At 40.7% G+C, this 72,089-nt stretch overlaps 2 protein-coding genes across 2 annotated transcripts; one reads left to right on the top strand and one right to left on the bottom strand.

The window, feature by feature from the left end:
- Positions 1 to 30,552: 30,552 nt before the first annotated feature.
- On the bottom strand, positions 30,553 to 58,770 carry LOC149284930 (inter-alpha-trypsin inhibitor heavy chain H6-like). Its single transcript, XM_089496060.1, has 16 exons — positions 58,645 to 58,770; positions 57,634 to 57,688; positions 56,833 to 56,883; positions 54,947 to 55,005; positions 52,288 to 52,323; positions 48,036 to 48,190; positions 45,806 to 45,916; positions 44,967 to 45,214; positions 43,187 to 43,356; positions 42,416 to 42,532; positions 41,280 to 41,451; positions 37,786 to 39,285; positions 35,083 to 35,136; positions 33,960 to 34,070; positions 32,148 to 32,528; positions 30,553 to 30,794 (listed from the first exon to the last, which is right to left on the bottom strand). Exons 1-16 carry the CDS (start codon positions 58,768 to 58,770, stop codon positions 30,553 to 30,555), a joined length of 3,588 nt encoding a protein of 1,195 aa, XP_089352186.1.
- A 3,997-nt stretch (positions 58,771 to 62,767) lies between these two features.
- On the top strand, positions 62,768 to 69,041 carry LOC149284929 (non-structural maintenance of chromosomes element 3 homolog). Its single transcript, XM_089496059.1, has 10 exons — positions 62,768 to 62,801; positions 64,061 to 64,158; positions 64,410 to 64,473; positions 65,337 to 65,416; positions 65,658 to 65,752; positions 65,986 to 66,065; positions 66,568 to 66,610; positions 66,721 to 66,783; positions 68,434 to 68,548; positions 68,952 to 69,041. The coding sequence occupies exons 2-10, from the start codon at positions 64,069 to 64,071 to the stop codon at positions 69,039 to 69,041; spliced, it is 720 nt and encodes a 239-aa protein (XP_089352185.1). The 5' UTR covers positions 62,768 to 62,801; positions 64,061 to 64,068.
- The last annotated feature ends 3,048 nt before the right edge of the window (positions 69,042 to 72,089 follow it).

Below are 72,089 nucleotides of genomic sequence, written 5' to 3'. Positions count from 1 at the left end.
CCTACTAAACATGCTCTTTTGGGTATTCGGTGATCCTCCTATACTCACTTGTATCGGTGGCCATCGTGGTGATTCCAATGATTGGAGTGAAAATCATAACTATGTTCATAAAATGAGGTGATGCATTTATGATGAAGAGAACTGTAAGTAAAAAAAAATTTGTCCAGATGAGAAAAAATGATATTACGGGTAACGGTTTATTAACAATGTTCTAAAAGAGGGATTAGTTTGGGTCTTACATAATGCGTTGTTGATGAAACGGCAAGTAACCAGACTGGGAGGAACCAACACAAAACCTATAGCGAAAACAACAATAGCCACAGAAAGGGCTGGCACAGGACCTGCGGAGAGATATTGGAGAAGACACAAAATTGGCCATATTATCATACAAGTCCAACCTTGTACACAATGTATGACCATATAGTATGAAATCGTGTTTAGCTTTGTATATATAAAGTGACCATCGTACAGGGGAAACCAACAGCAAAATAGAAACAACGTCACGGAAAAGCAAATAAAAAGTATAAAACATGCAATGGCATTAAAAGAAGGTGTAAATCTCTTATTTGATATAGTTAATATCCATGATCTATCATTCTGTGTATTCCTTCTAGCTTTTAGGATCCTGAGTAGAAGCTGAGCAGATAATTCTTAGTAAATCCAGATGTTCAGTACATGCACAAACTGTTTAATATTTTAGGGCTTGTTGGTATTCATTTTCTAAAGCTTTAAGTTTTGTTTTCATACTACTCTACACTATTACAATTGCGTTTTTTTACTTTGAACACGGCTTAGACACACCTGGGAGCTCCTACTGATTGACTGCCCCCTCTCTCATGTCACTTTTAGGAGCCAGCAAAGCAGTTTGGCTACGATGTCCCTAAGAAAAAATTACTGCAGTTTTTCTGAAGTAATACTGGAGTTTTTTGGACATGAAAAAACTGCAATACTGCACTTTTACTGCAGTATTACTGCACATTTACTGCAGTTTTACTGCATTTGTACTTCACTGTACTGCAGTTGTACCGCAGTTATTTTTGTACGGAAGTACAAATGCAATAAAGCTGCAGTACATTGAATTACAACTGTAGGTTTGCAATATAAAAAAAAAAGTGCAGTAAATGTGCAGTAAAACTGCAGTACAGTGAAGTACAAATGCAGTAAAACTGCAATAAATGTGCAGTAATACTGCAGTAAAAGTGCAGTATTGCAGTTTTTTCATGTCCAAAAAACTGCAGTATTACTTCAGAAAAACTGCAGTAATTTTTCGTAAGGGGATGGGCTAGGGTCAGCTGTGTTTAAGGAATGGGGCCAAACTCGGTTAGACTTTATGGTTGATAAGTGCGCAGGACCTGGGCAGAATATGGACATGGCCAAATACCGCTCCATGCCCGGAGATTGAAAATGCTAACCCGGAGCTTTCGAGAAGCAGTGGACCTGAGTTAAAAGCTAGTAGGCGCGAAGCTCTGCTGGTAGACCATGGATTTCTTTTTTTAATGCTTACACAAGTTTTTTTTTAAATATGATTCTGCACAACACCTCAAGTGCTGTATGAGTGATATGAACACAAAAATCACTAACGGAATCAACCTTATGTTGGTTGGTACAAGAAATGAACCCAAAAAAACCTAAAACCAGCTAGCTGGGCCAAGTAATTTACAAGGACTGGGTCCATTATCCAGATTATGAGCAGACACCCAACCAGTGTAATCAGAATGTTTCCATTACATTGTGTACCAAATACATATTGTGTAAAAGTGCAGGTAAAAATGAAAATGAGTATAAATTAGGACAAAAAATATACACTGCTACACACTGTTATCCACTGTTGTGTAATAATTTTAATACAATCTGTTGATTATACCTCCTGCTTTGATCCAGATGCTTAACATTCCAATGCCAGCCACGATATTCAGTTCAGTGGTTATTAAATAGAAAATGAAAAAAGTCCTTTTTGACCATCTCATCCTAATACCTACAAAAACAAAATATCCATATAAACACATTTACAATTACTATTTCAATTTAGCATTTGATACATTGTATGCATTTATTACAAACTAATCTTTTTCTAATCTGCAGATTTTCTAATCTGCATTAGACAACTCTCCTGTCAACGCTCCCTTTAGTAAATAAATCCCTACCGTACAGTTGTGCTTTTATAAAAGCGTCATATTTAATTAGGCAAGTCTGATAATATAACACTAGCCCCACCATGAACAAATAGCACAGAAATGCTCTACAGAGCACTGCATTTTACTAGGTGCAGTTTGAATGCATGTCCATTATTGTAGAAGAAGTAACAGCGTTTGAAAGGAGTATAATAGGGGGATATTTATATATTTCCTTGGCTTGGCTTTCCTCAATACGTTTCCTAAAGATATTTGTAAATGTTTGCTATTGCAAAAACATGCAATTGTATGACTTGTATTACTCCCAATTGATGTATTGATTAAGTGTGTTTCTGTTTGCTTAATACTAACAGATGCCCTTTGCACTTGTAGTAAAATTAAAGGTCACTACAATAAGTGTCCTCGCATAGTAAGTACATTAGGTTTAAAAACATCAGGAAAGGAGGACCCAGTCCCTTAACCAAATGACCACATTGAATCCCTTTTTTATGGAGCCGAGGTCTGTGCATTCATAACAAACTCAATAAAAACTAACAATAATTTCCAATATGAAAATTATTTGATTAATACATTTAGTAGCAATTTGGCCAACACATGCATAGCCTGAAATGTGCGTGCCTTTCCATCAACTCATTCGCGAACAGCAGGTCCAATTTAAAAAGACATGAACTAATGGAATAAAAATAATTGGTTATGTTAAATGATACTTACCAGCATTTGGCATTTGTGTCCTTGCAATATTGGCCATAGCTGGATAAAAAAAGGAATAAGCATCTGAAGCTAAAATAAATGACTGTATGGACATGCACTGAAGTAGACCAAAAATGTTAAATTTAATTATAATACATATTTGGTTTCTTTTTGCATTGCCTTTTATTATTTGTTATAAAATGAGCTGTACAGCTAAAGCATTCAGAAGAATAATAAAATTTACTATGACAAGCAGGATAATGGCAGATTAAGACATCGGAAGGGTTGGGATGTATAAATTTATGGGATGAGACTTTATATAACATTTGGTTATTTTTTAGGAGATTTCATATTTTGTGGCTCAAAAGATGGGAAGATGATTGTCAACCAGAAATTAATCTGAAAATGTTAAATACAGTGGACATTACATCCCAAACCTACAAAAGGCAACCATTGTAGTGTCTCAACTAGATTATTAATTAGTATTGGAAACAGAAAGAGGACATAAGTGGGACAGACATGGAATAGTTAGCCATATCCAGTCACCTTCTGCATCCCCTATAAAGTAGAGTATTCCAAAGATCTTAATTTAAAAACACAAATACATAAGATCATGGTGCTTTTCCTGAGTTTTTTTTTTTTGGCTTAAAATATGTTTAATGTACAGTCGAGGGAGCACAAATAGATGGTAATTGCAGAAGATGCAAACTCTGGGTAGTGTCAGCTAGGGTCTGGACAGGTGAGGTCAGGTTGCCATTAAGTAAACTGGAGTCACATTGACCAGCACTGTTAAAAGAAACCCCAAGACTAGAAACCACATAAAGTATTGTAGTGTAGTACTGAAGAGAATTGAGTTTTGTTCCCCATTGTTTTATTAAACTTGATTTATTTGCATATCTGGAGATCAGTGCAGTCATATATGATTCTCTGGTTACATTTCAAACTCATACACCACACTCTGCTGACTCTTTGTGGCAATGCTATGAAGCCCTGTTTATATAATAAAGTCCTTTTATGCATTTATTTCCATGAGTCAAACTATTTCTTTTAATCAATCCTGAAACATTGTGTCTATATGGGGAGATTTATAGTGGTATTATTTCACAGAAGGGATGGGAAATGTGGCAAGGTATACAAATGAAATCCTGTATAATTGGAAGATAACAACATAACACCATGCCCCTTTCCTCTACTTTTTTGTGTATCTTTAGTCTTATAAATATTTGTTGAATTTATCAACATGTATTATGTAAAGATGCAGGTTATCTCTCTGCTTTGAATATCTGACCCTGTACTGTGGAGTTTGGTATATGATTCATCATTTGTCCTTTTTCTATGATGATGTTTAATAAACTCCTTTCTTTGAACAGAACCTGCCACCACCCTACTGCAATAGGAGGAGAGAGGACTGCCAATGTTCTAACAGGCCCGGATGATGGGATGGCAATGGGGCTTTGAGGCCAGCAGCCGTCTCAGGATGTATGTGTTGCCAATGTCTGGATATGTACGGCTACATGCTATGTTTTTATGCTCACATAATATGCAGCTGGGCATACACAACAACCAGCCGCATGCTGCGGCACACCATGGAGTGGCAGATCAGGTGAGGATGTGTCCGGTGTGCCACATGGCCAGTCCGGGCCTGGTTCTTAGGTATGCCAGTCATATAAATTAAAGCTTTTTTTTTAACACATTACCATTTGCCTTGTAGGCAAAATTGAGGATGTCAAAGGAGCAAACATTCAGCATAAGAATGAATATCGACAGCCCATACACCCATTTCTTCATAACAAGTGCTAGAAAACAAAGAATAAAATTTACCATGGATAAACAACAAAGGAAATGATGCATGCTATAATTCATTGGTCTCTTTATTGTGGATACATAGAAATTCTATATGTTCCATTAAAGAATGTTAGTATTTATTAGACTTGTGCATTCGTATTTGGGCGAACATGAAAACGAACACGAAGGGTGCGTTTTCGTTGTTCAGCCCGAAAACCGAACATACGAACATGGCGGCAACAAAACGTAGACGAAGACACACAACACGAAGAATCTGTGGTCTCTGCCGGCCAAGTTGCTGCACCAGGATTTTAGTCAGTACGAGCGACTCTATTGGTCACCAGCAGGGGGCTCTTACAGACTTTTAAAATCTTGGTACCGCAACTTGGCTGGCAGAGACTACTGGTCTCCCCTCTCCAAGATAAGAATAATTTTGTAATTCCTGTTTCTGTAAGTCAAATTGTTATGTTACGTACTACTTGTTATGTCTTGTTTATGCAATGTACAGCACTACAGAAAATGACAGTGATATACAGAACAAGAAATAATAATTTGTCTATATGTGTTTATACATTGTGGCTTTGTGTGCCTCTGTATATCAGCATAGCAACGCAAGGGGCTTCTATGACTGTTCTGTGGACATTTATTTTTTATACTGTCTGATGGCTGCTTGGTTCCATACGTACATTCAGTTAGTGTTATGCTTTGCATGACCCCCCCCCCCCCAACTGGCCCTTTCCTGTCCTATGGAATTTGATTCCTGCACATGATTCTGTCTGGGGCTGTGTATGGGCGAGTGGAATTCATCAAATAACACTTTGCCCGGCGATTGACGGCTTGGGGAATCCCCAGCTCTGGTTGCGCAATCTGCAGGATTACTGCTATTTGCTTCTACAGCATTATCTAAAGACGAATGCCTTCCCTGTGTGGGTCATTGGAGATTGATTGCACTGTCTAATGTTAGCTTTCAGCTTATTGATACAAATCAAATAAGTAGCCACTGAACCCCAAAAACCTACAAATGCATGTAGTTTGTCCATATTTTTTGCTAGCTATTTGACTATATTATAGCTCATCCTTGTGCACGTTTGTAAATGGTAATATTTGTACTACAGCATTCATGGATACTTACACATTTCATTGAATTCTGTAACGTTTTTGTTCTCCGTTCTGTTCTTCATAGTCAAGGATTCAGAAATATTGTCTCCATAAGAAAAGAAGATCAGATAAAAGAATAACATTTTAGTATACAGTGAATAATAATGTACTAAAGACCTTAATAAGTCAAAATTATGTGACTCATTTGACTGATTTTCTTCTTTTCCCATTATTCGTTTTCTCATCTCCTTCACTTTTCCAAGTACATAATATTAATCAATTAATTAAAACTTTGATAAAGTGGACATTTCCCATGTCTATGTTCCACATCAGCCTATGGATTCCTAATTGGTCAATATGTTGATGACTATAATGCACATCGTTGGTAATAAATAACTAAATTAGTAATTACCGTATTTGCTCGATTATAAGACGAGGTTTTTTTCAGAACAAATGCTCTGAAAAATACCCCTCGTCTTATAATCGAGGTCGTCTTCTAATCAGACCTCAAAATGTCCGCTGGGGCCAGGCTGCTTACCGGTGCTTTGGTCGCGAGCAGCAGGAGAACAGGAAGCTAGAAGAGTGTCACATAACTCTGCCTCCCCCCTCCTTCCTCTGGGGGCGGGGCCAGAGAAGTTGCTCGCACAGCCGGGCCCCTGCAGAAGTCTTCGAGAGAGAGATCTGCAGTTCAGGTAAGGGGAGGGAGGGTTTTTGTGATTAATGGAATGAATGAGTATTTAAATGTTTGTGAATGAGTGTGTGTTAGTATGGATGTGTAAGGGGGGTGGTGGTGGTAGCATGGCATAGGGAGGCTGTACTCAGACTCCTATCATCCCCAGGTTCCAGCATTTACTGGCTGCCTTGGCTTGATAGGAGTGTGATTGCTGTTAGCAGTTATATATATATATATATATATATATATAAATACCTCCAGAAATGCCTTTTAACCCCCTATATGCCACTCTGCCTCATGATATGACTTTTAACCCCCTATATGCCACTCTGGTATATAGGGGATTAAAGGCATATCATGGGGCAGAGTGGCATATAGGAGGGTATAAGACATTTCTGGAGGCAGAGTGGCATATAGAGGGTTAAAAGGCACATAATGGGGCAGAGTGGCAAATAGGGGGTATAAGGCATTTCTGGGGGCAGAGTGGCAACCCTGGGGGCAGATGTGCATAACTGGGGGGGGGGCATGTTGGCAAATAAAAGGAAATAAAAAAAAAAATTTTCTCAATCATAGCTTTTATTAAATATGAAAATATTGTTTACATGAATTAATATTTACTAGTAAAACTTTTTTTCCTATAGGGTAGTCTTATATTCAGGCTTTTTGTTTTTTTCCTAAATTAATATTTAGATTTTGGGGGGTCGTCTTATAATCAGGGTCGTCTTATAATCGAGCAAATACGGTAGTTAAAGTGATTTTTGGGCACTGTTCTGGTCACCCACCAACAGGAAATTATATAAACTCATAATAATAATAATTTTGTACTTCCTGTTTCTGTAAGTCAAATTGTTATGTTATGCACTACTTGTTATGTCTTGTTTATCCAATGTACAGCACTACAGAATACGACAGTGCTATACAGAACAAGAAACAATCATTTGTCTATATGTGTTTATACACTGTGGCTTGGTGTGCCTCTGTATATCAGCACAAGGAGGGGCTTCTATGACTGTTCTGTGAACATTTATTTTTTTGTACTGTCTGATGGCTGCTTGGTTCCATACATACATTCAATTAGTGTTATGCACAACTTGCTTTGCATGACCCGCCCAAACTGGCCCTTTGAAATTTGATTCCTGCACATGATTCTGTCTGGGGCTATGTATTGGCGAGTAACAGAACCTGGGCAGGGAGTGGATCAAATAACACTTTGCCAGATTGACAGCCTGGGGAATCCCCAGCTCTGGTTGTGCAATCTGCAGCATTACTGCTATTTTCTTAATGATTAATGCCTGAGGAAGAGACCTAACAACTTGGTCTCGAAAGCTCGCAATCAAACTCTCAGTTAGCCAATAAATGGGATCATTTTAACTATACTTTTCTCCTGTTTTCTCAACGGCTAACACGGTACAAAACCTTTTTGCTATTTTCTTATACAGCATTATCTAAAGACGAATGCATTCCCTGTGTGAGTCATTGGAGATTGTTTGCACTGTTTAATGTTAGCTTTCAGCTTATTGATACAAATCAAATAAGTAGCCCCTGGACCCCAAAAACCTACAAATGGCTGTAGTTTGTCCATATTTTTGACTATATTATAGCTCATCCTTGTGCACATTTGTAAATGGTAATATTTGTACTACAGCATTCATGGATACTTACACATTTCATTGAATTCTGTTACGTTTTTGTTCGCCGTTCTGTTCTTCATAGTCAAGGATTCAGAAATATTGTCTACATAAGAAAAGAAGATCAGATAAAAGAATAACATTTTAGTATACAGTGAATAATGATGTACTAAAGACTTTAATAAGTCAAAATTATGTGACTCATTTGACTGATTTTCTTCTTTTCCCATTATTCATTTTCTCATCTCCTTCACTTTTCCAAGTACATAACATTAATCAATTAATTAAAACATTTGATAAAGTGGACATTTCCCTTTGCCACATCAGCCCATAGATTCCTAATTGGTCAATATGTTGATGAATATAATGCTAATTATATAGCAATAAATAACTAAATTAGTAATTAGTTAAAGGGATTTTTGGGCACTGTTCTGGTAAACCACCAAGCACTGTCCCTCATTTGCAGGAATCGGTGATCATGGGCTGGGTTGGGAGATCAGAGTATAGATGCAATGCAGCATAGACTTCAGTCACATCCCCTATATAGGCACAACGTATTGAAGCGGATCACCAGGATGTCACATCATATTCTAACGTAATGCTTTCACACATCACACCATGGCTGTAGAAGTAAGGTTAGGTTAATAGTCCTGCCTTATCTCCTTCTTTAATCACACCTTTATGTCTTGCCTCCAGCCATGCCCCCCAACAAAGATGTCCTCTTTCAAATGTTGGGAAGTATGGAGGTGAAGTTTTATGCAAATATATTAAATGCCTTTGTGACTAGTTGCTATCAATTAATATAACCAAGATATTATTATCATTAATGTGTTTGATTTACAGAACTGAACATAAAAACACATTTTCTGCTGTTTCTATACACACGATTTTGGCCTTTGTTGCTGTAGAACACTGTGATACAATCATACTCAACAAACATTCTGAGAGCCAAGAAAGAAAGGGGTAATCCAAAATAACTGGATTGGTGATGTGCACCCACATTCTCTGAGGAAAGAGGGGCTGATGGCAACATTTGGCCCTGGAGCAATTATACAGGAAAGGCCACTTCTGTGAATCTCCTGCCTTTAGCAAGCTTTTTCTTCTTTTTTTTCCCCTCTGCTTCCTGCCTCGTGAGATCTTTTTTTTCCATTGTTCTATTCTTTCCTCCCTTTTTCGCAATCTCTGTGACCGTATCTCTTCTTAGCGCCTCCCTTGTTGGCATCTTTTCCTCACCTATCTTCTTTCCTTTTTTATTTTATCTTGCTTGTCTGCCATTTACATTTTTCAGCATTTTTTATTCTGATACCTCACACATATGTAAAACACATGCAAACATATAAACATACACACACACACACACACGTATATAATACACATACAGTACACACACATACATAAACACGCATACACACATAAAATATATACACACACGCAGTGTCAGTGAGGGAGAATCATTGCCACATGCTGTAGGACCTGATCAGATCACCGTTCCGTGGGAAAGGTGAGTACCTCTCACCTGACCAGTCAGAACTGGGGCCCTGTAGAAATTGCTCCATGCCATTAATCTGGCCCTATCTGAGCGATTGGGTTCTGCAAGAGAGATTGTCCTTTAAAAAGAGGAGAATGTTGGGAGAAAAGTCTTACTCACCGAGTACTTGCAGGTTTGAAGAAATGTTTATCGGGTTTGAACTATTCTCTGATATGATACAAGAGTATATTCCAGAATCCTCTCTTCTCAGATCTTGCAACAGGATTACGAAGTTGTCAAACAGAAGTTTATAACGAACTTCAGGAAGATATCCACACGCGTTAGCCTTTAAATTGCATAGCATAATCACATCAGTTTCTTTTCCACCTTCTCTTGTAAATCCACACTCAAGTTTGTTACCTTCAGGGTGGGCGTGTGCAGAAGCTGGAATTAATACTTGGCCACCCAAAGCCCCATAAATTCTTTGTATATCGCCGAAGGTGTTTTGGGAAAAAAAAACTGAAATGGAAAAGGCAATGATCAACATAGAATCCTTGTATATTTCTATAAATATTGTAGAAGGATCAAACCAAATAATAAATATAACGAAACAAAAATTCATAAAAACCACCTTCTTTAGTGTATTCATCCAATATACATGGTTGTACATACACTACCATTTTGGGTACCATTTGGGGCCACTTTGCTAGCTGTAACATAATTGCAAAAGGATTTCCTAATTATCAATTAACCTTTTAACCTTAAACTTGGAACAATGCACAATGTGCCATTGGAACACAGGAGTGATGGGAGTGATAAAGGGCCACTATTTGTCTCATTTGTACACTTCAAGGTTAAAAATAAAAAAAGTTTTATATAACTTTGTTTGTTTTTTTCTTTAAAAGCACAGCCTAACAAACTGACACCCTTACTACAAAAGAGTGCATATTAAAGTACTCTGTGAGAGGGTTACTCGAGTATTTTAACCCCTCCGTGACAATGGCTGATTTAACATTTTTTGCGATGCTTGTGTTTAACTGTAATTTTCTTCTTTCTCATTAAGTTATGTATTGTTTGCTTCGGAACAAGAAGGGCTTTCTTTAGATGTCATTATTTTGATTGTGTCATATAGTTAACAATTGTGGTAATTATTTGGGGTTATTTTTCACACACATTTTACTTCAGGTATGAATGTACAGCTCCTGGTATACGTCACTGTCACACAACACCCCAATATGTGTTCAGCATCTCCTGAGTACAGTGATACCACTCATGCATAGGTTTGTCAGGTTGTTTGGGGACTAAAATTGGAATTTTTACATATACTATTTGGGATATCGTTGAAGCCGGTCAGTTCAATTTACCCCATCAAATCATGTCTTGTCTTTGATATACTGTAGTATATTTACATCTAGGACTGCTGGAGATAATTAGTTTGACCAGTCCTGTATCATTTTAGGGAAAGTATTATAATTATTTTTCCTTAAAATGTAGGTAATGTCAGTAATTAACAGGAGAATATATTCTGATTGTATGTTTATACATGGGAAGATACAGAGCATGTACTCTAATCTAACATAAATATCATAGACCTGTAGCTATTTCTGCAAATTGTTACCGTTGACTCTTTTGCAATACAATATGGAGGGCAGTGGTGTATTCTGGCCTAAGCTGACTAGACCTATACTTAGGCCTCGGTTCCAGGGAGGCAGCAGTCCCTCTGCTGCATGACCTGGAGCCACTTAAGTTAGAGCCATTTGGGGATATCTAATCTTGTAACCGTCCTGAATACAAAGTCTCCAGAGTGACCTTGCTCCACACTGCACCTGTGCCATCCCTGAAGTAAGTGCCAGGGGTGGCAGGGTGGCGTCTTGTATCAGGCTAGGGCAGAGTCCAACCAAGATACATCTCTGGTGCATTAAGTTTTTTTTTGCATACAAACTGCTGGTATTTAATGCAAATCTGATCTGTACAAATCTAAAACAAACAGAAGTAATGCTGCCCCATCTTCTCTTCCATTTAAACAATTTTAGTGGCTGTGTTCTTTGAGTGACAGGCGTTGTAGATTTGTACTTTTTTTCTTACTCTGTAAGAAATTTACGGATTGCTCATAGAATGATCACACTAATGAAAAAAAGCTAATGTCCCCGTTTGGTATGGATGTCTTGACAGACAGTCCGGGCAGGAGGTATAGTGGTAACAAAAGTCTCTCCTAATTTCCTTCTTTTTGAAAATACTCTGCTGCTTCTGTGGGTGGTTTCTGGAGGCAGCGGGGGTCGGGGAGATATCGTAAGCAAAATGCCTGCCAACAAACCTCAGTGCATTTTCTGATTGAAACATTTTCGGGGCAAGGGGGTTATCAAAAAGAATATTTTAAATACATTGCATTTATTAAGACATACTTCATTACTGTGACATTTTTTATATAGTACAGAAGCATTGTACACATAAATTTGGGCCAAATACAAGGCAACCTCTACCATATTTTAGATTTTCGGTACAGAAGGTATGGCAGTGGGCACTGTTAGGCCAAATTTACCCCACTCATATATTTGTTGTGTTTGATGATGTAGTGTGGTTTGCTGATTGCATCATCAGCTGTAGACAGGAAATAGCCAGTAGTGATAACCTTTATTTAGTAAAAGCAAAATTGTGTACCAAGTGACTTTGCCATCTGTACTTATAGAATCAGGGCAGCTAAGAGGATCCAAGTTTTTGTCCCACATAAATGCCCTCGTATAGCTGCTTGTAGAATTTCACCACATACCTTTAGTCTTTTTGATGGTATTTACTGCTTAAAAATAAGCCTCCTCTTAAATCTCATCTTAAATTTGTCAATACAGACATCATGTGATGTACATCTCGGAACTAGCTTGAAATGAGGAAATTTCAAGGATTTCAATAAAGCATGCCGTCAATTAAAGAATACTAATATTTATATATTACTGTCATTTATTTCTATTACACTTTTTCTTGAGGAATTGTCTTTATTGTTTGATAGGGGCATATATGCCGGTATATTGGATGAAGCACAAATTGTGTGCCCATGAGAGCCAGTAATTCTGATTTTCTATTTTCTTCCAATATTCTATTCTACAAGTCTGGGGAGAACCCTCTGGGACAAAATTTTGGAGAAAGTCTCTCGGACATTGTAGACTTTTATTTACGATTATTAGTGATAGGTCATAGCTGTTATTTGAAGAAATCAACTTTGGTCCTTCTACAGTTAAGGGACCTAGTCTTGCATAACAACTACAAATGAACACTAGACGTTCAAGCCATTTATTCTTCCATTCCACATTGAGTTCCTGTAAGAACTCAAGTGTGTTCTAGAAACTAGAAGTCAATATTCAGATGATTTTTTTTAAGTTTCTTTAAGATTTCTGCTGACTCATAATTATTTATTTATATGAATTATTTTTATATGAATTATTGGGATAATACATGCATTTCTTTTTCAGATAATATTATTTATTATGGTCATTATATTGATGATATCGGTTACATTTGGGCTGAAGGTAATTATGACGTGTCCTAACCCTGGGTTGAAAAGTGCTGTTTAATATCATTGTTGTGATAGTTATGTATATCTATCTGTGTGTCTGTCTTCTGTGCCTTTGTTCTCCCTCCCGTGCCGCCCCTGTCCATGTTCCACATGCCCTGCCCACATACTTTAACCCCTCGTATCCCGGACGCCATCAACTCCCACCTACCGCACCATTTACCTTGCTATTAACCCACCTGGGGTGGGGTGTGGAGCAAGATCAATTCGGGGGGGAAAGCCTCCCCTGGATGCCTGGTGGCCGGGACTTCCGGAGGAGCTGAAAACGGCCGGCGCGGCTGCCGAACGTGTGCCGGCTATCTCGCGGTTTGTCCTGGGGAAACTTTAAACTGTTGTTGCTCGGGCCCCTGTTGACCGATCCCATTGCTTTTTGGACCAGATCTTCCTGGTCCCCGACCGCCCCCTTGGCACCCCTAAGATCGCCGCTGCTCCGTCGGGATCACCCTGAGAACGATGACCAAAGTATACGGACATCGCGGGCCCGGTAGCCTAAGCGTGGCGCCGGACTGTCAGGTCAGGGCTGGAAGATGTGTCCTGATTTATGACCTTTTTATCACCTGTATATAAGCCTGTGTGTTTCCCAATAAAGTGTGTCACTTCCCTGGACATTAGTCTTGTCTAATGCTTCAGGGGCTTGCTGGATCACTCACTGTCCTTCCCAGGACAGTTACAGCACCGGATCCGGCTACGCTTCGGCGAGCTACGGTGCTCGTTAACCAAAGAATCCAAGCCACTGTCACGACCACCCTTACACTGGCACTCACCGCGGAAGTTTTTCCACCTGGAATACTACAACCAAAGGAGGAGCCCCTGGCAGCAGCAGCCCAGGATTTAGATTATCCCAACAGCAAGGAGGCCAGATAAGGTAGGTATAGGTAGTAGGAACGGAGTTGGCAGTGCAAGGTGTAAGGCAGAGCGAAGTCAGGATAGCCGAGTCAGGACACAGAAAATCATACAAGCCGGGGTCCAGATCCAGAGGGGGTAGTCATACAAGCCGAGGTCGAAATCCAGAGAGGGTAGTCACACAAGCAAGGTTCGGCAACAGGATCAGCAAAGCAACAGTACAAAATCGGCAGGCAAAGAGATGACAGGCAAGCAAAGGGTCAAAATAACTGGAAGCAACTTGGAACACTACTGAACACATAGACCAGAACAGGGTAACTGGCTAGAGCATTTCCGGATTTTTAAATCTGGCGCCAGAACCTAACCCTGCCCCAGGAAGCTCCAGCCGGCTGCCCAAACCACGCCTCCAGTTGCGTGGCAACGAAATGCCCCTGTCAGTGCCGCGAGGAGTAGGAAGGATCCGGGATCGGGTAAGTCTCTGTCCCAGGGGGTCTCCACTGCTGCGGGCAGGCTGCTGCAGCGTGGTAGAATGACCCCCAGGGAAAGCCCTACACGTCCGATGCCGACGATCGGCCACCCGCTCGCCGACATCGAACGCGGAAGTCCCCGACCCCGGAGCCCGGCGTTCACAGGCATCAGCCTGCCTGTGTCTGCCGGGACCCGAGGATACAGCCCGGGATCCCGGTGTTCGCCGCGTACGGGCAACAACTTGCCTGTGCCGGCCGGGACACGGGACTGTGACAGCCACATTCCTGGTCCCTTTCCCGTTAGTATAGGCTACAGCTGGAAGTGGTTAACCCTTGTGGTTCCGGGAGGAAGCAACAAAGAATCGACGGGTGTACCCAGCCGGGGTACCCGAGGCCCGTCACATGACGTGTCTAAGTTAATTATTTTAAGGATGCCAATCTGAAGTTTACCGTCACCTGTCATGAAAATACTATTTGTTGTTCGGACTTGGTTTTATATGTTGATCCCGCTACCAGACACATTCTTACCAAGACTTTTTGTAAGGAAATTGCAGGAAATACACCTTTACTTGCTCGTAGTTGCCATCCTATGTTCACTATTCACGGTATACCCATAGGACAATTTACTAGACTTAAAATAAATTGCTACACTAAAAGGGACTTTGAGGAATATTCTAAGGATTTATGTCAATGTCTCTTTATAAGGGAAAGAGGACCGGATTTCCCCAATATTATATATTATAAAGGCAGGTTTTGTCACTAATATGTATTTATCATTGAAGAATAATAGATGATACAATGGAAAGATAATAAAGAAAATTAACTTCACAAATTAGAGGTTTGGCTTGTAGCGTAATTGGGCAACTGTCTTAATCACTAAACTCTACTTAGAAATGTTTGTCCCTTCACCTCGTAAATTCAGAGTGAAAAAAGTAAGGAGAAACTTCCACAGGTTGTAGGACTCATCAATCGTAGCTATAAGCATCAATGAGACCCCCACCTCATTTTTTGGCTACTTTTCCCGATCAGTCATTGATATGCACCCTCCTATACACAGCTCCTCCCACTTTACCTCATCAATGAGCGCCAAAATGACTTGTAGTGGCGACTACAAGGGGCCACGAATAGAGTCTGTTACCTCTATTCCCCGCCTTCTGCCTATCTCTTGTATTGAAGCCACGTCACCAGGTAGTTGGACATTCCCCCCCGCCAGCAGCATCGTGGTCGCGTCCGTCCTCCGCGAGGTGCTGTTTACTCGAGGCCGGGGATGCGGCCCACTCCGCAACCGTGTGGTCCCCGTACGGCGGTTTGGGCGTCTGGACACGGATGCGGCTCGTGGCTGGACCCTGCACAGCCGTCGAGGTAGGTCGGGTGCCTGACAGTATATATATATATATATATATATATATATATATATATAATTTGTTTTCTTTCTTATTTGACTTGTTTCAGTCACTGATTTAACTACCTATTAAAAGTGTTTCAAATCACATAATTCATTAATTGATGTTTTTACGCTATGTAAATTCTTCCCAAGTTATACACACAGTTTGTTGATTTAAATTCCAGGTTATTAATACGTTTCTAGTAGACAATTAAGCACCTTGTGCAAAACAGGTCAATTACTTCAATGTAATTCATTTAATACTTTCTACGAAATCCAAGTGCTGTCTATCCTTTGCGGATTATTTTTAGTACAGCTACAAGTTAATTTTCAATGTGCAATATCTTAAGGTGCAATATCTTATTTAAGATTAATGTTTTTTTCAAATACACTTTGAAATGCAGGGTTTGTTCCTATGCTAAACATACTAAAATTTTGGAGCAAGAACCCGACATGTTCAGTGTGTCAAAAAAATGGCACCATGAAATACGGAGCTGGTATTTAATTCTTTTCAGGACTGGTTTTAATTCCCAGTCCTGCAAAAGCTTATGATGGCAACTAGAGGCATAAGATAGAATTACCCGCAGTTAGCTGTGTCTATTGGGACTATAAATAGTTCCAAATTCAAGAAATGAATCATGGATTTATGGCTTTGCAGAGTTAGGTGAAAACTAATACTGGGCACAACTGGGCATGTCATGCCCCAGTGGGCTCCTAGGTTCTGTAACATACCTGGTATATCATGCCTAAAAAATGCCCCCATGTCACCACAATCGTAGCAATTCGCTACCCCTGCATGTGGGGTATTCTTGTCAATGTTTAAAAAATATGCACTTTTGTTCAGCAGGATTGCCTTTTCTGTGCCTTATTGGGACCCAACAACTCACATATTTAACTCCATGATGTGCCAGGCACCATGTAAATGCATCCAACTCAATGACAATTCACGTGTCTGGCACGTCATGGGGTTAAACGAGCGTACAAAGCAATCAACGATTGCCTCCTTCCCTCATCTGGTGTGAAAGCATCCAGCTACAGCAAAAAAAATGCAGGGGCTCAGTACAATCACTTCCAAGACAGGTCATATTCACCATAATGAACGTCTGTATGCCTTTCAATTATGGCGGTACACGGTGGCTAAAAAAAGTAATTAGGAGGTGATTAGCGCCCAGGGCAAAGACAAGGGGCTAATTTGACCACCTAGCTTTACCTTCTCCCTGGGGCCAGAAGGTGCCCCCCCCATCAACGTTTAATGCTGATATGGTGCTCTCTTCACATGTGACCATGGCTGCTCTCAGATGCATCCTCCAAAGTATAATAATGTGCTATTATTGAAAGCTATAGAAATAAAAAATTTTTCTATAAGTCCTCTTAAAGTGTTTGGTAATACAATTCATCACCGTGCTTTTCCTCTGTAGAGCACAAGGTGAAGCAAGAGAGAGGCAGAGCAGGGAGACGAAACCAATGTTTACCAAAATTGTCTTTGCCACATGAATGATTGGTGATCACAGAAATCTGTTACTTTAGGGGACCCAGATTTGTTATGTCCTAAGGGTCATTTAGACAATTTTTAATAGGATGTAATAATATGTCCCAAGAGCATATTGGGTGTTTTTTTCTGTAAGAAAAGTGTGTATTACACCTTGCAGTAAGCGTACTTATATTTATATATCATACAATTCTATAGAAAAATTTGACTCAATTTACATGATTTCAGCCTATTTCAATTATTCAAGGAACCTAACTTTAGTAAGTGAGAGGACCCCCGGTTCATTGGTCTTATAGTGACTTGTTCTTAGTAATGTATATATGGGTGATCACATTATCCACATTTTCCATTTCACATGCCTCTGTGTGGCTATAGTAAAACGCTGCCCTGCAGTATGTGGGATGTATTAACTCGCAGAAGGAACTCAGCTACTCCATTATACAGACACACGTGGTCAGTCTACTGTAGATGTCTCAAGATGAGAGCTACACAATACATAATTTGCTGTGGTTGACTTACACACCACGAATCAGACATTCTAACCGGTGATTGATTGTTTTTTTAACAAGGAACTCTAAACATGTTGGCCAGCACCACCCAAACTTAATTCTATCTTTATTTTTATCTCAATCAGGAGAGCTGGTGGATGTAAAGTAAGGCTAAGTAACAGTAGTATTTGAATAAACTTTTAACCCCTTAATGACAAAAACAGTCACTTAACAACTAATGCCTTGCATGTCATGGCATTAAACAAGCTGCGATCGCTTTCTTCACTTAAACAGTGTTGTTGTAATGCCTCGATGACTAGGCATTCAGCAACACTCCCCGGGGTGTCAATGTCTGCCATACACTGTTTGGAAGTGGACGGCCCTTTTAAAAGAGCTTTGGAGGCTATTAACGAATAACCAGACTCACCAGATTTGGAAAAATAAATAGCAGAATACTACTTGTACTTATTGCCCTATAACTTGCAAAAAACATAACATTAGGTATTTCTAAACTCATGACAAATAGTAGAATCTAGTTAGCATGGTTTTCATTAGCTTTTGTAGATGTTTAAAAGATTTCTCAAATAAAAGTGAGAAAAGGTAGGGGGATTTTTCATCATATTTAATTATTTTTTATAGGAAATTAGATGATATGATTAAGCCCTTCTTGTCCTGAAAAAATTATTTCATTTTTGTGGGTACACTAAATGGGTGAGGAGAAAATTACAGCTAAACACGAGCACTGCAAAAGTGTAGACATGATTGTGCAACATTTTTTCCCCCCAGCAAGCAGATGTTCCACCCTGCGTCTCTGCTTCCCTGTCCCTTCTTAAAACTGCAACATTCTCACTTAACGTAAAAGTCTGTGCTCTCTGCCTTTTATTTCTGATCTACAATGTATCCATTTGAATTTTCATACAATTTACTTTTTATCAAATCGGACATTTTTGTTTCTACATATATTAACTGTCAATGTTCCTGAGAAACATTTAAGTGCAGATGTTGGCTGGAGCGTTTAGTCCTATGTAAACTCCTGGTCATATGTCAACCAATACTGTGCAGACAAAATCCCATTGAAAACGTACTTACCTAAAGTAAGCAGAATAGTATGATGTAAGCACACGATCTTCATTTTGATGAAAATAATTCTGAATCCTGTTCTGGTTCCAAGATCAGTTATTATTCGAGTTGAAAGTTTACAAGAGGATTTTATAAGACGTCCAAACTCCGAGAACTTATGCAAAAGTACAAAAAAAGAACAGGCTGGGGGATGCAAGCAGAGCAGGTTCCACCTCCAAAGACTTTTGCAGCATGAATGAAACAAATCGTCAAGAACAGATGACTGTAGTTGGGTAGGGGGAGGTTTTAGTGACTGATGCCAAAATGTAGATGCTTCTTGTGACGGGATGACCTGGGTACACACGCCAAATCGTGCTTCCTGAGGTCCAACCCCTTCAGCACTGGAAGAGACTAGCGCTGATTAGACGAAGCGGGACCGCGATTCAAGGGACTTGTGCAGGCATTGTGGCTAGCCAGTGCTTAGCTACACAGTGCTAATATTGTCCATAGCAGCCCACCCCAAACCTTAGACAGAACTAATGTTGGGGTGAAAACAGGAGCTGGGTTTTTTGGGAGTAGTACAGATATTTATACACAAAAATAATTAAATCAGAAGTATAATCTCATCAACTACGAGACAGCCCAGCATCTCCATACATTTCTCTGGACCCTTTGTCTATGGAGACCTGTACTCAGACTGAGAAATCCTCCTTGCCACTGAAAGCTTAATTGCTCAAGGGATTAACCCTTCATATTCCCTCAAGCACTAGCCAAAACAAAGAATCACTATTGGGAGTGGCGTCAATCTGGTACCAATAGAGATCTCAGGGCGCAACATGCATAAACAAAGCAACATGATCTGATGTCGGGACCCTGAGCAACAGTGTCGGAAACTTCCCGGGAATAGTCCACATGGTATCCGGGCAAGAGTTCCATAGCCGCGGCTGGGTAAACCATGGTTCTAAAGATTGGTAATAAAACCAGGGTTCCCAAATGACATTCCTCTCTGTAACAACGAGTGTTGCCCACCACAAGCTTAATGTAACATAACAAGAGCGACGTGGTGGGGCAAAGGGTGTCCATAGCGACGCTGTTCCATTTGTTGGCAGGCATCACCACAGGTCTCGGGCAGACACATTGAGCATTTTCTGGCTTGTAGAGCCCCTATAGCCGGCTAGTTTCCCGGTCTAACAGACCAGATAGGTTTCCCGGTCACCCTGTGCCCCCCAATAAGCACAGGTTTACATAGACATAAGAGGGGACTGGGCAGGCAGATAAGGAGTCCCCCCAGGAATCCACCAGTGCCCCCTCCCAAACTCAAACATACCCCCATGTGTCCTCAGCCTTAGAGGGTTACCATGACAGTCACCATTTCTGGATGATACCGTTGGAGAGCTCAGGGTTCAATGGTGTTAAGTTCCAAAAAGCATCTTAATCTGTCGCCGGGACCCTGAGCGACAGCGTCGGAATTGTCGGGGTAGCCATCCTAAAGATGGATGATAAAACCAGGGTTTCCAAATGAGCTCCCTCTCCATAATCATCTCTGAGTGTTGCCCACCACAAGCATAGTGTAACCCCAAAAGAGCGACGTGGTGGGACAATGGATGTCCAATTGTCTGCGGGCATCCCCCGGTTCCTATGGATTTTTTGCTAGTTCCCATTTTGGCACAAGGCATGGGAAATGGTGAGCCAGAACAGAAGGGTTTGATTATATATATATATATATATATATGTATTGTGACAGAAAGCAGGGGATGATAATGGAGGGAGTGTATATATCCTCTTATATTTTGCAGGGTGGTTACCCACAATAGTTTCTACTAGCCCCAGGGAGATGGCACTTGGAGAGTAGGGCGGGCCAGTGCTCCACTCCACATTTTGTGAGCAGCAGAAGACCAGCAGGTGGAAGTCCAGTCCGGAGATTCACGGTTACTTTCCTAGCACTCACCTGTTTCCACTAATTAATGGGAGGGGCAGTTAAGTAGCCTCCTGATATCAGTGCAAGAGAGATCCTTTGGCTTCCTGAGAGACAGGGAGAGAGCTGCCAAAAATACTGACTGCCAATATTGCATATAAACTGTTATTTTTTGTTTGTTGGGAACGGATAAGCCGTCCAACTGCAGTTAGGTTGGAGAACCTTGTATTTGTTAGTGCTCACGAGAGCAAGGCTTTTTGTTTGATTTATTAATTTTTTTGTTATGCCTGTGGTGAAAAATAAAAAACAGGCCCAGCCTTTTATTTTACCCTCCTCGTGTCTGAGCCGTCTCTCGGCACCCCTAAACTCGCCGCTGCTCCGTCGGGATCACCCCGAGAACGATGACCAAAGTATACGGACATTGCGGGCCCCGGTAGCCTAAGCGCAGCGCCGGACTGTCTGGTCAGGGCTGGAAGATGTGTCCTGATTTATGACCTTTTTATCACCTAACCTGTATATAAGCCTGTGTGTTTCCCAATAAAGTGTGTCACTTCCCTGGACATTAGTCTTGTCTAATGCTTCAGGGGCTTGCTGGATCACTCACTGTCCTTCTCAGGACAGTTACAGCACCGGATCCGGCTACGCTTCGGCGAGCTACGGTGCTCGTTAACCAAAGAATCCAAGCCACATTCCTGGTCACTTTCCCGTTAGTATAGGCTACAGCTGGAAGTGGTTAACCCTTGTGGTTCCAGGAGGAAGCAACAAAGAATCGAGGGGTGTACCCAGCCGGGGTACCCAAGGCCCGTCACATGACGTGTCTAAGTTAATTATTTTAATGATGCCAATCTGAAGTTTACCGTCGCCTGTCATGAAAATACTATTTGTTGTTCGGATTTGGCTTTATATGTTGATCCTGCTACCAGACACATTCTTACCAAGACTTTTTGTAAGGAAATTGCAGGAAATACACCTTTACTTGCTCGTAGTTGCCATCCCATGCTCACTATTCGCAGTATACCCATAGGACAATTTACTAGACTTGAAATAAATTGCTACACTAAAAGGGACTTTGAGGAATATTCTAAGGATTTATGTCAATGTCTCTTTATAAGGGAAAGAGGACCGGATTTCGCCAATATTATATATTATAAACAAATAACCAGCAAAATTCGGGGCGCATGTGTACATAGAAAAAATAAATAATCTTATAGTGTAATATTGTCAAGAACAATAAGCTATGTAAAAGGTGTGAAATGCACTCACAAACAGTGCCAGCACAACAGGCTCGTCTGAGGTATGAAGACTGTTCTTTATTAAGAACAGTCTTCATACCTCAGACGAGCCTCAGACGAGCCTGTTGTGCTGGCACTGTTTGTGAGTGCATTTCACACCTTTTACATAGCTTATTGTTCTTGACAATATTACACTATAAGATTATTTATTTTTTCTATGTACACATGCGCCCCGAATTTTGCTGGTTACGTGTTTGAACGCCGAGAGGAGCGTTTTGGTTGGGCTGCGGCAGTGATACATTAGAGAAGTAATTTTTGGTTCCTATTCTTTTACCATCACCTTACACGTGTTTTTGGGGTGTTTTTAGTTTTTCGTTTTTCAGTTTATGTATTATAAAGGCAGGTTTTGTCACTAATACGTATTTATAATTGAAGAATAATAGATGATACAATGGAAAGATAATAAAAAAAATTTACTTCACAAATTAGAAGTTTGGCTAGTAGCGTAAGTGGGCAACTGTCTTAATCACTAAACTCTAGTCAGAAATGTTTGTCCGTTAAGGAAAAACTTCCACAGGTTGTAGGACTCATCAATCATAGCCATAAGCATCAATGAGACCCCCACCTAATTTTTTGGCTACTTCTACCGGTCTATCAGTCATTGATATGCACCCTCCTATACACAGCTCCTCCCACTTTACCTCATCAATGAGCGCCAAAATGACTTGTAGTGGCGACTACAAGGGGCCACGAATTAGAGTGGGTCTGTCTGTTACCTCTATTCCCCGCCTTCTGCCTATCTCTTGTATTGAAGCCACGTCACCAGGTAGTTGGACACCCCCCCCCCGCCAGCAGCATCGTGGTTGCGTCCGTCCTCCGCGAGGTGCTGTTTACTCGAGGCCGGGGATGCAGCCCACTCCGCAACCGTGTGGTCCCCGTACGGCGGTTTGAGCGTCTGAACACGGATGCGCCTCGTGGCTGGACCCTGCACGGCCGCCGAGGTAGGTCGGGTGCCTGACAGTATATACATATATATATATACATATATATATTTATATATATATTTATAATTTTTTTTCTTTCTTATTTGACTTGTTTCAGTCACTGATTTAACTACTTATTAAAAGTGTTTCAAATCACATAATTCATTATTCATTCATTGATGTTTTTACGCTATGTAAATTCTTCCCAAGTTATACACACAGTTTGTTGATTTAAATTCCAGGTTATTTATACGTTTCTAGTAGACAATGAAGCACCTTGTGCAAAACAGGTCAAGCGTGTCTAGCTCTTGTCTTTTAAAAATCGAAGGAAAATATTTACTTCAATGTAATTCATTTAATACTTTATACGAAATCCGAGTGCTGTCTATCCTTTGCGGATTATTTTTAGTACAGCTACAAGTCAATTTGCAATGTGCAATATCTTATTTAAGATTAATGTTTTTTTTCAAATACACTTTGAAATGCAGGGTTTGTTCCTATACCAAACATACTAAAATTTTGGAGCAAGAAACCGACATGTTCAGTGTGTCAAAAAAATGGCACCATGAAATATGGGGCTGGTATTTAATTCTTTTCAGGACCTGCAAAAGCTTATGATGGCAACTAGAGGCATAAGATAGAATTACCCGCAGTTAGCTGTGTCTATTGGGACTATAAATAGTTCCAAATTCAAGAAATGAATCATGGATTTATGGCTTTGCAGAGTTAGGTGAAAACTAATACTGGGCACAACTGGGCACGTCATGACCCAGTGGGCTCCTAGGTTCTGTAACGTACCTGGTATATCATGCCTAAAAAATGCCCCCGCTTCACCACAATCATAGCAATCGCGGGGGCACTGCTGATGCTGTCTTCCCAGGTGTCTAATTTTGAGAAAGACATTCACTACCCCTGCATGTGGGGTATTCTTGTCAATGTTTCAAAAATATGCACTTTTGTTCAGCAGGATTGCCTTTTCTGTGCCTTATTGGGACCCAATTCCCAACAACTCACATATTTAACTCCATGATGTGCTAGGCACGGCATGTAAATGCATCCCCTCAATGACAATTCACGTGTCTGGCACGTTATGGAGTTAAACAAGCGTACAAAGCAATCAACGATTGCCTCCTTCCCTCATCTGGTGTCAAAGCATCCAGCTACAGCAAAAAAATGCAGGGGCTCTGTACAATCACTTCCAAGACCGGCCATATTCACCATAATGAACGTCTGTATGCCTTTCAATTATGGCTAAAAAAAGTAACTAGGAGGTGATCAGCATCCAGGGCAAAGACAAGGGGCTAATTTGACCACCTAGCTTTACCTTCTCCCTGGGGCCAGAAGGTGCCCCCCCCCATCAACGTTTAATGCTGATATGGTGCTCTCTTCACATGTGACCATGGCTGCTCTCAGATGCATCCTCCAAAGTTTAATAAATCGCTATTATATAAAGCTACAAATAACATTTTTTTCTATAAGTCTTCTTAAAGTGTTTGGTAATACAATTCATCACCGTGCTTTTCCTCTGTAGAGCACAAGGTGAAGCAAGAGAGAGGCAGAGCAGGGAGACGAAACCAATGTTTACCAAAATTGTCTTTGCCACATGAATGATTGGTGATCACAGAAATCTGTTACTTTAGGGGACCCAGATTTGTTATGTCCTAAGGGTCATATCGACCATTTTCAATAGGATGTAATAATATGTCCCAAGAGCGTATTGGGTGTTTTTTTCTGTAAGAAAAGTGTGTATTACACCTTGCAGTAAGCGTACTTATATTTATATATCATACAATTCTATAGAAAAAATTTACTCAATTTACATGATTTCAGCCTATTTCAATTATTCCAGGAACCTAACTTTAGTAAGTGAGAGGACCCCCGGTTCATTGGTCTTATAGTGACTTGTTCTTAGTAATGTATATATGGGTGATCACATTATCCACATTTTCCATTTCACATGCCTCTGTGTGGCTATAGTAAAACGCTGCCCTGCAGTATATGGGATGTCGCAGAAGGAACTCAGCTACTCCATTATACAGATGCACGTGGTCAGTCTACTGTAGATGTCTCAAATGTTTATGGAATAACAAGATGAGAGCTATTCAATACATAATTTGTTGTGGTTGACTTACACACCACTAATTAGACATTCTAACCAGTGATTGATTTTTCTAAACAAGCTTATTCTTATTTAAAATATCATACTGTTTTGCTGTATTTCCTTGTTGAAATCATTTCAGCGGTGCTTCTGAATCTCTGATTTCACAGAAGGGGCTTTACCTTGGGGCTCTTCTAGTAACTCTCATCACACAAAACACCTTACTGAATCAAACTTATTGGCCATCAATGTGGATCTGTATATCTTTGTAGTGTTACATGTTGGATCATCAAATGGCAGGTGGCGTGGATACTGGTGGTCAGACCGCTGTGATGTAATATATAGGTAACAGTAGTATTTGAATAAACTTTTAACCCCTTAATGACAAACATTATTAAAGACCAATGACGTGCCTGGCATGTCATGGCATTAAACAAGCTGTGATTGCTTTATTCGCTTAAACAGTGGTGGGGGGGTTCAAATAAAAGTAAGAAAAAGTAGGGGAGGTTTTCAATTTTTCATCATATTTCATTATTATTTTTTTTATAGGAAATCAGATGATATGATTAAGCCCTTCTTGTCCTAAAAAAACCCAATATATAACTTGTGTGGGTACACTAAATGGATGAGGAGAAAATTGCAGCTAAACACGAGCAATGCAAAAAGTGTAAAAACAGCCTTGGTCTGTACAAATGGCTTTCTTTTACTTTTCTCCTTGCGATGCAGAACTTTTCTGGGGATATTTTAAGAGCCCGACTATGTGGGGCAGCTCCTTTAATGTAGTGAAGTAAAAAGTGTTATCTTACTGCAGCTCACCAGCAATTTACCGCATGGAAAATAAACATATTGTAAAAAAAAATGTAGCATAGACATGATAGCGCAACATACATTTTTTTCCCCAGCAAGCAGATGTCCCACCCTGCCTCTGTGCTTCCCTGTCCCTTCTTAAAACTGCAACATTCTCACTTAAAGTAAAAGTCTGTGCTCTCTGCCTTTTATTTCTGATCTACAATGTATCCATTTGCATTTTCATACAATTTACTTTTTATCAAATCGGACATTTAATGTCATTGCTTGCCCCTGTATCTACAAAGAGTGACAGTACTTAATTTGCAAATAATTTTTGTTTCTACATATATTAACCGTCAATGTTCCTGAGAAACATTACACATATGCATTAAAGTGCACATGTTGGCTGGAGCATTTAGTCCTCTGTAAACTCCTGGTCATATGTCAACCAATACTGTGCAGACAAAATCCCATTGAAAACGTACTTACCTAAAGTAAGCAGAATAGTATGATGTAAGCACACGATCTTCATTTTGATGAAAATAATTCTGAATCCTGTTCTGGTTCCAAGATCAGTTATAATTTGAGTTTAAAGTTTACAAGAGGATTTTAGAAGACATCCAAACTCTGAGAACTTATGCAAAAGTACAAAAAAAGAACAGGCTGGAGGAGACAAGCAGAGCAGGTTCCACCTCCAAAGACTTTTGCAGCATGAATGAAATAAATCGTCAAGGACAGATGACTCATAGTTGGGTAGGGGGGAGGTTTTAGTGACTTTGATGCCAAAATGTAAATGCTTCTTGTGACAGGATGACCTGGGTACACACGCCAAATCGTGCTTCCTGAGGTCCGAGACATCACAGTTAACCCCTTCAGCACTGGAAGAGATTAGCGCTGATTAGACGAAGCGGGACCGCAATTCAAGAGACCTGAGCAGGCACTGTGGCTAACCACTGCTTAGCTACACAGTGCTAATATTGTCCATAGCAGCCCACCCCAAACATTAGACAGAACTAATGTTGAGGTGAAAACAGGAGCTGGGTATATTGGGAGTAATAGAGATATTTACACACAAAAATAATTAAATCAGAAGTATAATCTCATCAACTATGAGACAGCCCAGCACCTCAATGCATTTCTATGGCCGGCAATGCCCAGTTGACAAAGGGTCACTGTGGACCCTTTGTCTATGGAGACCCGTACTCGGACTGAGTAGCTCCGCCATAGAAATCCTCCTTGCCACTGAAAGCTTAATTTCTCATATTCCCCCAAGCACTAGCCGAAACAAAGAATCACTATTGGGAGTGGCGTCAATCTGGTACCAAGAGAGATCTCAGGGCGCGAAGATGGTGCAAAAAGCAACATGATCTGATGTCGGGACCCTGAGCAACAGTGTCGGAAACTTCCCGGGAATAGTCCACATGGTAGCCGGGCCAGAGTTCCATAGCCGCAGCTGGGTAAACCCTGGTTCTAAAGATTGGTAATAAAACCAGGGTTCCCAATGCATTTCTATGGCCGGCAATGCCCAGTTGACAAAGGGTCAAATGACTTTCCTCTCTGTAACAACCACAGAGTGTTGCCCACCACAAGCTTAACGTAACATAACAAGAGCGACGTGGTGGGGCAAAGGGTGTCCATAGCGACGCTGTTCCATTTGTTGGCAGGCATCACCACAGGTCTCGGGCAGACACATTGAGCATTTTCTGTCTTGTAGAGCCCCTATAGCCGGCTAGTTTCCCGGTCTAACAGACCAGATGGGTTTCCCGGTCACCCTGTGCCCCCCCAATAAGCACAAGTTTACATAGACATAAGAGGGGAGTGGGCAGGCAGATAAGGAGTGCCCCAGGAATCCACCAGTGCCCCCTCCCAAACTCAAACATACCCCCATGTGTCCTCAGCCTTAGAGGGTTACCGTGACAGTCACCATTTCGGGGTGATACCGTTGGAGAGCTCAGGGTTCAATGGTGTTATGTTCCAAAAAGCATCTTAATCCGTCGTCAGGACCCTGAGCGACAGCGTAACATTTTGTAACCCCAAAAGAGCGACGTGGTGGGACAACGGATGTCCAATTGTTTGCGGGCATCGCCCCGGTTCCTATGGATTTTTTGCTAGTTCCCATTTTGGCACAAGGCATGGGAAATGGTGAGCCAGAACAGAAGGGTTTGATTATATATATATATATATACGGGGAAACGGGGGAAAACAACTCCAAACAAGGTAAAGAGTCCTCTGCAGCCCTAGTTCCGTGACAGCCCTTATTACTCTAGTGGCTGCATGTGGAATTGCAAAAACATCACAAAAATGCTTTGGCACAATTTCAGTGCGAGTTTTGACTCATTGCAACTCAATGTTAGTTACTTCACGTATGCATTGTACAACAGCCAGAGAGGTTAAAAGGACTACCAAAGCATAACATATTTTGGCATCTAATGTTTTCCTACACGTATACTTCTAAACGTGGTACATATTCTGCACAATTGGGTATCACACATGAGATTTAACTCAATTTAAAAATTTCTTAGAAATATTACAAGATACAATCATTCAAAGTTTGGGTGTATTTATTGTCTCAAAAGTTTAATTAATAAATTGTGAAATACAAAAAAGATAATACATTTTTACAAATGAAAAATAATTTTAGTAGAAATATAAATTAATGTATATCTTCAAAAGGTCCATTGTGTGTGTGTTTTTAAGTTGCTCTGGGTGCATATGCAGCAATTCTCTTTAACTCCTCTTACACTTATTTCATTTTCAATACAAGCCAATACGATGTAAAAGATACAATTTCAAATTATTTTCCTTGACCAAGATTGTCAGCATGTATTTTTAAAACCTGAAAAAAATACAAATTTGTTGTGTTTGAAAGAAAATATAGAAACTATTTTAAAATAACTTAAATTATTTTTTCATAAGGCAAATGTGGTGTATTTAGGTTGGGAACTGTCCCAGGTCTGCCCCTGTAAACCTAACTCCACAGCCTTCTACATGCTGAGTGACAACATATGATGTCATATACAGTTGCTCTGTCTCTAAAGGACCCACAGCCCTTAATGATACTAAGGAGGCTAGGCATAGGCCTTTGTCTTTTACAAGTGCAAGAAGTTACAAGGGATAGCAGCCAGTGCACATTGGGGTTTATTCACTAAAGCGGGGGCTTGTAGGAGAATTGACCATTCCAAACCCTAGTCTTTGCTATGTACTATGAAGGCCCAGTCCCAGAGGTCAACTTCTGCAAGAAGGGCTCAATTGGCCCTGCATAATGCATAGTTAATGTGTGGGTTTCTTGAAATGTATATCACCAATTACTATGCATTATAAGAGAGTCAGTTTAGCCTTTCTTGGAGGAGAAGGGGTTGAAGCCTAGTGCAGAGAACCCATTTTAGTGAAAATTCCCTTTTTTTGTGTACATAAGCTAAAAAATTACTTTTAAGCAAAGTGTACATATCTACAACACTGTGGTTGTATATGTGAATATATATAGATTGATAGATAGACCGATCACCTATAACATTATCATAACCAGCATTGTTTTTCAGAAATTTGAGCTACAGTAGTTCCTCTGTTGGATCTGATGGTGGCAAAAAGGGGACCTACAAAATTTTGGCAGGTGGTCATAATGTTATGGCTGATTGGTGTATACACTACTATTCAAACGTTTTGGGTCACTTAGAAATGTCCTTGGTTTTGAATGAAAATTGTTAGTGTTGTAAATGACTATTGTAGCTGGAAACGGCAGATTTTTTATGGAATATCTTCATAAGCGTATAGAGGACCTTTATCAGCAACCATCACTCCTGTCTCCAAATGGCACGTTGTATTTGCTAACCCAAGTTTAAAATGCTTGATAATTAGACTGCCTTTTTGAAATTATGTTACAGCTAGAAAGTGACCTCAAATCTTCAAACGGTAGTATATATATATATTTATATAGAGGTTTCTGTAGGAATTTTTGCCGATTCATCCAGTAGAACATTAGTAAAGTGAGGCACTGATGTTGAGGTGAGGGTTCTGCGCAGGACAGTCAAGTATGCTAAAGGGGACAATGCTATGCTTCCAATTTTTTTGTTTGGGGAAGGCCCAGCATTCTATTCCAGCATTACTGTGTCCCAGTGCACAAAGCAAGGTCATAAACATACGGTTGGATGACTTTGGTGTGGAAGAACTTGACTGGCCGCACAGAGCCATGACCTCAACCCCATTGAACACCTGCGGGATGAATGGGCAATGTATTTAGAATGCAATGTCAGAAACGTCCCTCTTGGTATAATGTTCAGCTGTCCCAATACTTTTGTCCATATAGTGTATTCTATACACATTTACAGCTTCCTTCACTCTATCTTTCACCTTTCAAATTGGGCCATAATGTATACATATCAACTTAAAAAGGATAGTCCATGAAAAAATTTGTATACTTTAATAAAAAAAACCTAATCCATCACCACCCATGCTAAGAAGTAGTCTGGATGAAGACCTATAATATCATGTAGATTAACTGGACATTACAAACGCAAAGACTAGTAATCTTATGAGCAACTGATTCCAAACAAAGCAAGGACATTGATGCGTTTCTGTAATCACCTTTCTTAACAACAATTTCAGGAATATAATTATCCATGTACTATTTGTAAACTCAGACTACTGTCTTGCTCAGTCTGTAAAAATAACATCTGTTGATTAGTACCTCAAGGTATCTTCTACTACCACAGTCATATATATTTTCCTGGGCCATTGGTAAATTGAATCTGTCATAGATCCGCTTCCACTTGTCAGATTTTCTGGAGGTGTGACACTACATACGAGATGTATTTTCCATCAAGGATGTCTTCTATATCCCCGTGTTTCACCAGCCAGCACTTAGACATGTGTGTGTGCGCTGTGGAGTCCTTGATGCTTTTTGTAACAAGAGTAGCTGGAGCCATGTGATTATTGCGGGTCAGGATTCCTGAAATTGTTAAGTCGTTGTTTTGTTTCCTCTCTTTGACTTGTATTTGGGCATTCTGGAACTGTCCTGGAAAAAAGATACAAGGGCGAATGAAGTGTTTGCCTCCGCAATATTCAGTTATGAAAATTAGCACAAAATGCAGTAGTGTAGCATATCGTAAATGTCAGCACGTCACACGCCTACTGCAACCCAAAAAGTTGTATTCAGACTAACAAACATGGTGCCGTCACAGCCTTTGTAAAACGTTGTACTTTTGGACCTGGGTGGTCTGCATCCAGACTTTTTTCATGTTTTGGTTCATCTTCTACCACCCTCTACCCCACCTTGACTGTCGCTTAACATACTTATGATATTCTGGATCTCCTACCATGGAAAGGATGTTATCTCCTTGGGAACTCTGTCAATTATATGATCTTATCCAGGTCTTAAACTATCCAGGCATTACAGAAAACCGGACTATAACTCAGTAACCCCACAGCTGGAGCAAAAAGGAAGACAATGCTGCCATCTACTCGCCACCGATGGGAATACACACAAGTTTAAAAGACACTCACTTTTAACTATTTTAAAGTGATCCTCACTATAAAGGGGCAAATAAATCTTTTGTTATATTTGTTACATTATGTCCGGTCCTGTCTTTCGTTCTTTGTACTAGCTACACCGCGTGGCTGCGAAGTACACTTATTGTGCTGCACTTTTTAGGGAAGGTGCCTTCACACTATATATACACTTCATATATTTCAAAATGTCTTTTTTTAATTTATTTAACCCCTTAAGGACAATTGGCGGTCCCTAAACCCATTGAAAACAATGCATTTTGAGCCGTACATGTATGGGCTTTGTCATTAAGGGGTTAAACATAGTGGGGAGGAGGTTGTAATTTTTCGAGTTACAGTTTCGGATATACACGATCATGCGCTTGCAAAATTTAAAGTCACAGACACTCAAAAACGAATCTGCGTGTTGTTTTGCAGGTGTTGGTATGCATGAGCATGAGACTAGAATTATGTGGGACCAGTCGAAAAGGCCCAATTTAGACAATAGACATTATAGTGCAGGGGTTCTCAAACTGCGGCCCTCCAGCTGCTGCAGGACTACATCTCCCATACTCCTCAGCCAGCTTGAGAACCCCTGTTATAGTGTATCTTAAATCATTGTGATAAGGAAACAGGGTGTTTGTCTAGTAGATTGTTGCCTAAAAAGATTATTTTAGAAACATGGTGGGAATTCCCCATTGAGAAATATAATTGTATAAATGAAAAGCTATGGTTACACTTATTCAAAAAGATAAAGCAGCCTAATCCGCTGTGAATATCATTGGCATGTTTTGGTATTACTCCCCTTTTTTTAAATAACCATCAAATGCAAGATATACAAGTTTAAAAAAAAGAACAGATTCAGGTAAAACGTCCAACTAACCTAATAGTCCACCGGAGCTTGATGAAAGGCCATCTCCTTTCACAATGTAAAAGCCCAGGTGGTCCAGCTGCAGGTACGTTGGATGCTGATAGTGGTGGAACAGGATCAGAAACTCAACATTGCGCCCAATCCACACAGTGACATTAGAAGAAGGCGCTATTCTGATGGCCAGTCTGGGCTTTTGCAATAAAGTTGGGCGATGAAATGGAAGAGTGAGCTGGTCTTCTCCTTTAAGGGTTAAGTTGCGAAGGGATATGTTGATGATATAGTTGCTTCGTGGTCTATTAATGATGATGGTGATAGTATCAAGATAAGTGCGAAGTCTGTTTTCTGAGCCAATTTTCAAGGGGGCCTCCATTAAATATCCATTAACAGTGATTCCTGCATATGTACAAAAATAGTATGTGATTATACACAAATTATCAAGTAAAACCTGCTCAATGGCTGACGTACGTTATCCAGTAACATCAGATATGGAATTTAACCAGCCATTGCACAATGCCGGTATGGTTAATGTCACTGGGCCGGCTAGTAAAATACAATATCAGCATTTATTTTAAATACAGTACTGTGCACAAAATGCTTTCAAAAAGAGACGTGTTAATAGTTTATTTTTATGATTTAACAAATTGCAAACTGAGTGAGTGAACAAAAGATCCAAATCAAATCAATATTTAAGCGTGACTACCCTTTGTCTTCAAAACAGCATCAATTCTTCTAAGAACACGTCCAAACAACGGTTTTCGGCAGATTTAGGCAGCCATATCATCACTTCCAGGACTTTGGCCTTATGTTTGGGGCCATGGTCATGCTGCCGACCAAATCCCCAACTTAATTTGCAGAAATGCAGCCCCAAACTTGAAAGGAGCCTGCACCATGCTTCATTGTTGCCTGCAAAATCATTCTTGTACCGCTCTCCAGCTCTTCGGTGAACAAACTGCCACCTGCTACAGCCAAATATTTCAAATTCCGACTCATCAGTCTTGAGCATCTGCTGCCTTTTTTCTGCAGTTCCTGTGTTTTCATGAACAGTTGAATCACTTGGCTTTGTTTTCACTTCAGAGGTATGGCTTTTTGGTCGCAAGTCTTCCATGAAGACCACTTCTGATCAGACTTCTCCAGACAGTAGATGGGTGTACCAGGGTCCCACTGTGTTCTGCCAATGCAGAGCTGATGGCACTGGTGGAAATATGATCTTAAGCATGATGTGTCTTCGATCTGGCTGCCGACTGTCTATGGTCCTCAACAGTGCTGTTTCTTTGTACTTCTTCAAAAGAGCTTTGGACAGAGTATCTGAGAACCCATGTCTGCCTTGAAATTCCAACCTCCAACTTCCTGATGCAGTCTTTCCATGGTTTATGACTTTTGACATTAAACTGTCTTTGGCAACTATATACCTACAGAATTCCTGATTCTGCAAGTGTACCTAGACGAATTGATGCTGTTTTGAAGGCAAAGGGTGGTCACACCAAATATTGATTTGATTTAAATTTTTCTTCTTTTTCACTCACTTCGCATTTTGTTAAACTCTAAAAATAAACCATAAAAAAAAAATAAACCATTAACAATTCTATTTTTGAAAGCATTCTTAACTTATAGCAATTTTTTAAAACTTGGCTAAAACAGTACGGTATATATGACTGCTCTTCATTCCCCCAGGATCACAATAAACCTGCAGAATAACGTCCATGTTAGCATCACTGCAACTTACCTATATACTCACAGTTTAGTAAAAAATAAATTAAAAAAAACACAGAAAGTTTGCAACCAATAGACAAAAAATAAGCAAAGAAGGGGTAAATATAATTTTACCTGTAGGATCTGAGACAAGCCTTAGAATGTCTCCTGGTCGCCCATCTAATGTAAAGCAAAGTTTCTCCTGGGTACTTGGCAAATTCACTACAAAGTGAGGGTCCCCGTCCACTATAATATTATAGGAACATATTGAAATTACAGAAATTAAACGGCAAACTTTGAATAAACAGAATGTCATTTCTAGAAACTAAAAGCCAGATATGTGATTACAGACCCTTACATAATGCTGGAGACCATGGCTGATCCAAATAAATTATACCCCAAAGTCCATATTAACCATAAAGTGCATAAAGTGAACTTTTCTTCCATGTAACCATGGTGATGTCAAATGACCTCATATTACACTCCTCATAACCAGCACATTGATCAGTATAGTAGTCCAGATCACAAGCTTCTGCAACTATAACAATAAATTCTCAGCGGCATCTTTAATATTCTTTTCTTTTTTCTTTATGAGCTAGAGTGGATGACTTTATTGCTTCTGAAGTAAGTTTACACCCAGTGATTAATATTATTCAAAGCAAACGGGAAGCTACAATTAGACAATGATTATGATGAAATCTTTGAACGCAAGATAACTATAACACAGCAAGTTAAAAAAGCTAATGCCAACAAAGTTGTGCACTCACCGGAGGACATGAAAGTTTGAAGTCCAAGAGCTCCAGCAGAAAAACCTTTAAAAAAATGAAGGATTCAGGTCACACAAAGCTTTGCCGAGATCACAATACTATAATAATAATAAAATAATAATATAAAACAGTTAATCTGCAACCCAGTCACTGAACTCTGATTACTAACAGTATGTTACTTGATTACCAGGACACTCAGACTAGTAAAAGCCAATGCAACAAGATGATCCTGTGACTGGCTCCCTGTCCCACATCTACAAAAAGTTATCGTCAACAAGTGTATAACATTGCAAGTGTCTTATGGCACGTATTCCATGGCTTCTTTTGTACCTCGTCATGTGCTAAGAAAAGATGATTTCAGGTGTGAGTGAATGCAATAAATACAGTAGATGGTGTGAAAATGTTTTCAACACTCATTTTCAAGTTAATATCTTATCACAGCTATGATATTTCAAGCTCCCAGATAGTTGATCATGTAGGCACACACTTACCATCAAAATCCACAAATGTATCTAATGTATCTGAAAAAGGTTCATAATCCAAATCTGTAAAAACAAAGAACAGGTGCCAGTTATATATAGTGGAGCATGAATATTCAGAAGGTCTTTTTATCTCAAATTCAGGAGGGTGTTTTATCTCTGGATAAGTAAAAATTAAGTAGTTCAATTTATTCCTACAGTAAGTAAAGTGCCAGGAAACAGACAACCAAATACACACACACCAGGACAGGCTCTGCCACCTCGACACCCAAACACACATGCACCAGGACAGGCTCTGCCACCCCGAAACCCAAACACACACCAGGACAGGCTCTGCCACGCCGACACCCAAACACACACACGAGGACAGGCTCCGCCATGCCGACACCCAAACACACACACCAGGACAGGCTCTGCCATGCCGACACCCAAACACACACACCAGGACAGGCTCTGCTCCCCAGCCCCAGCCCCCTTTAGTATTGATTAATGTGTACCCCCACAACCTTGTGTATTGCCCCCATTTTTGCATTTATGCCCCCCACACCCTTGTATATTGATTAATGTGATGCCCCAGCCAATCCCCTCCCTTGCGTTTTGATGCCCTCACCCTTTTTGTATTGGCTATGTGATGCCCAACCAACCTCTTGTCTACTGATGCCCACACTGCCATGTGTATTACCCCCAGCCACCTCCTATTGATTTTGTAATCCCACAACCCAGCCACCCCCTTTTGTATTTAATTTTTGTCCCAAGGGAATCCCCCCCCCTAGAATATGGGTCCACTTTCCTATAACCCCTAACTATTTTTTTGGCAATACTTAAATGTTTGTGGGACGATCCTCTCCCTGTCAGGAGGAACTCTTCTGTGAGCCCGCCCCCTTGATTGTCACGTCTTAAAATGGGCGGGACAAAAAGCTGAGGAACTGATGCCACTGGGCGGCACTGTGTGTGCACGCGGCCGCCTTAACTTCATTAGGCGGCCGGTGGACGCATGACGGCTGCTTTGAAAGCAGCCGCCCGGACGCGAAGTTCAAAGCAGCTGTCGTGCGGCCGGTTTGAATGATGGTCTGCCGGCCATATAGGGTATCTCTTTATATTAATATTGTGGATGTGGTCCTACAATAATTAATAGCGTCAGCATTTTGTGTATATGATAGAATATTGGTTTTGCCTATTTTATCTCATTAATATCCATAACACTATGAAGTAAAGAAGTTCTGTTTTCTTCTGTGTGACTGTTACGCGCGCCGCCGCGGCTCCCTCTCCGGCTGCTAACGCTGGCTCTCCGGGCGTCGGCAACCCCACCTCCGTCCCGCACGCGGGTTGCCGACGGGTTACACGCGCCGCCGCTGCACGCACCTTGGCCGCTCATGCTGGGTCCCCCGACGTCTGCGGCTCCGCCTCCGGTGCTGCCGCGGTCTCTCGGGGGGCTTGCGGTCCTTCTTCGTCGGGCGCGCGCACCCACTCACGCTCCAGACGCGTCGCCGCGCGCACACGCCGGGAAAACGGAAGTGCGCCATCTGGTGGTGGTTCCAGATAACGCACCTAAAATCAATTTAGGGCGCGACACGCTCTACGGCGCGGCTGATGACGTGAGTGTTTCCTTTTCTATTTAAACCCCATTCGTTTGCCTTATCTTTGCACGTTCTAAACGTTCTCTAGCGTTGGGTGTGCTATAGTTCTCATTCTATTTTGATCTCTGCCTTGTGTACCGACCTCTTGCCTGTTTAAACGACCACGATTCTTCTCTGCCTGCCTACGAACCCGGACCTGTTTACCGTTTTGCACCTGATCTACCTGCCCTGACCTCGGATTGTTTTTGACCTTGCTGCCTGCTGTTGCCCTCGACCTCGGACTGTGTTCTGGACTTTCTTTAGCTGTGCTTACCTGCATTGTTGGATCCCTCGTCTACCTGACCGTAACAGTGACTATTAGTTGACCAAGACTAATTTACTACTAGCCATTAGGTTAATATGTCATAACTAAATACATATAATCTATATTCTGATGAAGAACTGAAAATGTAGTAGACTCACCATCTGAATCATATATTGCTGTTGTCCCTGAAATTTGAAAAGACAAAATTAGCTCTGTGTGTTGTCAAAGTGCATGTAATGCCAATTTGCAAGTCTCCTGGCAAGTTGCCCTTTAAACATTTTGGTGAAATACCCTAAAATTAAAATCTTTGAATCAAAAAAGAAAAGACTTGAAAATAAGATGACTCTAAGGGGAAAAACATGTAAAGTAATGTCAGAGTAGGACTGGGGGAGGTAATGTTGGGTGGAGATATAATCCATATTGTATGTGTACATCTTGTATACTCACCTGTGAGTCAGTGGCTCAAAGATGAATAGAACATGTTTAAGAGCAACACATCCCATGATTCTCAGTCAACCTTAAGGCAGCCTGCGAATTATGGAATATGTAGTATTCCACAAAGATTTGCCCCTATGTGAACCAGCTCCTCTCAACAACTTGTGAAGAGGATCAGGGACAGATAGGAAAGACTGTGGCAGATCATGCCGCATAATGTAGAATACATTTTGTTAAAAATGTTCCCGAGGCAGGGTCACCTTAGTGCATCTTAGTGTACTACCTGTTTTGGGACCCATATGTAAAAAGCATGCTACTATGGGTTACACTTCCTATTATTATAATTTTGAATTATAGCACAAATAGTTAGGCTAGATATTTTGATTAATATCTACATACCTGAGACTTCCGGGAAAAAACTGTACACTGGAGGAGGGTTCAGGGACTCTTCATATGTTGGAAATGTAACTTCTGATTGCAGAAGTTCATCTGGAAAAATGAGGAGTCTCAAGGAAGTGGGGTTCATGGGGTCTGAAGATGGTGACACAGGACTTAAAGTGTCATGTGTCCTATGAGCACCTTGTTCCGTAACCAACAGACTTGTGGCATCAGAAGGTGTAGATAACTCTGTTCTACTTTCTGTTGCTGGAACTGTCACAAAGTTTGTTGGATGGATACCCGTTAGCAAAGTGAAGAGTGGTTTATCTGTCCTGGCTTTAGTTGGTCCCACTGGTGTGGCAGTATGCGTTAGTAAAGCAGCAGTGGAATACACAGTAAGACTTTGTTGGGTATCTATGTGGGTTGTTGAAACTGAATTACTAGTTGGTGCCACAGTTGAGAGCTTTTCCAAGGCATGGTTAGTTGTGGTAGGCCCAACAGTAATACTAGCGTGACCTTTATTTCCTGGGGAAGTTGATGTTCTAGGGGACATTGGTCCAGTTGGATTGATGGCAAGAGTTGTTAATGGTTTGGGGCTTTTTGTGACTGGCTTAGTCAATCGGGGTCCTGAAGTGATCTTAGTTCTTAAGATAGCAGAACTTGTAGGGCTAATAGTGCTGGTTGGAAAAGAAATTGTACTAGATTTAGTGGTAACTTTTAAAGAAGTTGTGGCGAGGGTGGTCACATCTTCGTGGTCTTCTGGCTTGACTACAATTAAAGAAGTAACGGGTGTTACAAAGTTATATTTGATGGATAAATTGGTGGCTTTCTCAGTCAGCAACCTTCGTGCTACAGTGTCATTTGCTTTGATCCTAGCTAGCAATAAATCCTTAATAGTGAAATAGGCCCAAAGCCTTTGTACAAACCACTGTATTTCATCCACATTTCCCAAGCATCCAAAGCTAGACTGTGTAACATTGTCTTCTATGGAAATATCATTTTCCAGACTCAATTTTTTCTTCTGGTCATTAGCAGTGAGATGAATTTGAAGGCTTTTGACACCTGACTTTAGCTTTCCTGCTACCACTAGTTCTGAACCCTGAAAATAATTAGGGAATAGGGTTTGTGTCACATTGTATGTAGTCTCTCCAAGGTAGGCCAACTCAATATCAAACAGAAGAGGGCTGGCAACCTCATCATAAAAGCCTTTTAATTGTAATGTGCCATCAGAGTATTCATAAATTCGCCTTGCAATGCCACGGTTCTCCAAAGACAGCCTGCGCATAAGGTTGTAATCTGCATCTTCTCCAAACGCCAGGCAAAACAGCGAGATGGTTCCTCCCATAGCCTTGTGTGCATTCTTTAGAATTTTAGTGGTTGATGTGACACCTGAGGTGGCTTCTCCATCTGTCAGGAATATGATGAGGGGAATCCTCTGCTTGGTAAACCCTTTCTCCTGTTTAGGAGATGTCTGGTTGAATATAGCAGCAGCAGCCAAAAGTGCGGCATTAATATCAGTCCCTAAAGAGACAGAAAAAAATAGAATCCATCATGGTATTTTTTTTTCTTCTAGAGATGGTCATGTAACAACGTCTACTGAACTCTATATCATTTGTGTTCAAATATTTCTGTGGAAACTGTGATTAAATGTTTTTAAAAAAAGTAATTGTAAATATAACCAGTCTACAAATTGTACTGAAGATTTTCTACATAGGTACCTGTGTAATAAAAAAAAATCTGAATTTTTTTAAGCCACATTACCTTTGTTAAATAACTGCAGTGCTACTAACATTGGGATAAGTCAATTATATCCCTGCAAATTAATAATTTTACATAGACTAAAACTCTAAAGTGTTCCTCCCATAGCCAGTCCTTACATGGGTCCTGGTGGGTCTTTATGTCCTGGGCAGCCTCATTCTGTGGCTCTGAGTGAAGGAGGTCTCAGGAGAGACTTCTCAACTCTCTTTCACACAGAGCTCAGTGTAAGCTGCAGCCAGCACTATGTATGAAACCAACTACCGTGTTTCCCCGAAAGTAAGACAGCGTCTTACTTTCTTTTTATCCCTAAAAGCCCCACTATGTCTTACTTTCGGGGTATGTCTTATATTGGGAAAAAAAATTCGAATTTAATGCTTTCCTACCTTTCCTTTCTTCTTTCAGCTTCTTTTCCTCCTCTTCGCCAGTTCTTGTCTCCTTCCGGGTCAGAGGGCACGGACAGCGGTGGGCGCGGCTTCAGTGTTGTGCGCCGGGATCTGACAAGAAACCCCGGCGCACAACAGCTGTTGCCGCGCAGATCACAAGGGAGCGGTATCGGAGGTCATTAACAGACCTCCGGCTCCCTTGAGTGATTTTAAGCCGGGTTGAACCCGACTTAAAATCACTCAAGGGAGCCGGAGGTCTGTTAAAGACCTCCGATACCGCTCCCTTGCGAGCCTGCTCCTCCAGCGGCGGACATTACTGTCCGTCTCTGGAGGGGTGCCGGGTGCCGCAGGTTGGCACCCCCTGGAGTGTGGCGCCCTGTGCGGTCGCACACCCCAAAGGTCGGCCCTGCTCTAAGGGGCCGGCCTTAGGGGTCTGCGGCCGCACAGGGTTTAAATAAAAACATCGGGGGTTTTTTTCAACTTTATTTAACATCCTCCATGTTAAATAAAGTTAAAAAAACTTTATTTAACATCCTCCATGTTAAATAAAGTTTTTTTTAACTTTATTTAACATGGAGGATGTTAAATAAAGTTAAAAAAAAACCCCCGATGTTTTAATTTAAATCCTGTGCGGCCGCAGACACGTAAGGCCGGCCTTGGTGGGGACTTCCCGGCCCCTTAGAGTGGCGGACCCGGTCGCAGGTGCGGCGGGCCTAAGGGGCAGGCGCCCCTTATGCCCTGCGTTAATGCGGCCGTAGGCCGTAGGCAAATCCCCCGTGTTTCCCCGAAAGTAAGACATATGTCTTACTTTCGGGGTACGGCTTATATTAGCTGACCCCTCTGAAACTCCCGATACGTCTTACTATCGGGGGTGTCTTACTATCGGGGAAACACGGTATGTGTTTGTGTGTATGTTACTGTGTTTGTTTCTAAAACTGCTCATATCTGGTAATAGAGGGGTTCATTCTCTGAAACTACTCATGTCTGGTAATGGATGTAAGTATTATAATATAAATCTATTAAATCTGAAATCAACATGGTTCCCAAGGCTTCCTAATAATTTATCACATAAATGTATTTTATGTAAATGTGACGGTATGTGCATAAACAGATCAGTGTGTGTGTATGTGTAATCTCAGCTGCTCCATACTGTGTCCCTGAACGGTAGAAATAAAAAGTGGTCTCCCTAGCCAAGGCATGTTCTTTCTGGCGCCTGTACGTGTTCAGCAGCATTATTATTAAGGATGAAGTGTGGTTGTGCAGGGTCGCGTTGCGTCACCTTGTGGTAGTGGGGCAACAATGAAGGTAAAGTTAGACTTTTAGGGTATTGTATAAGGTATTCTCCCTGAAATGGTGCAATGGGGATAACCTTACATCCATCTGCTTCGATCTTATTTACATATTCCTTGGCACTCTTGATATTCTGAGCTGATGCCTGGATGGAACGTCCGGGTTTCCACACTTGCACATCATCAGAGAAGGTGATGATGTTGAAGAAGTCATCACGATGAAGGTCATTCAGAATAACATGCATGGCGCTTTTGGTCTGTCATGGGATAGAGTTGGTGAAGAATTTCACAGTATATGTAACCTCTTAATTGCCTTTTGAATTGATAATTCCATGCTCCTATCCCATCTAAGCATTACAAAGCTTATATTACATTTTTATACAATAGACTTTTGTTTACAAAATATATTCATTTGTATTCTCCCTTATTGCTTATGGTCACTTTATTTTGTATGTTCAATAAATATAATGTATGCTTTTTTTTACTTATCTGTAACACACTGATGTCATGTGTTCTCCAACTTCAAAAAATAATAAAGTGAACTCAAAAAGCATCCAACATAACAATGGCATTCAGGTCATTATCTGTTCAAATCTGATTTACTTACACAGCTGTGCTTATTCAGGATCAATGATCCTTCTCGAAAATATAGACTTTTGCAGTGCATGGAGATTGTACATTAAATCAAGCTGTTGTGGGTTTCAAGAATTAGGGCAACCACCATGTGTCTTGTAAATTTAGCAACATGGGAGTTTTTGTATTTTAATTTTCAGGCTACGTGAAAATTCTTTTGGCTTGCCCAGGAGGCTCTGGGTATCAGAGATGGTTACCAGGTATGGGGGTGGCAGTTCCTTCTCCCCAACCCAACTCCACCAACGCTATACGCTATATTCTGAAGTAATATGGGCAAGCCATGCCCCTACAGAGCTGGTCCTGTCTCTCATGAATTTATTTCCTTCTTGCTTTCATGTGAAACGAGGTTCAACCAGCCTAGAAAGGTGGCCAAAGCTTGTCAGTGTGTTTTTAATTTTTGGGATGTTTGGAGGCTGATGCTTGTTTTTTGTTTGTTTTGTTTTGCTGCTTTCAAAGATTTTTTTAGCATTTACTTGTCAACCGCATGACTTAATCCACTGCTGGTGGTTACCTATTAAATTCATTGAATCTGTTACCAATGGATGGTAATATTACAAGAGCAACATCATTAGAAGAATGGATATTTACCTGGCTAATTTTGGTGCCAAACATTGACCCGCTGACATCTATGACAAAGACCACATTTTTCTGGATGGCAGGAAGTCCTCGTGGAGCAAAGTAGTGAACAAAATATCCATTGTATATCTGCGACGTACAAAGAAACATTACTTTGTGTATCACAGCCCATCTTTAGCCAATGAGATTACCCTGGACCTTAGTAAGAGTGTGTCACTGTGCATTATTCTGGTATTGTTCATGAAACTCATCTGCATTAGCCCTTCATAAATCACAGTGCAATTTTTATTTAGATGTTTCATTTCTACTCTATTTAAACCTACCAACCACCAAACCCATCCATTAATTCTGACAAATTAAAGGTGCTGTTCCACCAACTCTGTTAAGTTAAGACTTTTAAATACTGTTGAATGTCAAACCCTTCGCAGTAATAATTCTTTAACCATTGAAAAAGTTGGCTCCTTCATATTTTTTGCTGGAAAGACATACTAAAGAGTACAAATAATGTTTTCTCTAAAGAGAACAGCACTTTTTAAAAAGGAATACTCAAGGTTTTAAGATATTACATAATGAGCAGGCAATGATAAACATGAGGCTGGATGTATCCTGGGAAATGTTATGTTCCAAACACAGAGGGTAGTTATTTGAAGTGCAAATGTGTGATTAAAATATACATGGGATATCATATTTAAAAATATTAGCACAACATGGTTTAAGTACTTTAGTTTCTTGTGAGCGACAATGCCGCATAAGGCAAACACATTAAATATTACACTGTTTAACCTGAACATCACCAGCTAGGTCTTTCAAGGTCACATCATACTGGATGACAAAATCTGCTGTGATGCCAGAGCTGGAGTAGGCAGCTTGCTCTGCAGGCGATGGTGAAAAGGTGATTCGGGCACAGTGGGTACTAGTCTCTATCTCCGTGCAAGGAGGTATTTCTGTATCACCTGCAAGGGTGAAACATGTCTGTTGGTAGGTACCTCAATAAACAATGTGATTTGAAAATATATTGCAGCTTACATCAGTACAATACTAGATTTCCAAGGCAACGTAAAAAGAGGAAAGACTGCTGTGTATGACCCGGCCTACCTGACTCCCATTGTGGTTCTACACTACTGCCTGATTTTGGACCACATGAATTTCTGGACTCCTGACCTTGGTGTGTCTACCTGTCCTGGCTCCTGACCTTGACTTGTATGACTACCTGTTCTGGCTCCTGACCTTGATCCACAACCAGCGCTTATCTTATGCTTTGGTTTCTTGGCGTTTTTTTATTTTTGAACCAGGTCAGCATATATTTTGACTTGCTGCCACAGACTTTTCCGACTGAGAGGGCTAAGGTTGGTTTCCTGATCTTGCTACTAACCGAGAAAGCTCTAGCCTGGGCTAATCCTCTTTGGGAGGCGAATAGTCTAGTTGTGCAAAATTATGCAGAATTTGTGGCTTCTTCAGTAGAGTCTTCAATGTTCTGTCCGGACTACATCTGCTGCCAAACACCTTATGTCTATTTGCCAGTCTCTGATTATGCGATTGAGTCCCATATCTGGGCAGTAGATGTCGGGTGGAACAACAAGGTTCTAGTGGATCTATGGTCTGACATTAAGGGATCTCCCTACTGACCTCGAAGCGTTAATCACTTTCCTGACCTTAATCAATACAAGGCTTAGGGAGAGACCCTCTTTCAAGGAACACCTGAGGAGGCATCCTATAAGGTTGGTGCACTGACCTCCCTCTCCTCCCATGCCTCCTATAGACGTTCTACCAGAAGGCGTTGAGCCCATGCAAGTGGGGGCTACAGGCTCTATGAGGCGGAGAGAGCATATCATAGAAGGGATGGCCTATGTCTATACTGTGGCCATCCGGTGGCTTATGCCTTAGATCTCCCTCTCAACATGCGTATTCCAAATGTTTTCCATGTCTCACTACTAAAACCACTAATTTGTAACACTTCCTCACCCCTCGCCCTCACCCAATCCAGGTTGATGGTCATGATGAATATCAAGTTCAGTTCATCATCTATTCTTGTGTGTCCAGGGGACTTCTGCATAATTTAGTTCATTGGAGGGGATACGGACCTGACAACTGCTGTGTTTGCCATGTTCGATGGACTGCCGATTGCCGTGTTTGACAGGCTGACGACTGCTGTGTTTGACTGACTGACTTCTGTGTTTGACTGACCTGGTCTGCCTGACTCCCATTCTGGTTCTAAACTCCTGCCTGATTTTGGACTACATGAATTTCTGGACTCCTGACCTCGGCTTGTATGTCTAATGGTTTCGGCTCCTGACCTTGGCTTGATCCATGACCACCCGCTTATCTTAAGCTTTGGCTTCTTGCTGTTATTTTTTATTTTTCAATAACTATTTTAACCAGTACTCCGTCAAGATTTTGTGGTACCCTGACAATAGGGAGACAAAAGGAGTGGAGGGAAAGGAGAGGTGCAAAAAATACATGAGAATAGAAAAAAATAGAGGGAATGGGGAGGAGAGAAAGAAGAGACAAAAAATTGGAAAAATGAGTTATGTTCATTATTATGCAGCATGGATTTTGTACATACCTTGCACTGTATTGGTCAAAAGACGACTGGTACGCAGTGGTAGTACTCGGACATATTCTATCCCTGTACGTTCAGAGATCGTCACCTCCACTGTGAGGTTCTGGACCACCTGTCCAGGCCTCACACTAACCGTGTGCTCATATTTCCCGAGTTGTCTGCGTAGCAGTTCCTCATAAGTCAGAGTAAAGCCAATCTCTCCACCAGCCTCCACATTGACCATCACACGGAACTTTTCAGTTTCTCTGTCCCTGGAGATGATTTTTAAATAAATGTTGAGAATGGAAACAAGGATTATAGGCACAAATATCCTGTTACCCAGGCATATATGTGAAATGGGCTCTGTGTGTATCTTGCTCAGTTTTCCTTCCTTAATTCTTTATTTTAAACAAAAAAAAAGTGATAAGTAAAGAATACCTAAGAACTTCAGAAGAGGAGGCCACCCGGAGCTCTCCTTCTTCTGATAAAGTGGCTTCACGAGAGGGCAAGATTAGCCATGCACAAGGCTCGGCCTAGCTGCCCAATGGGTATGGCTTGCTGTGCGAGGGGCAGCCGTAGCAGCAGACAAGTATCTGGTAACCCCACATAGCATTTAATGGGCAATCGGGTGGGGAGTGAGCCTGGCTAAATGTGGCTCCTCTTCCAAGGAGAGTACCTCTGATGATGTGTCAGAATTATTACTCATTTTTTGTTACTGTATTACTTGACTTAATTTTCTTCTTACGCTGATCTCCCTGCCAGCTGGTTACACAGTGATGTTTTGACTAAGTGGAACAGCATCTTCAAATGATCATTAACAGGATCCCTCATAGTTGTTGTAAAGCTGCTTCTTCCATGCTTACCTGGTACCAACATGGGCTGTGGTCTTTCCCTGCCTCCTGGCTTCATCAAACATCTTTTTGGCCTGATGTTTCTCTTTCACTTCTGCTACGTATATCTTACCATTAACCGTGCTGAAAATATAAATAACTGAAATTTACCTCGGGCTATGTAAAGGAAAAAATAAATACACCATTTACCTGAGATTTAAAGACTTTGGATCACATGGCAGTGCAACAAAGTCTTTCTGATTAACAAATCAAGGTACAATATCGTGTTTGCTTACAATTAACCTATAACCTTTTTCAATAAAACATACAATTCATTGTGTGTTGTTACACACAATAATACACATGGATTATCATGAATTGGTTAATATAGCGTCACCATATTCCGCAGCGCTAAACGGTGGAAACGTGATGCACAGATTCATTATTCATATGGAGAAATACGCTGGTGATTTGTTTTTGTCACCAAACACATAATGCCTTTCGGAGCAGGAACTTCTGACAATTAAAAACAGTGCTTTATTTCAAGTAATTTAATTAATTACTAAATCTAGTACATTCTGTGCTAACCTCAGCTAGACCCACATTATTCATGAGATGGGGATAAACACAGTGACACATTAGGCACTTCTTTATCTGATTGCTAGAACCATTGATGAACAAGCACTGCTAGCTCCTAGTTTCTCTCTTTTTTCTTTTTTTTTAAATGTGTTCTTTCAAATAAAAAAAAAACCCAAGCAACTGAAACAGCTGCTCTTCTGTTTTTAGGTCTCCAAGCAAGCTGAAGCCTAAGAGAGACATGCATAGACTCCTGGCCAGCATAAATGTTTGAAGGAGACAAGATGGCCAAAATTAACTTGGCCACTGGGACAAAACCTGTCCTTGTGACAGGGAGCTATGTGTGTGTTGGGATGCCTTGCACAATTTCTCTCCTCTCTTCTGTTTATCCTTGGTTTCTTTCCAATCATTACTTCAAAGAACAAGGTTATTTTTGAATTATTTTTCTTTGGCCAACATCGGCGAGCCGGTATGGAAAATAGCAGCCACTGCTCTGTTTAGGCCCCCACATTATAATTACCTAGAGACGAGCGAACTTGCGCTGACCAAAAGGTTTTGAGAGATGGTGGGAAGTTGTTATTGCAAACCTCGAGTCAATTCCCTGAGGCTAAAAGCATGATTTGCTTGACGGATGGCTTGTTTACCGGTGAAAATATGATCCATTATAACATTATAGTAATGTGATTAGAAAAATGCTAAACATTGAGTATTCAGGTACTCATTTTGAGAGACATCCAAAAAGCATCATAGAAAGTCCAGGTTGGACAAACAGCTGTGACTTTTACTTGTTCATCTAATAGGGAAGTAATACATTTTCCTAATTATTCAAGTCACGGTACTGTTTTTTTCTCCATACTTTCGATTGTGAAACTAGGTTATGAGCTACAGATGGAAATCAACACTTAATGAAGAACAGTCCTGCTCCAAGCAGATATTTGTACCTCCTACAGTATATTGTCCCTAATGGTGGATTGTGCTTGGATATGGGGTCATCAAAGATATGTAATGTTCCATTTCTAGGAAAGGTAGTAGAAAAAGTAGAAAGAACATAAAATAGAATTAAAGCGACCCTAAAAATACCAACATATTGTTGCTCAGGATGTCGTATTGGTTTGCTCTTTTAGTGATTTCCTGGTACTAGGGGGATTTTCACAGTCAGTGGAAATCATTAGTGAGTTTGGCTTTTCCCCTTCATTGTCCTCCCTTTTTTTTATATATGTAGGTTTAGCTCAAACAGGGAACCCACAAACAGTGCAAACCAGACTTACATTTGAGTAATCTAACTAGTTGTTACAACACAGATTTGTTAATTTCAGTTTCTTTAAGTTGAGCAGAATTTTTGGTCCAATAAACCAACCTAAGGTTAATGTTTATCCCATATCTCAGCAATTATAAATGTAATGGTTATAGGATATTCTCCTATACAAAGCAAATTCTACCACAATGTTGGCAAACCAAAAAATTACAACATATATCCCTAATTTACAACACATTTAAACCTTTTTTTAGCACAAACATGTATATGATTTGCCTACTTATAAGGCACAGCATAGGCATACAAACAACAAGACAAAACTATTTGTTTCTATTTGGAATATAGAATTTAGAAGTTTTGTCTCCAAAAACCATATAGTTCAGTAATGAACATTGCAATGCCATGAACATTTGAGTCGTTTGATTGACTTACAGAGTGAAGTTAGATATGAAGGCTGAACTTGGCAGATCCAAGTCAAAGATGGCATCTTTTGCTTCAGTGTGAGGGTTGCTCATAACACTTTGCACCTTTGTGTAGGCATATCTGGAGACAATTGTGGACTGAATGCAGAGGCTGCTGATTATCAACTAGAGGAAATGAAACACATTAAATATGTTTAAAAAAACATTAAATTATGGTTAAACACATTAATTTAATATGTGTTTTAAATTCTAATCAAATACAAAATGTGGTTTTTTTATCAAGTAAGAAGCTGTTCGTGAATTATAATATGGACACCAAAGTTGCATATCCTGTTCTTCATTGAGCTAGAGAGAGACATTTGTCAGCACCAAGTGCCATTGAATAACCTTGAAGTTGTTGCTGTTATTCAGCAATTGAAATGCTGAAAAAAGTTGATTTGTGTGGTTCACTCACCAAGATCCCATGAAGGTTACTTATTCTTTCACTAAGTCTGTTGGGGTGCAGTTTAGATGAACGTGGACTCCGTAAATGAACTTAACTGGATGCCTGAGGACATGGGAGCACATTGAGTTCAAGGGAATATTTATGGGGAGCTGTAAATTCCAACATTACTTTGGTCGGAACATTCAGTGATTGTGTTTTCTGCTGAGCTAAGTGTTCTTCTTAGTCAAAAGGAATTTTCATTTCCAAGAAAAAAGACAAACTGTCATTTTACTGGGCTGCACCTGATGCTCAAAGCTAAATAATACATATGGTAACTGTTTTTCTAACTTAACTAGGAAGATACACTTCAGGATACAATTAAGGAGCCCTTTGTGACAAGACCATATTTTCTGAAGTTGAGTGACCTACAGAAACCAAGAATATCAGCATTTAAGCGTCCGGATATATGGTCAGGAGTCATGTAAATAGTAGAGGACTAGCCATCTGTCATACTGCTGGCACCCAATCTGCTGCCCCACTGGCAATGGGGTATTACAATGTCATAAGACAGCCACTGGCCTTAAAGTGCTAGAGCCACCCCATTGCCAAATACAATATTTAAGATGCCTCAATTACGGTATGAACAAAATAGCTGTACTTTTGATACAGTTTAAGTTTCTTGAGTCAAAACAGGATCTGGTTTGTAACACGACACTAACATTTCTGGTAGAGGTTGGTTATATTGGACAATGCTTTTGAAAGTGTGAATTTTGTGTCTCTTTCACCCTAATTCTCACAGCACATGAACCCATCATTTTTCTGCCTTCAAGTAGTTCTTTTTTCAGCTTCTTCTTCATCCCAAATAGCCTAAGTCAGCATTTCTCACTTTTTCTCTTCTTCGTAGAATGCCTCGCTCGAAAAACCCTGTCCTAGATTCAATTTCTTTATAGTTGAATAAATAAAACGTATTTCAACTATTTTTATGTTGGCAACACGATGCTGAACATAACGAATAGTAGTGACCACTATGACTATAGTCTGAAGTACATTTTTTACTAAGGGAAAGTAATAGTGACTGAAGTGTGTTCTCCAGCGCCGCAGGATTGAATTTCTTTTTTATTGTGTTTTTATGTAGTAAGATTTGTGTGCCACATGGAATAAGATAATATTTGAGTTTTCTTACATTCGGTCTTCACCGTTTTATATTTAATCACAGAATGACTGGAAATTTATACACAAGGTATTTCCTTTTTTTAAATTTTTTTCAGGCAGGGAAGAAGTAGAAAAATAAGTAGTCTTTTCTTTCAATGTACATATGGTTTAGCGCTCAGACAGCTCTTCTTGAAGGAAGGGTATAGATGTTCCTCAGAATGCCATCCTCTCAGGAAATATTAAAACACCTGCTCTCTTATAATTGTGATTACTTTAGGCTCAGCCTTGGAAACGTTGCTTGGCTCCGTGCAATTATCCATGACCTAAGTTATAAAATAAGCACCATTATGACCTGCAGTTACTTCTGACTCACCAGAAAAAAATCAGAAGGAAATTACAAGTTGTGTGTCAACCAGGGTGACTTACTAAGCTTGTATCTAAGGGGCCACATCCATTAGGGATGGGGGCTACTTACAAAATATCATTTATCAGAGAATTTTTATATTAAATAGTGAACCTTTAAAGCTAGCGAGACCATATTTTAACATAAATCTGATTCATTATCTGGAACGTTTTTTGCCACCAACGACTGTTGTCATATCTATCTTGTATTCTATCACTATGTTCGTTCTTTCCGTTTCATCCTTAATTTGTTGAAGAAATAACTCCCCCCCCCATAACTAACTATTTTTGATGATGAGCTTTCTCTGATACTGTTTTTCGACTGTTCTATTTCCTTTTGTTTATTATCCTCTTTTGTTGAAATACCATGTTTCATAAGACTTTATATGGCTTTAGTGTTTAGGAAAAAAAATCATGCGTGAAAAAGATCCCATATCCGTATAATCGTCCTAAATTCTAAGCTGTAGATATAATTCATCTCTTTGGTCAAAGCTGAAAATGTTAAAAAAATAAAAAATTGAATTATCCATCTCTTGCCATCGCATTTTCTTCTACTAAAATGTCCCTGGAAGTTTAATGGGATAGTCCTGCTTAACATTCTGGCAACCAAACAGAAGTTCTGTCACCAATCAAGGTCTTTGGGACCAGACCCACCTTGGAGGTGAGCAGGGTTGGAGGGGTTGCCACCAGCCTTGTCTGAACTTACAACACTAGAATTGTGAGGTGGCCACGTGGGATCTTCAATGGAGGTCTGTGCTGCCGGTCTGGACTTCCTTCCTGGCTAAAATACCGGTACTACACCTCTATAGCGGAGTGAGAATAGTCGGAATGCTAAAGATGAAAGGTTTTAAGTAACAGTACTACAGAGGAACATGATACTAGGAGCATTCCTGCTTCTGTTTACTCATGAGGGACACTGGAAAGGTTGGGAAATACTTGTATTCCTTGTTCCAGCAGGCGGGGACCTCGGTGTTATTGGGTAAACATCCTGTCCACCTCACATTCCCAGAATTTTTAAGAGGTACCTTCTATTCAGCAAGTAAGAAATGATATCCATACAACATATAGAAGAATAAAAACAGTGTGTAGAAAGACAGAATAATGTGTCTCAGTCCATTTATAGACACACTGGGATATTTAGAAATAGTTGTATACTTGCATCACTGTGCTGCTTGAACCAAGTTGTAAACACGCTTAACCCTTTAGAGTAAAACTCTGGGGTTTTATTTTGTTAAACTCAACAGTATCATACAGGGCACACATATGGGTGTTGAAACGAAAGGCATTATATGCAAATTTACCAAGGACCACATTTTCAAGCAAAATATTGAATGTCCTCTTTCTATCGTATTTACTCAAAGATGATTTTTTTTCATATTTGCAGGGGGGAAAAATTCAGTATAAATGAATATTATATTTTCCAGTACTTTGGGGTTATTTTTGAGCCCAATTATGCATTAGATTTGTTCTTTATACATAACTTCTATGTTAGGATTGCGTTTTATAAATGTTTTAAAGATGTTTTATTAAAAAATATATATAATGAGGAGGAGTACCAGGAAAGGCCAAGCACACTTCTACCTCTAGTGCATACATTCTCTAGATGAATCAGGCTCGCTAATCTTTGTCTACCAGGTAGAAAAAACATGAAGAAGAATGAAAAAACAGTGGTTTGATGTCGTTTCAAAAATGTGACTTGTTTAAATGGGACATGTTTTCTTAATTTTAGGGTACTGGTCCAAGCAATGTGTGACCTGTATACGGGACTGGCCATCTGGCACAGAGGGCAAATGCCTGGTGAGCTGCTGGCTGATGCTGCATGAGCATACCTGGGAACTGTTGGGCTCCAGTTACCCAGACTCTACTCTTGCGGGACATGGCCAGGACTGACCACTGACCTCCCTGGGAGCGGTCCCGCTGACATTGTGGGAAACACCCCCATTTAAAGGGTAAATGGGCAGGGAGTGGGGCCTGTCAAGACCCTGCAACCCAGAGTATTCGAGTGTTGACCTGGAGAACCAAAGAAGTGGTTCTTCTCCTGGAGTTCTCCGGGTCAAACTGTGAGTTCCTAGGTATGCACATGAGTATAAAAACATAACCTGTGGCCATGTATACCCAGCTATCAGCTGCAACTACGTCATCAGGCGGCCGCCAGTTTTAAAATGCCAAGGCAGCCTTGTGAATGCCAATCCTTCCCTGACTGCATATAGCATGGCTTACAATCACCCAGTTAAACACAAGGCACACAAAACAGACTTCGTTTTCACTCTCTTTCTCTTCTTACCTCTGTCTTTGGTGCTCTAATCTGCCGCTTAAATCTCTAAAAAAGAAAGAAAAGAAGGTCATAGATTTTTCATGCATTAATTAAAAAAATATGTATTGACCATTCCAAAACCAAGAAGGATCTACTCAGTTGTTTTAAACTAAATCTCTCCAGATTAAGTCAATATTATATGTTCACTGAAGCAGGGCCGGCTTCTCCTTCTGTCAATTTGCATGCTACCATTAATTTTCACTCTCCCTGCTCCAAATCTGCTTGAGCAATATAAATATTTAATGAATAAATGTGTTTCAGAAATGGATAGGAAAGCTAGTGTGATCATGTTATTAAAATGTCTAGTAAGGTTTGACTTTAATAATACGTTCAAGAGGAAACTACATGTGAGTAATATTGACAATTATTGTCCTATACATAATAACTTCCACATGAACAAAAATTCTTCTGGGTAACATAAGTGGATATTTTGCAGAAAATACGTTATTATACTCACAACGTCAACATGTCTTCTTTTTAATCTTTTTATTAATGATCTCCCATGTTGCATTGAGAATCATGTATTAGTGTTTGCTCTTTGTGGGTGGATTTAGACAAAGTGGGGGACAAGTCAGGCAAGTGGCAAATTAAGTTCAATATAGACAAATGCAAAGTTATGCATTATGGGGAAAATAATAACAATGCAACATATGCTCTATATGGTATCTCCCTGGGAAAAGTGCACAATGCCAGTCAGCAGCTGCAAAGGCCAATAGGATACTGGCATGCATAATACGGGGGGGGGGGGGACGAATTCACAAGAGGAGGATGTCACCTTGCCTCTTTTCAAGTCAACGGTAAGACCTTCATCTTGACATAGGTCCTTCAAAAGGACATTACAGAACTATAGGACTAGACTAGAACTATAGACTACCAGACTGGAAGAGCAAAGATTTCATAGACAGAAGGAAGGGATTCTTTACAGTAAGGGCCTTAAAGGTATGGAGTTCACTGTCAAGTGAGGTGGTTCTATCAAATACAATGGATGCCTTCAAAGACGGGTCTGGATACTTATTTTTAGAAAAGCAGAACATAATAGAATAAACATTTACTTTAGAGCTTCTTGATCAAAGGAGAAATTCCATTTCCTGTTGGAGTCAAAAAGGAATTTTTCCCACTTAAGTGACAAAATTAGAAAAAATTGCCTTCTCTTGGATCCAAAGCCGGAAGTATAGGTAGAAGGGTTGAACTTGATTGACTTAGGTCTTTTTTCCAACCTTACTATGTTACTATGTTGCAGCACAAGAGGCCTATTCACCAACTTACTTGGCTACTACTGAGCTAGTCGCTACTCGTAATTAGTAATAACACAATGTAGTTAGGTAGTTGCATTAAAGTTGAGTTCTCGGTAGTGGGGAACGGACCCCAGTGCATTTGTTTGAATGCTTAAGCATGTGTATCAGCTAATTTAAAATTTAGAATTGTATTATTTTGAAATATATCCTCACCCTGCAATGTAGCAGATACACAGCGGGAATTTTCATTTAATAGACACTCAGGGAAACCTGCACATTTCCCCTAGATCTATTGAACTCATCACTGTACTGAAAATCAACAAGACTTTAACTCGTGAGCCCCACATTTTTAAACCAGTCACTATTGACAGGAGAAGCTCCAGAAGAATGGAAGTTGACATGCATGTTTAACGATTAAAAAATATATATTTTTAATCAGAAAATAGTTCATAAAGTTTATTCACTAAATAAATTTTGCAAGATAGGTGTAGATTGAACTCATCAGCTTCATGGTGTATTATGGAGGGTCATCCCTGGTCAAGTTCTCCTATAAGAAGGGCTTAGCTGGCAATTAATAGTTATTCTAGTATTATTTGTCATTCTGTGGGTATCCACTATTATAATTATTATATATATCTCTGGTCATATACACTATGTATATGTATAGTATAATAGTGTGTGTGTATATATATATATATATATATATATATATTCCCCTAGCATTGCGGGAAATAATTTGCAATACTCCAGAGAAAGAAAATATTCGCTATAAATGCATGTAATCCACCTTTAATAAGGAAAAAATGTTTTGTACTTTTGCAATAGTGACACATAAAACCACATGTCACCGTCTTAATCACGCTAACATTTTCCACCATGCAACAAGTACAATTTATGCCATAGCGACAAAAAATATATATATTTTTTTTTTACAAAAGGTGGAAAACTTTAAGACTTAACGTATAAACTTTCTCAGTCGTGTCTCAGCCGCGTTACTTTTGAAACAGCTGCTTTCGATAACTCTCTTTTGTGCTGGTTTTATTTGTACGTAGTTACATCTTCCCGTATTATCAATAAATCCCCGTTTCTGAGCATTTATGATTGCAGAGATTATTGCAGCGTATAAAATCAGCCCATCTAGTCCTTGCATTATTCTTGCTGTAAAGACTCAAATTTTAATCAGTCCAGACATACGCCTATCATATGCCTGGCTTTATTCCCTTACTGTGTTAACCTCTACCACTTCTTCAGGGGAGCTGTTCCACTTATCTACCACCTTCTCAGGAAAGTAAACCTCCTTCTATAACATCTGACCCTCTAGTATTAGATTATGATTTCTTATTTTAACATCTCTCTTCCTTTGAACATTTTGTTGATATGCCTACATGACTCACCTCAAAGTAAGGACCACCTTGACCAGTTGACTCTGTGGAGGTGAAGTCCGTGATGGACACTAAGAGAAGGAATACGCAGGAATATCTTGGTAACATCTCCATACCCGGCATGATAAAGCAGATCCAAAAAATATGTGAGGAGCATCCAAGGGAAAGCTAAGTTCTACAAACTCACTCCGTGCGGATGCACTTTAAACCTAGCGGATTTTTTCTTTTGGGTGTTAAGGTCTATAAAAGATGCATTCATTCCTTTACAAGTCATGATTGTCCAGATGAGTTAGACTCTGGACGCTTAATTGGAGACAGGCCAAGTTCTCCCAAACCTTCCCCCTTCCTCTACTTGAAACCAAAATATTTTGATGCTCAGCCCTCTTTCTGATGTGTGTCAATAGCTCTTTAAACGAAGGCAAAAGCAGCGGGTAAACCCTCAAAAGGACAGTCAGAGCTCACGCTAGAAAAATATTTAACGTTAGGTCCAACACGGCAAATAGCAAGATACTATTTAGCAGATTAGCGGTTACTAACCTCTCAAAGAGCTAACCTAATGCAAACACCAACATTTCTATGTGCTGTTAAAACAAGAGGTCATAGTCTGAAACTAGAGGCTCAGAAGTATATATATATATATATATATATATATATATATATATATATATATATATATATATATATATATATTGCAGATGCTTAGATATAATGTAAGGAAGTTTTGGTTTATCGAGAGGGTGGTAGATAAATAGAACAGCCTCCCAGCAAAAGTGGTAAAGATATTAGTAGAGATATTAGTGCATGCGTGGGATAGGCATATGGGTCTTGAATCCAAAACAAGACCAAAGACCGATTAAGATCGGACAAATGGGCATCAAATTCTGTTTCTACCTAAAGAAGCAGTTGAATCTTTTCTTCTGGTGAACATTGAATAATGCCAAGAATAATTCTTTGATAAAGTATAATTGTTTTGCTTCATTTGTAATTTTTGAGGGGATGGATACAAAAGAAGGCACTGATAGATTATTTTATTTTTAAACCCAGTGCAGTCCCGTGAATGTACATCACATCACATGACTCCGTTCCATTCCTGTTCGAGCAACGCAGAGGGAAACAGCAGCCCCTACGAGCAGCACCAGGATATCTGCAGTTCAGGTAAGGGTAGGGGGGTAAATTAATGAATATATGTGTGTGTGTTTATGGATCCGTGAGTAGGGGGCACAGGGAGGGGCCACAGGGAGGCTGAAAGTGATCTGCATGTACTGGCTGCCTGAGCATGATAGGAGTGTGATTGCTAACAATTGCTAGCCACTAACATCAATCACACTCATATCATGCCCGAGCAGCCAGTACAATAACCTTAATAATATATATTTTTTTTAATTTCGAGACCCAAAATTAAGGTCCGTCTTATACATGGGAGCAACTTATACTTGAGGAAATACGGTATATCGCTTGCAGGGAGTGGTGTTTGACCAAACACATCTCTGGCACTGCAAACAGCTGGAAGGGCAAGGACCGGAGCAAATTCATAAATACAAAGATTTAAACTAGTCTTGTTACCATAGAAATCCACTTAATATATCCCTTGATAGGAATGGTGGAACCAAGGGATCATTGAAATACAGATGCCTGAAGATTATTGTCCATTTAACGCCGAAAAAATTATAAATTTTTTTTCTTTTCAAGATGTTTTCCTAATGGATATTCAGTATGGAATATTGATTTAATTAGATGAAATCAGCACCAGTACTTATAATCAGGATAAAATAATTGTATGTATCAATGAAGCCCCGTCTCTTTTTGAATTACAGATGATGTGTATTTTCCTATCCTTTCCCTTTCACGGAGCCCCAATCTGAAACTGGATTTGAGTGACGGCTTCACCCAGCTTTTACCTCTTCCATAGCTGATCTTCAACCGTAGATTACTGTCCCTTAGAGGCCGATCTGGAAAGATAAACAATGATATAACTTCCAGTAAATTGTTTAATGGATTAGAGGAAGCAATTAATGTTACGATGACAGGGAAAACTGGAAATGTAAATTCACAGTGGTTGAGAATACACTTTCGACACCACCTGCCTCTACTTGCAACTCACTTACTGCATTTGGGACAGGGTGGGCTATAGTGAAGCTCGGAGGATTAAATAACGTCGTGAAAACAGAAAAAATTGGTAACTTGTAGCCCCCTAATTCAGTTACAGGGCCAGCTCTACCATAAAGACAAACAAGTCCGCTGCCCAGGGTGCTGAGCTCATATGGGGGAGCCGAAGTGGACACTGGAAACATCTGACGCGCTAGAAGCCCTAGGCTGGTCCAGCTGGTAGCCAGGGCTTTACAAACCTGTATGCACTTTTAGGATACAAAAGCTTGATTTTCTTAGGGGCCAAGAGTCAATGCATTTATAGTGGCCAGTATAATATATATATAAAACATAGGCTGTAAAATTTTAGAAGCAATGCTTGCCTGACTTTTAGTTTAGAGAGAATATTTAAATGGCCAGCCTACATTCAGCATCATCAAAATGGCATTGATACATTGATAAGGTTCATCAGCAAACATTCTGAAATGATACTAGATACATGTTGTTATTTGATATAGTAATATAAGTTTGTAGCAGAAGGCCTCTATAATGTTTTAAACAATACAATTTAATTCTTTCTGCTCTTAAATTAATGTTATCGTATGTGAATTTACCTTTTTTTTGTGTTACGGTAAAGCATGGTTTTATACTTACAAACTTTTCAATGTGCTACAAGTAGACAACAGTCCAAGCTTTAAATCATGTGAGACTCTCTTTGCTGTCTTCAATGATGGCCCCCCCCAAGGTGGTCTCTTGGGGCCCCCTCAACAGTCCCCAGGTCAGCATAGAGCAGGTGAAAACTTATCCAGCCACCACCACCGACCTCTACAGTAGAGCACCTTTGAGGAGTGACCTGTGAAGACTTCCACCTTATTGCACCGTGACAGGTAACTGGGCAGACCACTTGGGAGAAACAAGCTGGGGGGCCCTGGAACTAGGCCCACTAGGTGAGTCTTGTAGTATTATTATTAATTAATAATGATGACCGTGTAGACACAATATGTGGGTGGGATGCACGTCTATTTTTCCTTATAGCATGCAAAGCTGCCAGCACCTCCACTAACTGGGACATTTGCCAAGAGAGCTGACATTAGGACAAAAAGCCTAGCTCTTACCCGGGAGATTTGAGACTTTTGGCAGCAATTAATTCTGTGCTGAACTTTCCTGCTGTCTATCATGGAAAATAATAGAGAGGAACTGTCGGCCTCATTGAGGCATAGTACATCTCTATGGTATATTCTGTACTAAATGAGTCCTCCACAAAGCAGGGAGTAGCAGCAGGGAATAGATACAAAATTGCCATTCATTTAGGAAACTGAAAAAAGTACCCTTTACCCCCTATTTAATCACTAAATGTGTTTAAAGTTATATTATAAGCATAGAGACATGCCAGAAAAGTAAGATATAACACATCCTAGAAGCTGCTTAACCATTCCAAAAGTATGAAAAATATGAATTGATTATTATATATATTTTTATTAATAAATGTTGATTTTTAGGAGAACATGCCGCTGTAGACACTTTTGCTTTGAGGACAGGAATTACCATTGTTGTTCCCAGCAGTGTAATGGAGATAGTAGCACTACTGGTTTACTCAAACTCCCTTGACAAGTATTCCTTTTTACCTTTCTGTTTGACTCATGCTGAGCCACTGGCTGGTCCGCCAACATCCAGTCCTCGTACGCACATCGGACTTGTGCAAAGACGCAAAGGAGGCTCCGCTCTAGCTTATGCTTATCCTCATGGGCCATACCATAATGTGAACAGACAGCAATGTTCTGGGAAATTTGGAATATCTGATGGGTGCCCTGGCATAAATAATCCAAAAGCTCGCACATATAAAAACATGAAAAATACATTATATACCTATAAATTATGAAATTTCAAGTTTAAGCCCATTACAACAATGTGATAAGAGGACTTGTCCTGAACACATCGTTAGTGGAATATTCCTGATCAAGTGCGTGACATGTAGCCACGTGTGTCTATTATGTTAATAAAACATATTTACTGCCATTGTAGACATCAAAACATGTAAAACATTATGGTTTTCACATCCCATGGCAACCAATGGTTAAAAAAACCCAAATATAATCTAAGTACTCCCTTCCCAAATTTGACACACATATCATCAATGCCACATGGTGTTTAACAAGTGAAATTGGAACAGCTAGCCTTTTGCAGATGGTTGATATCAACTACTGCCTACGCCTTGCTCCATTTCAACTCTTGCCTCATCCTTCTTAAAAAGCCATCATCACGCGACTCGGACAGATGTTTTGGCTACATCTCGCAGAAAGCACGGTGACATAAACCCCTTTTTAAAAGAAAATTAAACAAAAGAAGGGAAACTTAGAATATTAATACTGAGCTTCCATCTTCATGCAAACGTGCATTTTGCAATCCATGGATTGTAAGCTCTAGAGCAGAGATTCTCAGTTGTGGCCCCCAGTCTGTGTAGTCTCATTCCTGGACTATTCCAGGGTCCAGAACCAAACAAAAGGATCTTATCACTGGTAGCTGTTCAGTGTATGCATGTTCTATGTACAAATTCAGTGAAGCCTTTAAAAAAGTGAAATATGTGCAAAAATAAAAAAGTGCAGTGTGTGCACAAAAAAAAGAAAACAACATAAAATACCAATAAGGCCCCAGCCTATGGCTGGTATTATAATAATACTTCCACCATCAACCAGCCACAGACAAGGCCAGGGTGAGAAAATAAAAAGTGCAGTAGAAGAGTCCCTGGTGCACTAACTGGCATCATAACAGTGAGTGTCAGAAGTGTAACCCTCACTCACCACAACACTAGAGGTGAACGCCCAGGTGGACCTACCTGTGACCTCCATGAAGACATCTCAAGCTTCCTGCATACCTAGCCATAAGGCCAGAAGGCCAAGCTTTTGCCCTGTCATTTAAGCCAAAAGGAAAGTGCTGATGGACCCATCTCAAGGTTGGAATGCAACATGAACTGTAGAAGGATGCCAGGAGGTAAATGATCCAACCAGCAATGAACACTGCTGAGAAAAGTAAATAATACAATTGCTTTAATGACCGGGGGGGGGGGGGGGACACGCTAGGCTACCATGCCTGTCATCATTATTAATTTATTCAGAAAAGTCTAAAATGTTTGTAATATGCAGTTATAGTGTAGGGCCATTTTCCAGAGAGACCTATAATAACTACATGAAATCATCCGAGCCGTGAAGAATGAAGAGGCAGGAGCATAGAAAAAGGAAAATAAACAACTAGTAAAAAAAAAGAGGATAATTGCAACCGTAGGAATTTGAATGTCCTGCTGGTTAGTTTTTACAAACAGATGTCAGATATCATTACAGACGTCCCAGGACAATTCTTCTCAGCATGCACAGGGAGGAGGGCAACTTCTATGTTTTAACAAAGCCCTTAAACGGGGGGGGGCACTGTTTTCAGTTTCCATGTAAGAGTAGGATGGGACGTTCCGCGGTCACAACAATCAGCCCTTCATCAAGAGGCAGCCAAATGACAAAACCAGACAGCACATGGAATGGGTAATGAAACCAGAGAAGGGGTACGAGCATTGTCTTGATGAGCAGTAGTAAAGACCATGGTTGGGGAGCGATGCCCCCCTCTTTCAGATTATCCAAATAATTTTAATATTAGACAAAGATAACCTGATTACAAAAAAATGCTGTTCTGTTCCAGTTCACCCCAAAAGTGTTCGATGGGGTTGAGGTCAGGGCTCTGAGCGTCCGGTCAAGTTCTTCCACACCAAACTCATCCAACCATGTCTTTATTGGAAGCATTGCATTGCCCAAAATATCTTGGTATGCCCCCTTCACCCCTGACCTCGAACACCTTTGGGATGAAGTTGAATGGAGATTGCGAGCCAGGCCTTCTCATCCAACATCAGTGCCAGAGCTCAAACACGCTCTACTGGATGAATGGGCAAAAATTCCCACCAAAATATTGTGAAAAAAAATAAAAGAAGAGTGGAAGCTGTTACATTACAATGCGATGTTGGTGTAATGGGCAGGTGACCAATATTTTTGGTCATATTGTGAGTGTATATATATACCAATCAGCCATAACATTATGATGACTGGCAGGTGGAGTGAATAACACTGATAATCTTGTTATCATGGCACCTGTCATTGATTGGATATATTAGGCAGCAAGTGAACATTGTGTCCTCAAAGTTGATGTGTTAGAAGCAGGAAAATTGGGCAAGCCTGAGGATCTGAGTGACTTTGACAAGGGTCAGATTGTGATGGCTAGACGACTGGGTCAGAGCATCTCCAAAACGGTAGGCGCTAGAACATCTTGAGTGTTGACAGCTATAATCCATGTTCTTTGAGAGTGTAAACGTTACCATAGTAACCACGTTTGAACAGTCAGAGCCATAGCGCTTCCAAAGGGGATGAGAGCGTTTAGGAAACCTCCTTCCATTCCTTCTGACATTTCAGGTGGCTACGTGGTGTGATCAGACATACTACTAAGAGGAGGCCTTTTTAACCTATCGGTAGCTGTGAGGGTTCCCGGCCTCTGATAAGGATCTGCCAAGTAGGGACTTTCTAAATGAGGGGACCCTAAAACGCTTGCAATGTTAACCCTTTAATGGAATATTCTATGTCGTGTCTTTAATGTGTTAATCAAATGGCTTGTCACGATATGCTTCATTGATTCACCTGCATTCAAGCAGGAAAATCATCCGGAACATACTGGGAACAAAAGCTCCAATTGGGAGTGTTAGATCTGATCACAGCAGTGTGTAGAATAGGAGGGAGACAGCTCCACGCCCCGAGAATCTGCCCCAAATGCTGAGATTGGGGCAACAAACTGTTGCTATTAAAACGCTAATTTTGTTACGTATTGCAGTAGACAGGACCCTTTCTTATACCCACCAGCATATTGAATATATACCCCTAAAGAGGGTGACAGTCGTTTAGAGGGCATGGTTATGGGTGTGGCTAGGGGCAGGGCTAGACTTTTTATATCAATGTCACCTGCTAGTTATAAAACAGGTAGACGTTCAGAAGAAGAATATATTTTATTGACACGTGAATTTATAAACACGTTCTCAGTTGTTTATACACATAGTATTGTTACATTATTGGCTGTAGAACACTGAGATACCCACAAACCCACCAAACGTTTGGAGCGCCTACAAAACAGGGACATCAAAGGAGAATAGAGGGAATGTCCCATAAAAGAGACACTTGGCAGGTATGAGTTAGGCACCCTCAGCAGTGTTGTCAGGTGTTGTGAAGGGAAGTGGAGCCAGGAGACATTTTTATAGTGTTTATTTCACACATTCTTATGCATTTCAGTGTCTGACAACCAATAAAGTTATATATTTTGAATGTTTAAATTGATGAGCTGACTCCTTAAAGGGGCAATCAATGCAAACAAAGCATTTGACAGAGGATCAGACACGTTGGGCTGTTCTGTAGAGTGGCTATTCCATGTATCTACCACCCTCTCAGAAAAGTAAAAGTTCCTTGCACTGCATCTATATAATAGCATTCTTACGTCATTTACGAACAAAGCGAAATGGATATTTACTTCCAGTACCCCTCCAGTAGAACATTCATTGTCTGTAGTGCCCAGTGCCTACCCAAGCCAAATAGAGGTATAAAAGCAGCCAATCAGCGCTCCTCTCTCACTGGCTGGTCGCGTGGTACGCATTACCTAATTGGTCGAGGCGGAGTTTAGGCTGGGAGACTAATGGCGGGTAAAGTCGCGCTTTCGGCTTGTATTTAAGCCGGGGGAGCTCAGCGGGGCAGTGGGGCGTAACGGGGTGCCAGCGGTAGTAAAGCGCCAGCCGGTCGGTAGCTGTTTGGAGGGCTCGTTTCCGTGTAACGCCTTTCTTTCTCGGAGAGGGCAGGTAGATACATTTATATATCGTTTCGTTTATAAGCTGTGTGTTCGGGGCAGGCCGTAGCGCCTCGCCGGCTGTATTGACTTCGTAATATGATGTAATTTATGCAGAAAAGTCGTTGTGCTTTTACTTAACAGGGGCGGGTTAAGCTTTCCCGTCTCTGTGCTAAAGAGCGGGAGTGTGCGGTGACTACCCCTTCTCTGGTAATGGTGATAATATTCCCACTCGTGTGTAATCTGCGGTGGGTTGCATACAGTGATCCAATTTCCGAAGGGGTTTCTAGCATTTATTATGTTGGTGTATGTAGCGCCATCATATTCTGTGGTGCTGTACAATGTGTGTCACATAACTGTTTTGCTCAGATAAGCTTGTAGTCTCTGTTAACCCGTTGTGGGTAGCGTGAAAGCCTGCATCTGTTCAGACAGCACTTAGCGGGATGCTCCGGCCATTGTGTGTGATTTCTTTTTGAACGAGTTCCCCTGCTGTGTGTGTGACCGCTGCTCGGCTCCATTGCTGGCTCAGAGTACCTGTGGGGGTCTGATGAGGACCCCTGTGTGACTGCACAGAAACTGCTCCCGGTGTAACTTCTTGGTTACAATTAAATATTGAAGCCTGTGAGTTCCTTGTGGTGGACAGGGTTGGGATCCTAACATCACCATCCAGGCTCCTGATGAATGGTGACAATGTTCTATTCAGCGAATACTCTGTAAAAGGTAATTTGTGTAAACGTGTTTATTATCCGTGTTTCAGGTCTAATAAACATGACTCAGCCACGGAGACGGGGTAGGCCCAGTGCTCACCGGGATGCCTCTCTTCTCCAGGTAATGCTGCTAAAGCCTTAAAGGGACAGTATGTCTGTCTCTCTGACACGTGAATTATAGTGCCCTGTAGTGAATGTAGTTGTGTGTGTGTGTACGGTTTATCAGTGAATTTGGTGTGCTCAGAGCTGCCTATGGTGAGACTCCTCACAGGCGGTTTATACCACACCATAGAGAAACGCGCTGCTGCTGTCCATAAAGTCCAAGGGGGCATCAAGATTGGTGGCTTTCCTGTCCTGCAGGCAGCATACATTGAATGTGCTTTATGTTGTAATCTGGGTCTTCTGTTTTACATTTTGAAATGTTATGTGCATGTATGTGAGATTAAGGCTATTTTAAACACTTTTTATGTTTATTAGGATGAAGATGTGGAGATGGAAGATGACTCTATCTATCAGACACAGTCAGCATCGCAGGTGCAGAAGAACTTGGCCAAGCATTCTCCAGAGCAAATCAACCTTAAGGTATGCTGGGCGCTAATACAGGAGGCGTAGTGGGACTACATGCGTAGTGCCTGTTATGCTTTGACGTGTGTGTGTGTGTGTACACACGTCCATAAACTTTTGCATTAGTAAAAGTTTGAACCGACGGGAGAAGAAAATCACTAGTCAAACAGAATAGTCTATAATTGTACATCTGGTTAGCTATAATACCACAAAATGTGTATATATAATATTTTCTATTTACATAAGTGTTAAGGTATTTTTCTGTGTAGGTGGGTGAGGTAGTACAGTACCTCTTGATAAGAGACCAGAAGAAGCTGCCTATAAAGCGGGCAGGTGAGTCTTTCTTGTCATATTCCTGGTGTCAGAATAGCTATCCTTTTTTATTTACTTGAGGGATTCATTTTTGCACATGTCGTAACAAACCGCAAAGTACATTGTGCTGGACAGACTCTGGGAATTGCAAAAAAATTGGGTTTTATGTAACTTTGGTAATGGCTTTCTCATACACAGGGCCAGCCTTAGGGGTGTGCGACCTGTGCGGCCGCCATGGCAGCAGGGGCGCCTGTCCAGGACTTAAATTAAAACATCTTTTTTTTTTATTTTATTTTTTTTCCCATGTTAAACAGTTACATAAAAAGATGCTTTAATTAAAGTCCCGGGCAGGGGCGCCGAGTGGTTGCTCATGAAGTTTTAAGCAACCGCTCGGCGCCCCTCACTCTCCGTGACTCCATCGTGGTGTCCCGGCATTTCATGTTGAGCGCCGTAGCAGCGTATTCTGGCGCTCAACATGAACTGCTGGCAGAGCGGGAAGACTGATGCCTCCTGCTCCCACCGCAGGACTCCGGCAACAAGAATTGAGAAGGGGGGGGTGATAGCGGAGGCGGGGGTGCCAGAACACTTAAGGCTGGCTCTGCCCATACAGATAACCTCAGGTGCTAGTCAGCACTCTGCCATTCATGTTAATCTGGATTTAGACCTCAAAGGTTCTCATGTCAACTGTGATCTCCGTGTGGGGTCTTCAGGGTTTTTGGTTTGTTGCCATAATGAGCCTTGGCAGGAACCGCTTGCCAGTCTTCAGAAGGATGATCAGAGGCTTGCTAAATATTACTACCATATACAGTTGGGCTGTTGTCAGGGGTTGCGCAATAACTTCATAAATAGTCTCCTTGGGTTTTAACTCAACTAATTTCCCACAGATATTGTGAAAAACGTTATAAAGGAATACAAAGATGTGTACCCTGAAATATTTCAACGCGCCAAGAATTCTCTGCAGCAGGTGAGTTAAGGTTTGCAGGTCTGCTGAAAATATATAATAAATTACACAGGTTTATACTTTTGTACTTTGTCACTATAGTTCCTGTGTTTGTGAGGCAGCTAACAGGAGAATTGCATTGAGAAATGCTTCGTACTGGCATATTGGAGCAATCAGATGTTGCCTCCCTACCAATGTATTGTATACATGTCTTTAATTGAAATGGTCCTTTGCTGTTACTAAAGCATAGTGTCCTCATTTTCAGGTGTTTGGTTTTCAGCTGGAAGAGATAGACACTAAGAACCACGTATATGTTCTTGTCAACAGATTGGATCGCTTGCAAGATGATGGAATGAAAGTGTAAGTCATCGATCAGAAGACTGTGATACCCGTTGGGCTGTACAGATAGTGTCTAAAACTTTAGAAAATAAGCCAGACAGCAGATGAATATCTCATGCAGGCATTTTTTTTTTTTATTTTTTTTATTCGGTGCTGCAGTAGGTTCTATACTGTGTGCGCTTTTATTTGGCATTAAGTCGGAGGTTTAGATTGTAGTATTCTTGAAATTATTAAGTTTCCGACTTTCTTTCCAGGGATGACAACACGGCGAAACTGGGTTTGCTCACAGTAATACTCAGCCTCATCTTTATGAAAGGGAATACCGTGAAAGAGTGTGAGTGCGATACCAGTGCTTTTGGCCATTGTGTGGATGTTACGTGTGACATGTGCAACAAACTCCGGACCAAAAAGCAGAACTGCCGCCTTCACCATTTTAATATAATCAGTCATGATAAAGCGAAGTATAGATTGCTTGTTTGCCTTTTTAGTTCCTTATTTTTGAACCATCTCTCCACGGGGAAGCTGATAATCTGTGTAAATTAGCCCCAGTAATTTCCTGCCTCCCTATTGCATTACAAGGGCCCACCTTAGCTTCTACCGAGGGAAACGGGTGAACGTGTGAGAGGTCCTTATGACACGATGCTGGACGGCTGTTGCCATTATATACAGCAAGTGGTTAGAATTTGGGAAAGTGACAGATCTGCTTTATCCTGTTCAGGTGTGCAAGGTTATTCTATGTTTCTGAAATTTAGATGTATTTTGGTCTGTAGAATGCCTTGTGTGTTTTTTGTTGTACTGCATTATAGATTAATAATGTTGTTTTTATTGCATGGCAGCTGTTATCTGGGAAACGCTGAGGCGTCTGCGCATTGATCATGGGTATGTCTTTAAATGCTACTTGACTCTCTCTCCCCCACCCCCCTACCAACACAAATTCCTCTGTTTTGTTATCAACTGTTTACAAAGTCCTTATGCGTTTTCATTTTAAGGGAGAAGCATGATGACTTTGGAGATGTGCGGAAGCTCGTAACTGATGAATTTGTAAAACAAAAGTACGTAGCATGGAACACTTCTTGATGGTAATGGTTTTGCGATTTGGGCAGTATGACGACGAATACTGGTTTTTTACAATTGTAACTTTAGATCTAGCTTCAGAAAGTACAGTATTTGCTTGATTATAAGGTGAACTCCACCCCCCCCCCCCCCCAATCTGGAAATCTAGGGGAAATCCTGAATATAAGACAACCGTATAGGAAAAGTTTTACTAGTAAATATTCATGTAAACTATTTCATATTTAATAAAAGCTATGATTGAGAAATTTTTTATTTGCCACTCTGCCTCCCTGATATGTCTTATACTCCCCATATGCCACTCTGCCTCTAGAAATACCTTTTAACCCCCTATATGCCAATCTGGCATATAGGGGGTTAAAAGGCATGGGGCACTCTGCCTCCAGAAAAGCCTTATGCCACCCCATATAACCCCCCCCCCCCCCGACTTACCAGTGCTTCTGACTCCCTGGTGTCTGGTGGGGGCAGCGGGTGTTCCACCAGAGCCTCTTGAGCCCTGGGAGATCATGTGATGCCGGTGCTGCGGCGGAAGTACAAACAGTAGCCGGGGTCATATGCATTCATCAAGTGGACGTTCACTGGCTGGCCGAGAAGAGAATTCTCTCTGGCAGCCTGGAAAGGTATACGTGATGTGCGTAGACAACCTCTGCTGCTGCCGGCACTTTCGCCAGTGCTCGGTGATAGACGCCCGGTAGCAGTGCCGACAGCAACTGAGGTTCCCAGACAGGAGGATCCAGGTCCCCTGCAGCGCTGTGGGGGATCTGGATCTTAGTCTCATAGTTGGACTTCATTTGAGGTCTGATTAGAATACTACCTCGATTATAAGACAAGGTTTTTTTTCCCAGAGCAAATGCCACTTGTCTTATAAGAGTATTTGTTTTATAATCTAGCAAATACAGTAATTACTTTAGTGCCGAAAGACATACATTCCAGTTGTCTAGCCTTTTCCAAAGTCAATGTTATATCTAAAAAGGATGTTACCTTCTCGGTCCCTGATAAAATAATCCAGGGAAGCTTTATGAAGCCTGCTAGTAGATCAGTGTTCTTTGAGGAAGAGGCCGTTTCTCATCAGATCTCGACCTCTGGTGCTTGTGGAAGAAGGGGCACTTTATTTAAACTTGTCACTATGAATGGCAATCCACTGAAAGGTACATCGTAATGTCCGGGCTCGAATCATATATCTTCCCCCCCCCCCCCCCCCCCTTTCCCATCACAATAATATAAAGAACTTAACGATGGAACACCAAAATATATATCCTGATCCAATAGAATGGAAACACAATTGTAGATGCAGTGGAGGAAAGCAGTTTAAATCATGTAGGTGCCCTGTTGTACTGTAAATTTAAATGCTACCAAGGATTGGGAAGAATGTTTTCGTTACTGGTGTGTTCAGAGCAGGCTGTGGAGAGCGTTCCCTGACTGTTTACATCACACCACAGAGCATAATGCCGTTTAGGTCAAATCAGTCGCTCAAATGAGTGCTTGAATGAAAAACAGCAGATACTAACTTTTGTGGTGGTCCTCTGTCTATTGGGGGGGCAGGGGACAGCAGACTGTTAACACACTGTATTGCAGTTTTCTACATGCTTTTCATAAGACCTAGTCTTTTTTTTTTTTTTTTGGTTCTCTAGGTACTTGGAGTATAACAAAATACTTCATACAGACCCACTGGAGTATGAATTCCGCTGGGGTCCCAGAGCTTACAAAGAGACCTCCAAAATGAAAATCCTAGAATTTGTCTCCATGGTGAGCAAGAAAATACAACCACTCAGTATTATATGGATATTTGGCACGAAAGGGATGTATGGGCCAGTAGTGCCAACAGATGCGCTGATGAAAAGGTCTTTCCGTTAAGTGTAAAGACAGTAGCTGTACTATATTGGTGAATATAATGCAAAGTTAGACAGTTAGGCATGTGTGTGTATATATGTGTGTATATATATATATATATATATATATATATAGGCTTTTTTTTTTTTTTCTGGAATTTTTGCTCCAAGTGAACCTAGACCACCACCTGTGTCATGACTTCAGTGTGATGTAACACGGCCCCACAGCTGTAACTACCAGTACAAGAATCTGCCTCCTGTGTCAGTTCATAGCTGGCTTTTTTTTTTTTATTTGAATGTTATAATTTGTGTATCTGCAGATTCAGAACAAAGACCCTAAATCGTGGTCCACGCAGTACAAAGAAGCACAAGAACCAGCGGTAGCCCCATCGCAGTCTACAGGACATTAGGATTTCTCCAGGGGACTGCTAAGTTGCTATATGGGAAGCATTTTGTTAAAAGTTTTATCAAGAGACTATGTTCACTTTCATGAAACTTTATGAAATGTATTCAAACATCCCAATTATGTGGCAACTGCATGTGCTGTGGCAGCGCCGATTCCTCCATTGCTTTGCGATATCACAGCCCAACACTAGCTGTTCCCCCAGAAGATGCATATTGGGATATGGCATTCAGAATGCCTTTGCCTGCGAACAGTGAGTGTCTACTAATAACTAGTTCTTTTTTCATTTTGTATATATCACCAGGTTATAAAACAAATAAAAATCCTTTGGTAAGTATTCCTTCTGGTGTGTGTTCAGTTGCTTCTTCAGGATTTCCTTGGGGTGTCTCAGGTTAAAGTAGCAGTTGGGCTGACCAACTTGGTTACCTACCTTTTTTGAAGCGGTAGCAGGACACAAACTGTTAAAGTAAACTTACATAATTATACTTAACACTAGCAGGTGGTGCATGTTAAATGTGTTTAGATGCACTAAAAGAAAATACTTCAAACCAGCAGGGTGTTGGTCATCCCAGGGATGAGGAGTTTAGCTCAAACGGTGGTGTTATTACCAAATTTTACAAGGGACTCCCACCCTATACATCGGTTGGTCTAAATGTCACTTCTTGGATGCAGAGGAACCTTAAATGAGCTGTTTATACTCGGGTCAAAGCAGTTCAGCATGGAGGCGTTGGTGAGAGTGACAACTACATAAAGTGTTATTTCAGTTCTTGCTGCCAGTAAGGCCCTAGTGAGGAGCGGGGGTGGAAGTAATATCACACTAGGGCAATTCCATACATTTCTGGACAAAATTAAGTTTCATCACTGAAGATTCCTGTTGAAAGAAAATAAATAGGAGTTCACGGGCAGTTCATTGGAATCTGTAACTTTTATTCCTTAACAGCCATATCCGCAGCAGACAATTGTTCAGGGTCACATAACCACCCATCCGCCTAATGCATTTCATGCCTAAGTGCATGGGTGCAGGAAATGCGTTGGGTGGCTGTGTGGTTAGGTGACCCTGAACAATTGTCTGCTGTGGATATTACTACTGTTTTTAAGAAATACAACTACTGATTCCAATAAACCTGTGAGCCGCCTCCCAGACAGCCGAAGCTAGGAGTACAGCTGCATGTGGATCCACCACATTGTCTTCCTCTCATTGAAGATTAGGTGGAACTACTTCAACATGCAGTCAACTGGTCCGGTAATCTGCCAGTACCAGTAAGACTTTCAGTATAACCCATGCCCCCAAACTGTCCTGATTTGGGTGGGACAGTCCCGATTTTGGGTCTCTGTCCCACCTGTCCCTACCTTTGTGCCTCTTTGTTCTCGCCTCAGCTGCAGCTGCGGAGGGGGCGCACAGGCACCTGATCAGCAGCTGTAGTCTGCAGGACTCGTTGGGAGATCTGTCACCTCGCTGTACTTCTCCCTCATCACTACATGCCGGCAAATAACGCCGAGCGCAGGGATATGATGTCATCTCTGCAGCAATAGCCTGTGTGTAGTGAAGAGGGAGCAGTAAAGTGAGGTCTGAAGTGATCGGCTTCACGCTCCCACCATAGGATGGAGGAAGAGGTAAGAGATGGGGAGAAAGGGGTGTAATGGTAGTGTATATGAATGTATGAGTAGTATAGCTATGTGTAAGGGCAGTGAATGTATATATGTAAGCACAATGCACGTGTATATGTATGTTTATGGGTAGGTGCGTGGAGCAGTGTGTTTAATATATATATATACAATATGCACAGCTTTGTCTATGAACAATTGAGATGTTTCAATCACATCTTGATCACGTTTGCAGGAACGTGGTAAGCATACAGATTTATTTTTGTCATTTCTGAAGGTCATACGGCGTGTCAATCATTTAGAAGTAATGATAAAATAAATATACAGCAATATACATTTTTTTTGATTGAATGCACCCTTCAGCTTCACAAACAGGGGGCAGTTTATGCAACTAAACAAGTGAGCCACAGGCATGGTTACTTTCCTCTAAGTACAGTACTAACACTAGCTTTGGGACCAGATTATAAAGAGAAGTGAATGTGCTCTAATATTTGTGTAACTTGGATATTGAAAACCCTGCAGGAGCTCAAGACAGCAATTCAGTTAATAATCCACACCCAGAAGAAGCATGTGCCGTATCTATCAGTAATGAATCGGAAGGGAAAGAAAAAAAGCCAGGTTTATTTTGCCAACATTAGCAGAACAATACATATCCTACAGTATTAAGACCAGCAGTTTCTTTCAATATTCCCTTTTCTGTATTTAAAAAGTACATACGGTAGTCACATGGTGACTCGAACAGAACCAACTCTCCTAAGAGCAGCGGCTTCCAACTATCATCCCCAAAGACCCACCACTGCGTGGCTTAGAACGAGTCCCTACTGCCATGATTATAAGATCAGACCAAGGCCTTTGCCCTTTCAATAAACCTCGCAGCTCTTCAGCATTTCTCTAAAATCTGCATAACGGGAGAGCTTTAAAGAATGTAGCCGAGAACGACCACTTTAAGGAGAGCTTTTCAAGTACCCCTAATAGTGCATAATTTCACATTACGTTAAACGAGTACAATCAGGCGGACTGAAACCTATCCTCATCTGAGAACAAGGGATTCAGAACGCACGTACTATTGGGTTACATATGAAACAAGATCATGTAAAACAATTGATTCATTAAAATAACGGTAAAAAGATTCAGTGGTTGTGCTAATGTCTATGTAAACCAGCCTACTGTATTAGTTGTGCTAAAACAACTCAAGGGTGAACAGTTTCCCTTGAAGATGAACTGCAGCTGTAAGTCATGAACAAAAAAGGTCCTTCTGGTGAACCCATTCTAGTTTGGAAAATGGTCTTATTGTAGCAACCAATAGGATAGTCCAATCAGTGGTAACTTGCCGGTGGTTTCTATAGGGATAAAACCGGTTTAGCCTTTGACCCAGGTTCACTTTATATACACGACCTTCAATATTGTATATGACTATTTCTACCAAGTAACAGGCTCAAAATTAAGTCAT

This window comes from Sceloporus occidentalis, unplaced genomic scaffold (genome assembly GCF_023333645.1).
Source record: "Sceloporus occidentalis isolate IW3139 unplaced genomic scaffold, rSceOcc1.0.p SCAF_87, whole genome shotgun sequence".
Taxonomy (NCBI): domain Eukaryota; kingdom Metazoa; phylum Chordata; class Lepidosauria; order Squamata; family Phrynosomatidae; genus Sceloporus; species Sceloporus occidentalis.
Note: the sequence above shows the minus strand (reverse complement) of the source record. Positions and strands in the feature narration are given on the sequence as shown.

Bases quoted from the DNA above. Each gene is read 5' to 3' on its own strand.
- LOC149284929 (XM_089496059.1), top strand. From the start codon at position 64,069: ATGGAAGATGACTCTATCTATCAGACACAGTCAGCATCGCAGGTGCAG. The intron at 66,611-66,720 runs GTATGTCTTTAA...TTTCATTTTAAG, and splicing joins CGTCTGCGCATTGATCATGG to GGAGAAGCATGATGACTTTG. The intron at 68,549-68,951 runs GTGAGCAAGAAA...GTGTATCTGCAG, and splicing joins TCCTAGAATTTGTCTCCATG to ATTCAGAACAAAGACCCTAA.
- LOC149284930 (XM_089496060.1), bottom strand. From the start codon at position 58,770: ATGGCCCATGAGGATAAGCATAAGCTAGAGCGGAGCCTCCTTTGCGTC. The intron at 43,357-44,966 runs GTATGTACAAAA...TCACCCTTGCAG, and splicing joins TTTGACCAATACAGTGCAAG to GTGATACAGAAATACCTCCT. The intron at 39,286-41,279 runs GTAAGGTTATCC...CTGTCTCTTTAG, and splicing joins TAAGATCGAAGCAGATGGAT to GGACTGATATTAATGCCGCA.